The sequence below is a fragment of the Trichoplusia ni genome, chromosome 19 (assembly GCF_003590095.1).
Source record: "Trichoplusia ni isolate ovarian cell line Hi5 chromosome 19, tn1, whole genome shotgun sequence".
NCBI classification, from domain to species: Eukaryota; Metazoa; Arthropoda; class Insecta; order Lepidoptera; family Noctuidae; genus Trichoplusia; species Trichoplusia ni.
In genome coordinates this window covers 6,087,786-6,159,874 of record NC_039496.1, presented here as the reverse complement: position 1 = coordinate 6,159,874, position 72,089 = coordinate 6,087,786, and the positions used below count along the sequence as shown (strand labels likewise).

The window sequence follows — 72,089 nt, the reverse complement described above, 5'->3', positions numbered from 1 at the left end:
TTCGATAACTTTTATATATGCTAACGTGCGGTAAAACTCGTGTAAGAGGGGTGAATAAAACTCTAATCGACAAAGCCGAAATTAAATTACTGTTTAAAATCAAATTGATTTTATTTCAAGTTCCCTCGGGATATTTGCATGAGGGGAAATTACATTCACTATCGAGAGCTGACGAAAATCAGAGACGTTCAATTTTTGCAACTAATTTTAGACATGAATAGTTCTGATTCTGAAAATGTTATTTAAATTGGCAGATGGTGGGAAGGGTAAAAGAAATTGTTATTATTGTGTATTCTTGTCATTCTTATTTATGAGTATTCTTGAACAACAATTAAAATTTTACATTCTGTTTCTGCGTATGGAAACAATCAAACATCTCAAAAAATAACCTTAAAAAAAGAACAAAATTTTGTTGAGCTTCGTTTCTAAGGTAAGTTTTTTTATTTCCATTCACAAAGGCCGTATATCAAATATAACCAAGGGGTCTTGTAACACTTTTATTTTTAATCTGGTGTACTACATCGCAAGGTTGACAATACATAAATACTTACAATGAGCTTCTATAATGAGCTTCTATTTCACTTGGTATGCATAAATGTTTAATCTGATTCACCTGAAAGTTGCACAACCGCGACGTTCGTGCGAGATGTTGGTACTTGTTTGACTGTTATTAAATTTTCGCGATAACGCTGGCGGCTCTCACCTATTAAAGAAGAGTTGTTGGCAGCCGGGGGAATTTATTTCCAGGTGTTTATACACTAAGGATCCCCGAAGATTGCTTTTAATTAAATTTAAATGTAGGCTTATTGTTCTGCGTGTGAAACTGTTGATAATGGTTGCGCGTTTTGCGAAATGCGTGGCCGTCGCGCGTCGAGTTGATTTTTGCCGATGTCCGATATAAATACTTTATTCGTTTGTTACGGATCAAATATACGATACATAGAAAACAAATTAATCCTTATCAGAGTCACAAAATCGACAGAGGTCATCATCATTAATGAGAAATAAAAGAACGATTATTTCATAACGTTAAATTTTAACATTCTTTCCCATAACTGTTCTTGTACTGTAAAATCTTGTAAATACAAACAGAATTTTAAAATATGAATGATAGTAGTTATTTGTGGCAATATTTTGCTTGCATTCGTTCAACTCTTACCATAAAAGCAAGCATCGGCAACCTGGGAATCGAAGTGTTGCGCAAACTACGGCGGGAAATAAATTCTGGATAAAATTCGGCTAGACACTGCGACAGGTGAACGAGTGATTTTAGATTCGTCGGTACCCCTCGGGGTTTTATAAGATTGTGATATTTATTGGAACTATGTAAAGTAACCGGTAGCGGTATAACGTAATTTGCAATGACAGTATCGGTATTAGTCATAATTTAGCGGTAACCTTTCAAATTGCTATTTTGTGTTTGAGCAACTGTCATATCGACAATGAATGACATTGCAAAAATTGTTACTATGGACGGCTTAAAAAAATATCATGATGTATTTTAAGTATAATAGATATATAAGTATTTGATTTTATACAACTTTATGCGGCATTGTTTTAATGCGTATGTTCCTTGTGTTTTTGAAAACTAAGTCGATGGTTTTATGGATCCGCATTTTTTAAACCAAATATTTCTTGTATACGTTGCTATAGTCAAGTGGAACGATCAAAACCAATATACCTATCTATACTCATTGTTTATCTGTATATAACCGTGATATCTTAAATGTAAACCACACGCTTAAGTCGCGATTGTCAAGTATAAATGGGCTCCATCAAATTAATAGGCCCTTCAGGCGTTGTTATTGCATTTCACTGAGATGAGAAGAGTAACATCTGAGTCCCTTATAATGAACACTTTGTATTATTAAGAAATGTATTATTAATTTGCGAGAGTTGTTCACTAAAGTATTAAAACATTGAGATGTTTGTGCAAAGGTTTGGTGGTGAAAGATTTCGTAGATACATTAGTTTAATTGTTTATCTTACAAGAGATGGCTTTTGTCAAAGGATTTATAATTAATTGGCAACGGAAATTTGTTATTTGAAACAAGTAATGTGACACGTACTTATTTCTACCGTACTTTGTATTATACTTATAGGTAAAATTACAAAATTAAATGACGCAAATTCTTTGTCTTCACCAACGCCTGTGAAAATGACAAGAATACCTACTATGTATACTATTTATGTTAATCACGCTTGAATAAATCGTTATTAAATAAAAGTTAAGAATCCGCCTTGCCTCCGAAAGCAGAAGCATCTATATAACCCTTTTTTTAGGTACAAATGTCTATACCTTGCAACAGGTATATGAAATTTAAATGTCGACCAAATACAGTGAATCCACTCATTATTAAGCTAATTTATCCCAATAAATTGCTTTAATATAAATTTTCATTACTGGTGTCCAACAAAAGCATTTTATGTCATGTTTGAATGGCTTTAATAAAATGTGTACTTGATTGTTTGAGGTCCGGTGTAGACAGCGCGGATAAAATACATTTTATTTCCCAGCAAATTATATCGAATTGGATGATGTGTTGATAACAAGGTATTTAAATTTGTATGTGAGTCGTATGTAAAAGTTTTCTAAAAAAGCTTAACGAATGAAAATTATCTACTACGTTATTAGTTGGATCCAATAAACCATCGACTTCGTTTTCAAAAATGATCTACTGCATCCAAATAGTCACAGTCAGAAACAACCGATATCTTCAATACGTGATAATGTTTAAATACTGCCTACAATACCTCATGTAAGGGATTAAATGAAGCTAATAAATAAATAAACTACTGCCTACCACCATGTTACAGCAATCAGCTGATCTTAATTGTGTATGCTTAAACCATTTTCGACTTCGCATTTGACTACTGGTTTCTATTTTCGTGCATAAAAGCCGCAAATAAAATGTGTCCGTTTTTGTGGCATACTGATACGCAATTCGCCAGAAAATGTTTGGATGCGTGTTAAAATTGGCCAATTAATAATATAAGTTACATTGCATGGCTAGTCACCGAAGGTTTAAGACAAGATAATACGTTGAAAGATAAGCAGCTTACTGTGTTATTATAGGCGTGGGTCCGCAGTATTAACATATTAATGCCAACCCACTTAGACTGCTGTTTACCCCTTTGAGGGAGCTGCTTGAAGCAAAGTTTACACAAGAGTACAAACAGCAATGCGGTAGCACACTCACTACACGATAACGATAATGAGTTCTACGTAATATGAGTCGACTCATGCAAATATCTAAATCCTAACTACGGAGAATTTTCATCATCGTAGATACAGCGTGTTTTTTTAATGTAGGTACGTTTAATTAGTAGATTTCGTAGGAATCCTTTGAGACGTAAAAGTTTAACCAGAGCCTGGTAAAATTATAAATACCACCTTCGTGAGTCAAAATAAAAAACAGTGTTTCAATAAACCTTTCTCAGTAGGCATGTAAGTAATATTATAGACAATATAACAAATACCACGCAAAATTGTCGTCAGCTGTATTGCATGAGTGTTTACAGACGGAAAGATATTACAACTGACAGCGGAGCTTTACTAACAGGGTTTACCCTTTGTTTACAGAACCCTAAAAACCAGTCAATTTGTTAGCACTACTCCATTCACAGTTCACCGGTTACCTGATAAAGACAGAAAAGCTATAAGCCGATAGCTTAAATATTATCATTAAACGTAAACATATTCAATGAAGCACAACATTTAAAGATTTATTACAAAACACGCACAAAGTATACAAATAAGCGAGCTCGTTCATACCCAGTGAAATCAAATTGAATACTCATGCGGGGAGAATTACTAACTTAATTTTCAAGTATTTGTGATTGTTAACTCTGAATTTACATACGTAGAGCGTTCGCGCGGCAATCAGGGGTGGCTGACTGACATGTCAAAGTTTAGGTAACCTCAGGCGCGAAACACGTAACTAAAGTGTCTGGTTGCCAAGTTTGGAAATGCGTCTTCATATCTTAACTGGCTGTCTTGTCGTCCCTAACATTCAGCTTTGGTTTTGAACGAAAATCTTGGGCTAAATAGGTAATTAAGTCTGCATCAACTTGTTTCTCCTGGAGCCTAAAAGTTCATTTTTAAACAATAAATACAATTAAAACCAATGTCTGTTTTATCGTTAATTGAATTCGGTAAAATATTTCCATTCATTCCTTCGAACACTCAAAAGTTTTGACGTAATTACAAAAGCATGAAAATACTTCAAGCAAATCTTTTCCTGGAACTTTTGGAACATATAATGAAAAATAAAAGGATATGAGGCTGGAGAGATTAAAGCTAAACTGTGTAACATAAGATGCGTTAGCTAACGCGCCGCCTAGCGTTTTAGATAAAACTTTTAGAAAGCAGTATGATAATAAATCGTCAAGTTTTCCTTCTCGTTGGCAAGTCTGGGCGCAAAGAGGTTGAATTTCTCGAAGAGACTGTTATTAAATATAATCATTGTTCCTCTGAAAACGTAAAGGAAACTTTTTTGAAATAGATTACTGGTTTTTTTAGCTCTCATTTATCGAGGAAATGATTTGTACAAATTAAGAGTACCTAATTTGTTAAAATATCAATAATTCTCGCTTTTTAGTGTGCCTTACCCAAAGAGCAAAAACAGAAACCTGTTTCTGAAGCACAGCATTTGGAATTATAAGTTACCATTTAAATCTTTTGTTGCGGCTGTAAATAACTTTCAAGTTACGAAACTTAGCAAACTCACTAACTTAAAACAAAAGTGATATGCACAAAGAACAATAACATTTTTCTTAATTTAATTTACACGAACAGAACTTTTAAGACTTCAGTAGGTATATGAACGTAAAGTTCGGTATTCCATCTTTCATGGTTCCATAGCATAGATGCGTACGACGCCAACCAGATTGATGGCACCATAAATCGGGTTGTCATTACATGCCGCATCCAGTAAATCAACATCCGTCGTGCCTTGTCCTACCTTATGACTTAGCAACGGCATAAATTAAGCGCTGCCAAGTAATGGGGCAATATTAGAGACAAGCCTGTTTTATTACCATACTTGGGTGCAAGTTTTCTACGTGTCGTTTACTTGATCGGGCGCTATGTCACAGTTTTACTGAACATGTATTGGCTTCAAGATTTATAGGCAACGTGTTCAATTTTGTGAAGCTAAGTTAAAGGATTCGTTGAAAGTTATACGAATTTTGCTGAGTTCTCGATTAAGCAATTTGATTTGTGATTCGATGTTCTTTGTTTAAGTTATTCTAACACTAAGGTGTTATCAATTAATTCGTTTATTTGATTGTAGACAGACAAACACAGACCCACAAGCGATGCTGATGGTCATCCCTTCAGTAATACACATTAATACAAAACTACAACAAATCTTCACTAGACTTAAAAAGAGAGAAGAAGATGCGTAAGGGTAGGACTTAAGTAAAGGTCGATAATCATAAGTAGTGTCACTAAAAAGTACACCGCCGATATCCCCTGCGGAAAAAAAACCATCGTTGCAAAAATCCTGTAACATTGTTAAAAGATTAACTCCAAAATGCAGAACACACTTTACTTGATTTAATTGTGGTGTCAATGTAATTTCGCGATGTGATAACAATTAATTTCATCATAGGTAGTTTTACAGGTAATTGATCGCATCGCCTGATAATTTTAATATGAAGCGTAAAAGGACATCACTGTAAAAATTTATCTTTGAGGATGGGCGAGATTTTAACATTGTTAAAGATTATTGTTTATTTATCTTTTAATTCCAGTAAGCTTTGGATAATTATATGTTATTAAAATCAGATATAAAACCTAATACCCACCTGTTCCTAGAAAATATATTCATGAATATTTTGTTAAGACGATTCTTTTCGATCTAGTTTGGGCTTAAGGATTAAAAAAAATAATGATATTTTTCACTGGTTCACATCTGAACTTATGCGGCTAAAGATGTACCTTAAACATCAAAAACAAAAAAAGAACGATTGAAAAAACGACGACGACTGGTAATACAATAACGGATTTAATAAAAAAAAGAAATAAATTCACGCCTTTTTCGCGTTCGGAAACTACACAGGTTTTCAGAGTAACTGTACTCATATCGACCTGCCTATTTGTGATCTAAGAATGTCCGGACACTTTCCTTTTTTCATGACTGTTAATGTTTCGTCTTTGCACCGCATGCAGATTCTATTGCTATACGTTATACCGTTTGAACCACACACTGGATCGCGAGCCTTAGGACAAAAACACTGATCACTTTTCATCACACTAATTAAGATGCAGAAAGTTAACATATAAAGATTCATTGTTATACCTCTGTGTAATAAATGTTTGTGCTCATATACGAATTATTTAAATAAACAAAACGTGAATGACTAATGACGCGAACGCAAAACGCGGAACAATAAATGGAAACTCTACCACACTGCTGCACTTGACTGATTATTTTATTAATATTTTAAGTACTTTTTAATATATTTTTTCACTAGTTAATTAATGCTAGGAAATTAATTGGATATAAAGTTCAATCGATTAGCTATGGTACATATAACATAATTGTTTTTACATAAAAAATGATTAATACGAAATATCTGTTATTAAAATTATCATTCTAGTGGCTGTTAGATGTTGTAGAATAATTTTAGTCTTCGCATAGCGAAGCAGGGAACAGTTAGTAGCCTACATACTTAGCATATGTGAATGAGCTTAATATATTGAATGTCAATCTAACAGGTTTTTTTCTACTAAGTAGAGCTGTAGTTTTTTTTTGTATTTTTTTTTAAACTCTACTGAAGCAAGCGTCAGTACTTAGTATTATATGAAATATAGTCAGTCGGTTAAATAAATTATAAGATTTATTGGTGAATTAAGAAAACCTTAAATAAGGCAAACGGTTGGCGATAGGACTAGAAGACCGAAATCGAAATAATAAGCGAAAATCTTGCGACATTAGCCATATATGGTACAGAATCAATCAAATTGTTTGTCGCCGTTGACGATATGCGTAATTTAGCAACAAACATGTAGCAATGTCGAATGTTTCGTGCAAGTGTGATCTAAGAAATTCAAATTGAATGCTAGATATAGCCGATGCAGTGTTTACATTATTGTTGTTCGTATCCCCTAATAAATCGACCTAAACATATCGCTTGTGATATTCAACGTATAGTGTGGCTATAAATATTAATTTTATTTATCGTTTTAATCACTGATTTGTTAAAGGGCGCGTCGGGGTCTAGTGTAGCCTCAGCCTCAATATCATAGCAGGACTAAAAAGCATTCCGAGTATATTACCCACGGCGGGGGGCCACATTCGGTGCTATGGATGCGGTCAAAATATGAGGCGAGGAGGCCGACGCTCTTTACACGTCGGCCTCCACACAACACAAGAAAGTGACCTACCAGCCCACATTACTGGCCGGTGGAAGCCCGCGGTCGGTGTATGAAGGATTGCAACGCATTGCCATACACCGACACAAAAACGCGGATGACGTAGCACGGCGGTTCAGGTTTAGTCAGTAAAAGTCTGACACTACCCATTTCCTCCCCCGAGGGAGTGGGTGTCCATGAGGATTCCCCCGCCTAAACAAAAAAAAAAAGGACTAAAAAGCATGAGACAAAAATAGGGTATAAAATAATCTGCCCTTTCCATGATCATTTATTTAATAATAATTATTCTCGTAGTCATTTGTCATCACTGCGATAACCGCGGAGCCCTTGCATGGCCCTTTGTGCGCAACTGTAAGGTTTCCATCTAAACACATCATGCAGTACATGTTGCCATACGTGACACCGTCAGAACCACATACCGGAGCAAAATGCAAAGGACATGCGCACTGATAGTCTCCTTCAATCATATAAATTAATAAACAAATAATGAACGAAACTAACTTCATTCTTGGAAAAAAATATTCTAATGTCCACACCACACACTTTTAATTTCAAACTACTATTGAACTCTAAATAAAATAAAATGCACTAAACTAATTAAATTTCAGCGTATACTGAATCGTAAACTTAATCATTGTATACTTTATCTGATTTAACGCTTGAATATTTATGATTATTTTTAAACTTGCCAATTAAAGATACAAAGCGGCAATTTGATACGCTGTTAATTCACTTACCGCCGGTGAGGATATTAATCACGAAGATTAAAATTATCCATGAATTTATTATGAACAGCAGCTTTGATGATTATTAAAGAAAATAAATATGTTCCAAAAGATATTATCAATGTTTTATGTGAAGTTGATATATTTAGACCCATCTTACGTAAGTCAACTTGAATTTTTGTAAACTCCCCGCGGCACAACTATTAAATTCCTTCGTAGGAGTCGTTTTTTTAAATAGATCTCGTAGGTGCCACCGTAGTGATCTTTGGACATCGGTTAATTGGGACGTCTCACGTCTGTTCCTGCGTGTTTTAATTTGTGAACTGTATTTAATTTAGAAATTGGTTTTAATTTAGTGTAGCTAATCTTTCATTCAATATGACGTGAAGATACACGTGAAGGGACAGTTCGGCTCATGAAAATATTTCTATAAGTTTCAACCAGTGGATTAATGAGTGTCTCGATTTTGAAGCTCCCTAAGTTTAAAACTATTTAATCCAGATGTGGTAAGATAAACTAAATTTTGAACAAGAATCTGCCATGGACTAGTATTAAATACTTTTAAATCAACGATGATCATAAACTATTCAGTTACATAAACGGTTTAGTTACTCAATACTTAATATTTTAAGTCATTAAAAAAAAAGGAACAATTCAAGACAGATACTGTTTACCTCGTTTCATTTAAAACAAAAAGCTTTTTTTGAATTTTTACCGTTCTCCACTTGTCGAGCTGAAACTGACCTTAAAGCCTTTCGAACATCATAGGACATACACATTGTATTGCACGGTACATAGCTGACAACCATAAAGTCATACCTCATGCAGATTTCGTTGGTGTAAGTGATCCCATGAGTTCCAAAAACTGAAACGAAGACCTTCGGATATACGCATATGCTGCCATTCCTTTCTTTGATGAAGCTCAGAAAACAACGCATTAGAACAGCGAAGGTAACAAGTTTTACCATCTTCTGCTATCTGTTGCTGTTAATACGATTAAGGCGTTCATTATATTCATTACGCTTTAGTACGCAAAAAGTGGTGGATAGAAACTGTTGATAATTATTTAATTTATTTATGAACTCAATGATTCGTTTTGTTCACAATATTTTGATTTTTTACGCCAGAAAAAGAAAACTGCTAATAATGTTTTCATAGCATCGTATTGTTAGTTTATGAGTGACTTGTAAATGTTTCTTTTTTTGTCGTTTGCTGCGGAACTTAGATTCCTTAAAAAATACTCTATAGAAATATGATGCTCGATACAAATACCGTTTCGGTAGTTTCCTTGCTAAGGCAACGTATATATATACAATGTATTTTGATGTTCCGAGGTAAGAAATCTATACTTCTATACTAATATATAAAGCTGAAGAGTTTGTTTGTTTGAACGCGCTAATCTCAGGAACTAGTGGCTCAAATTGAAAAATTCAATTTTTGTGTTCAATAGACCATTCATCGAGGAAGGTTTTAGGCTATAAACCATCACGCTGCGACTAATAGGAGCGAAGATACAATGGAACATGTGAAAAAAAACAGGGCAGGTATCAATCATAACTTATATTTTCTACCCACGGGGACGAAGTCGCGGGCAACAGCTAGTATACGCATAATTTTTGAGGTGCCGCTATCATCGACTTTTAAAATAACCGTATCCACGTCCTAGGAAAGAAAGAATTACTTTTCAACAACTATGAAAAACCTTGACCTAAGATTGATCATCGAACAAAATTAAATTATTGATTGACTGTGTAATGATCTTATAAATATTAATGCCGGTTACTTTTTCATCACTGAAATTACGAGTACTAAAATCAATACTTTGAGTTTCTTAACACCACAAGACTTAATTAAAAAGATTTTGTCTAACACTGTATTAAGGCAGGATTTAGAGAGTTCGTAGTCTCAACTTGAAATAGATATGTTGATTATAAATCTGTTAAAACGTGCTGTGTAAACTGTTATTAATTACCTTAATGAATGCAATTTGTTTTGGAACTTTAATTATTCGATTCAAAATAATGATTGCATACAGTGTGGTTACCAAAATCTATAAAGTTAATTAATTTTCAGGCTAGTTGGAGTTATTGTTAACTTGTCATGATGATACTGACTTTTTAGTCGGGATTAGACCATAATTTAGCTCTTGACGCTATTTCCTTGTTCAAAGAAGGCTAATTAATTAAATCTATAGTCACAGCTTCAAGGAGTGTCAATCACTTTCAGGAGTGGTTGAATTAAAAATCTAAGTAGAAGTGTCACTGAACAAAGCTTTAACTGGTTCCGTTGTGGGCCGTTTACATATCGAAGGGTCGGAGGTATTTATTAATAATGAAAAATATTTACTAAAAACTTAACACAACTAACAACCTAGCATCGTTATGTAAAAAAATACATACGCCTAAGGAAATAATAACTAGTACAAACAATATGACGTCGACCATAATAAGGAGTCGGGAACTAGACGCAAACACTTTGATCTTATCAACACAAAAGATACAAACTTGAAAAATAAATATCGATATCCGTTGAAAAATGCTCGCATTACTTAACAACGGACAAACAAACTCAAAGAAAAGCAAAGAATTCAAAGCTAAAGTTACCGCTTTGGTTATAAAGGGGAGTTAAAAAGATAACGACGTCTCTGACTTAGTATTGCCCTTTGACGCTTGTTACAAGTTTCTTCTTGTTAAGCTAACTGAAGGAAAAAGTTCTGTGACAACAGATATGTCTGCGAGATGGGGATTTGATATCCTTTGTGGTGCGTTTTGCTGTCCACCAGTGTTCCTGATACTGTTGTGAACAAAACACTAATGCTATGCTATTAAATATTTTCTTGAATTGCGGAATGCCATACAGCTTTGGACTCATTCTATTATAATAAATAAAAATATATTTTATTATTGACATTACACATAAATGTAGAGTACTCCACTTCAAGGAATTAACAGCAGGTATTTTACCTATTCTGAAAAACTTGAACGACGTTCTTATTAGCAAATATGTAATCTAAATATATTGCTTATTATGTTGTTGTTGTACGCATTACAAATGATCAAATTTCAAAATCATAGTAACCCTCAGCGGTAACATGTCTGAGTAAACCTGGGAACGTAATGTGAGGCAAATAACGATATTTATAAAAATCCAACACCTAGCGAGTGTCGAGGTTTCATAATCAGATTTCCGTTAATGTCGAGAGTAATGTTAATAATATGTTTTCTTCCGCTTCGTAAAATTTTGGCGCAACATTTTATAAATCAAATTACTCAGAAATATTCGAAGCATAATAATAAGTATTGGGTAAAAGCACCAGTGGTCGGCCTTTTATCGAATGTTTTCATTTAAAACAGTTGTTATTCCTACATGCGTCGAATAAAGAAAAGTCTTACATAATTTAACTTAATACTTTTAAGGTAATCCTTATTTCAGTTCATCCACAAAAATTGCTGATACAAAAGAACAATATATTTTTAGTATCTAATATTTTATTGGGTCTATTATAAAAATAATAGAATACCATATATATGCACTGCGAAAAATATCACCCTATGTATATTTTTTTCATATTTTGTTGGCATGGCTTCCAAATGTACGGGATGTGGCTGATTATTCTCGCAACTTGAAATGAGTAAAACAATACTCTTTAGTATCGCTGGAATACATAATTGTAATTATTGAAAGTCCGCTAGAGATAACAGTCGTGTTACGTTCTCTGGTCTTTTCCTAAAAATCTATGTCATTTTATTTTTTTGTTATTCAGCTTTTCTCCTTTCTGCGTTATTTTTATTAACAAAAAATAACACCTCACTTTCAGGCCTCGAAAGGGCATCCATAAAACAATAACAAATGAGATTTATAATAACAATATTTCAGTTCTATTCGCCAATAAAACAGAAATAAACAAATCGTTGGTACCGTAAACAAGGACTGGCTGATAAATAATCGCGGTGATCCACTACGGATGTTGTAAATTGTTCCAACGATCGCTGCTTTAGATAAATCAAGTTCCATGTAATCTTGGGGTTGTGGCCACGGGAACTGCGGGCGGTGGATGTCGATTACATATAGGTACACTTTACGAACATTACATTTTGGACCGCAAACGCAGAATTATGAAGATGAAACGGTATTGTTTGGTAGATAGAACGTTCTGTCATGAATACATTATTCTAAAATCTTTTGTATAGGAAGCAACGCAAGGTGCCACCAAAGGATGCTAATATGCCTACTTATAGGTATGGGTAATTGCTCATCTTTGTGAATCGAGGTATGAACAAAGAACTACTACCATCCTTTCTATATATACTTACATCACTCTCTTTTTTTCTGGAACTTGCCCATCAATCCCACATTCTATCTGATTAACACCTTTCAATGTATCTGAAGCCTTTGTTTTACTAGAGTGACAGTGATGATGATACCAACCACAAACTCTTGAAGCAGTCACTATTTAGTTGTATATAATACTATTTATTAATGTCGATATCTATTAAATATTTTTTAAGAGTTTTGATCTTTCATTATCGCTTACTTAATGTCTGCACAATAAGGATGTATGTGGAATCGATTCTTTTGCCCAGTGATCCGAAAGCAAGGGATCAGCTGTATTTTGTTTAACATCCCAACCTTAAGCCATGGGGTACCTTCCCTTAGTTATAACGCTATACAATAGTTATGTTTGCGAGGGAATTTGTTACGGAGTAGAATTATCCGCTACAGATTTCCAGAGAGTATATTATTGTGGTTTTATCATACAATTTGTGATTTCGTCTTTCAAAATGATAAGGATTAGGAAATATTGGCGAAACTTGTATTGCAGCTAAAAAAATACTACTCACGCAGTTGTTTTACAAACATGCGTATCACATGCACAAATACACCCAGACTCGGAAAAAGCATTTGTGGATCACAGAAAATGCTTGTCCTGCGCGAGGATCGAACCCTTGACACGACGCACATAGTTTGTTTGGTGTGGAGATCTCAACCACTAAGCTATCCGTGCAGTCAATACTTACATTATTACTTACGTTTGTTGAATATTTTTAACTTAAATTTAATAACAAGGTATAAGAAATTGTTTTCCCTATCAAAACAAATCAGATACACTTAAGTAAACGACCGAATTGATGTAGAATCGCCAATAATCAGATAACCAAAACAAAGTAAATGCAAAAATCTTCTATTTTCCTTATAAGCCATCCCCAAACACAAAACCATTAATAAAATATAACAGCTCAATTCCCCAAGCCATTGAGGCATACATCACACAATAACGCAAACATCTAACGGGTCGGTTGCCATCACTTATTGGCGTTACGGGGTATAATCCGGTAAAATATGCAAGGCGCCTCGGGAGGCGTTGTTAGTGTGAGATTTGCATAATGGCCAATCAGTCGACAGGCGACGATTTGCGCCCGGTTCATGGTATTCGCATGAAGTTTTGCGCCGTCAACGCCATCTTGTGACTTATACCGGAACCTGTGGTGACGAATCAGGGGGAGGAAATGCGATTTATGAAGACAGATATTCAAATATATTGGATATTGTTATATATCTATTTATTGGCGGCCAAATGGCACTATCAATATTCAGGTATAGTTTCTTGCTAACAGTGTTGCTTTAAGTCAGTCATTTCAAAAATGTTGTTCTTTAGTTGTATCTCAGCAAACAGTAGTAAACGGTTCATTTTAAGCATTTATTCATCAAATAATGTAAAGTCGCAATACTTAAAGCACCGTTGAGTCTACACAAAGAAGCAACACTATCATGCTTCTCAAGTACAAGTCAAATAAATATGAAACTCCATTCTGAGACGGTGAGCCGCGATCTCAAGTTTAAGCTATGAATTGCAGATAGTAAACTCATTTCAATTTCCCAACTTCACGGCTTTTAACTCAGTGTGCGGTGTTGCCAAGCGTTTGCCGGTAAGATCCCCATCGATAAATCTGGCCACTTTTGCCTAACTTTGTTACAGAGGTGGGACAAATTCGTACCAACTTGGAGACCGCCATTTTTCATTGTTACTTTACAACGCTGTGTCGTTGTACTTACTTTTTGTTTTGTCCAATTTTATTGTGGTGATAACTCGCGCTTTTTGTAAATTTATCGCTTGATTTCTTTTGTAATGTCCCGGTTTATATTTATAACTGATTAAAGTGCGGATTGTCTTCATTCTTACTGTACACAACAAAGAAAATGTCCAATAAACATAGTATTATCTTCCAGTAGCAGGTGCAGAATAAGTAACATTTTATTGAACGTGCCACAAAAATAGTAATTTAGGTACACTAAATGCTACGTTTCAGACCTTTTTATTAGCGATCGCGAGATTATACTAGACATAAAGAAGTCCTGGTGCCAGTTATTAATGTATAAGAATATAAACCTGAATTATTCTAAGAACATATTCATAAAAGTATATATTTTATCACCCTTGTGTTGTAAGTGGGTGATATAAACATTATCTTACAGACGACCCCGGGTACATAATTTGTGGTGCAATAAAAGCTAGCGTTCTCGGGTTGATTGCACTATGATTAAACCTGAGGTTAAGCACTAAACCGGGATTAACGTTAATTCTGCTCTCCGTATGAACCGAACTTTCTCCTAATCGGTTCGAATTAAGATGCAATGGATTACGTAAATTCGAATTAGCGTTAAGTTGTGCTTGATTAATTAATGTTTAACGCCACCAATGACGATTCTAAATAAATATCAATAATGAAATTTTTCGACGTGCAATAGGGAAGGCCTATGTCTAGCAGTAGACGAGTATGGACTGATGATGATGATGATGATTTTGTTCCTTTATTATAATTCATTCAACAGCAAAAAAACCGTAGCTATATCCTGGTTAGCAACTGCCACGGCTTTTAAATAGTAAAAACGTGTTTTTTCAAGTTTGGGTTTTTAATTTTTGTTGCTGGTAGGAAGAGCAAACAGGTAGACCCAGTGCAACCCGCCCTCTAGTTTACAGGTAAAACAATGTAACAGACACATTGCACTATAAAAGAGAATAATTGGCTCGCTACAGTAATTATGCCGGTTTAATTAACTACTATAATAACCCTAACCTTGTTAGTTTCTTAGTAGTTTTTAAAGTTTAAGTGCGTTTAATGAAAGTAGAGTTTTTAATGAAATTTGATAAGATAGTAACAGTAAGCCACCTCACTGTTCGTTTTAAATTTATGAAGCGGTGTGGCTAGATGTAATATTCCAGGATTCATCTTATCAAAACTCCCGTTGCTTAAGATCTAAGCACATACATTATGTACGTACGAAATTGTAATAAAAATATTGTTAAAATTCGATTCATATTTTATCAATATGTGAAAGTAATTATCGAATAGAATATAACTGAAGCGAGTTTCGATTAACTTACCCTAATTAAACGTAACCGTTGCTACACGGGTAAAGCTAAAGACAAGTGCTAGCTTAAATACGTCAAGAATTGCGTTGTAACGAATTATAATATAATGCTAATACTATTTTACTCTGAATTTCGGTCGGCTTGAATTCTTCAGCAATGACATTAGGTTAGGGCCATTACAGTGGCGTTAAAAGAAACAAATACCTTCTTTGTTGTTGTCCATTTTTGTGTGATTTGTTGATCGAACCAAGAAACCACTTAGAAATAACATTCTTTATTCACAAGTCACGTGACTTTCATTCGGTAAAAATGAAGCTTATCTAATCATCCAGGGTTCTGCATTGACGTTCTATTTACTAAACGCATCATTACTCACTTAATAGAACTTAAAAATATTTTTCTTTAGTTAGTTTCATTAATGTATTTATTTGAGAGTATGTGTACCTACCTATGTGTCTACGTTTAAACGGATAATACATATTCAGTTATTCGCTATATCTATGGCTCCCGGCGTCACTCACTAAAGTTTACATAGCTCCTGAGAGGACGACAAACAAATTCGCGTCTGGAAACAATAACAATAATGTTTAGTGTTGTAATATTACTAAAATGTTTGTATTATGCCGAGGTGTACTTGTGACGAGGTGGGTAGGTACTTGGGGGACTACGTACGGTTGTTTAATGCCTAGATGTTTAAACTTAATTATTCCTACACTAGTATAAAGAAAAATAAGTCCGTACCAGTTACCAAGAAGTACAGTCGATTTTTAAGGCATTGATAATGTGATAAAACTAATTAGAAATTCGTATCTGAAACTCTTTTTCAATATTTGCAGTGTTTATTAAAACAATAAATTTCAAATCCTAGTGTCTCATCTTAGTAAATTTATACTTGCATCACTACTAAATAATAGCGGTTTTTAAAACGCTTAGCTCTTGTAGTTTTTGACTATATCACAAGAAGAAACTCCATGGTTACTTTTCTCTCACTCAAGTTGTGTTTTCGTCGGGCGTTAGAGGGCTCTGGCGATGTCGCGCTGCCCTTTGCAGGAAACAACTCGACAACTTCTGACACCCTCTTTAACTTTACAATGGGAACTGTGAAGACAAATAAAATTTCATCCTGCAGCTGGTTTGTATTATTATGTCAATAAAAGAGTAAAAGCTAGCGAAGTTTGAGGGTTAGTACCGAACTACATTTAGTACTGTTTTTGACCATAATTATACATTATTTAAACGCAGATATTAAATTATCTATGATATGAACAATCAGGAAAAATATCATAATATATTATCTTCAATACTTACTGTTTTTAATTCATCATGTGCTTAAGTTGTTTCAAACGAAAATTTCTCCCTTAGGTACGTAATTTATTGTAACTAAATCAAAAACTGGAAGTGTACATTAATTCCGACGGACAAATACAACATTACAAAACCATCTAGTCTCGCAGCACATTCCAAAGATATTAAAAGTCAACTCGAACCGAGATCAAGTTTTACATTATATAAAGGTTTTCACCTTTTCAACGCTGTCCAAGTTCTTGTTATTTGAATTGTAAAACACTCTCGTAGTCGATTTAAATTTGAAACGACTTAAAATTGATGTGCTGTTGTGGGCTTTACCGGTTAAATGATGGTTGAAATTCTGAAAAATAAGCTGTTTGTCATTTTAAATGTTTGTTTTTGTTAGTGTTTCTAAGTTAAGTGAAGTGTAAGGTAATTTGTGGACCTCTGCAAGTTGGTGAATTTATATAAATTATTGTCTCATTTCTCCACGTAAGAACTTGAATCCAGGATAATTTACTGAGTTTATATGCTTGTTCAATGTTGAAATGTAACAATAAATAGGTGCTTGGCGAATAATTATATTTTTGCTGTCAACGACTTTTACCTATTTCTATACGACATATACTTTGATAATTCTGAGGTCCATCGCTCATGTCTTAAGAATCCATGTTTTACTCTTTGACGCGGTGACGCTAATTGAATAACATTTCCTGTTATTCCGCACGCGAACCACAATTTATGCATCTGTAACATGAAGGCAAGCGTGAACATTTTATTGCTTTTAATAATTTTCTTTGCTATGCTAATGTTGGGTCGTAACCTGAATCGCTGTAAGGATTTCATAAAAATATGGATTCGTGTTAAGCACCGAGCTGAAGAACTGCACTGATATAAAATAAAGCAACACTGCGGTCTGCGAGAGAGTCATATATTGAAAATACTTCAAAATATATATGTCAACTCATGTAACGAAACCATAGCGCGATTTAATTCGACGTCAATGCCATCTATCGCGCTATGGTTTAACAAAGTACTATAATAATACATTTTGCTCTTGAACAATTCGAAAAAATGAAGCCAGCCTTGAATTCATCAAAATTATTAATATATTTTTTTTTTAAACCGTTAGAATATTATAATCTTCATAGCCGTCGTTAAGTATGTAGTTTTCATAACCAAGACAGTCTCGCTACGCACATAAGTACCCCTGAAACTCGTGTTTTTATTTTGACGCGGAACGTTATTAAAAAAAATACATTTCCCGCCTCTCGATACGAATCTCGTGTTAGATGCTATTGACATTCGCCCCCGGCTCCGCTTCATCTGATTGGCTTTTACAAGTTACGGCTCGTACTGTCAAAATTTTACTGTATTTTGAACATGCTGTATAGGATTTGGATATTTTTAGGCTTGTGGTGGGTTATGGCAGCTGCGTGCGTTGTTTAGCCGCTTCTGGCTATATTCGAAACAAAATGTTTATGTTTGTGCCGCATATAGTTTGGAACTATTACCAATTTTAGGTAGACGCTTGAAATGCTTTTTGTTATATATGAAGTACCGTTAGCAAAATGTTGGCAATAATCAATAGCGTATTTGACAAAACAACACAAAAGTATGTTAGGTAGATTAATAAAAATATTGGAATTAATATAATATATCCTATATAATATATCCTGGGACAACTCACACACGGTTATCTGATCCCAAGCTAAGCAGAGCTTGTGTTATGGTAACCAGACAACTGATAAACTTACTTATATATTTCTAAATACAAACATATTATAGATAAATTAGACCCAGACACCAGAACAAATGATCATGCTCATCACACAACATTTGTCCTGGGCGGGAATCGAACCCACGACCTCCGGTATAGCAGTCAGGGTCACTAACCACTAGACCAACAGGCCTGTCGAAATTGTATTTTTCAGTCAATAAAAAAACCATAAAGATGAAACGTATGGAAGTGGTTCCTAATTACGTCACTTGTCGGTAAAAAAGTGAACTGAAGAGTGTTGTCATACGAGATTTTAGCTTACTGTTTTCGTTCACTATTTCATTTACGCAATAAAAAAAAAATATAAGAAATTTATTACTAATTACTTTTAATTTTTGAGTTAATATTGCGTTGTGAGCGTTTTTAAAGTGGCGTGAGTGGAAAGATTATTAATGAATTTTTTTCTTATTCTGATTTCGCCTCAAAATTAATTGTTATTTTTGACAACACGAATAAGTATAACAATTTCATACAAATATATGTAGTGATTGCCCCGGTTTTTTAAATTCGCTTCTATCTGCATGCAGTCCTAAAATAGACAACTCAAAAAAATACCCCTTTCAAAACAACAAAACGTAACGTGAACCTAACGCACGTCAACTCTAACTCTGCTAACAACTAAAAAAACTGCCGTCCAACGAACATGTCGAACATTTTTAAAAAGAAAACATGTTTACCCATAGTGTTGCGAGCGCAAAAAAAAACAAAATAATTGAATCGGGAAGGGGTCGCACCGACCGTGGCGTCGCGCGTTGATTGGCCGATATTCAAATTGAGAACTAACGAGATATCGTGCGGCGTGTGCGCCTGACGACATTTTACGGTGCGGCTAATATATTTCCTATCGCCTAAGGGAAGGCGTTAGGGGTAATGAGCCGAGGAATCGAGGGAGTGACTTAAAAATTGCAAGAGCATATTGGCTGCGAACGCTTTAGGTAAACAGGTGTACTTTTTTTAGATAATTTTATTTAACTTTATAGGTATAATCTAGTAAAACCTGCTCAGCGTAAACCGGTTATACGGTATATAAATTGATAAAAAATCTCCGATGTAAATAGATTTTATAAAGCTGCGGGTCTTTACGCATAATAAGATTAGTGCAATGAGTAGATCGTAAATAAAATTTGACTAGCTAGAACTTCACAAGGTGTTTCTTTGGCGGGATAAAAAAATAGAAAACAGATTTTACGCCACCCCCTATGCTATTAGTATTTTGTAAGAAAATATTGTCTATATATTATCCATCATATTTACTAGGCTCACATAAATTGTGTACAGCACACGCTTACACGTGGATTATTAAGAAATATGTGTTGGATCAGAAAGTAACGTAATTTATTATAAAGGGCTCTTCCGTTGTTGCTTTCATCTTTCACAGGATACAGATTGAGCATGATTTGCATATATCCTGGTGGGAACGTGTTCCTGAATCAACATGTTGAACCTAAAATACTGTTACTTATGTGAATTATCTTTACTTGTATTAGAAATAATATACCCTTTGGAGAATGCTAAAATAAAATACTTTTTATTTTTGTATTAGAAATGTTATCGTCTACTACAATATCATTGTAAATATATCGATCTTGGACAGAAGCCTTTTGGTTTTTACTTTGTACGCTATACCTAGTGGTTTTAGACAAGAGACGTGACTTTGACCTGTCATTTCAATATCCACCCTTTAGCGATTTGATCAGCGTTAGCATTACTAGAAGTTTGTTCTGCTTCTGCTAAAATGTGGCTAGTTCGTAGATTTTTACTGAGACTGTACAATTTTACTGAGAACCTTGTCAATTTCGAATTTGAACAGTCAAAAACACCATTGTCACTTTGGGGAGTTCTTTGTTTAGCAGTACCAATTATAAATTTTCTGGAAATTCACAGTACTAACAAGATTAAATTTTTGAATTTTTAGAGAGCAACTGATACAGGTTTTACGGAATTCGAGAAATTAAATATAAAAAATATAGTGGTGGTACAAGATTTTCGATTTTACTTTTGTTGGTAAAGTACTCGTAGTATTGGGGTGTTTTTATTGAAAAGTCAATCAGTTTTAAGCCGATCTTAACGTCGCGTTAACGTTAACGTGCATTTTAATGTGTTTTAAAATTAAAATAATAATGTTTTGGGCTGGTCACGTCGCGCGAATGCAGCCTGACCGTTGGGCAAAAATCGTCACACACTGGACGCCGGAGGAAGGACATCGGCAACGAGGCCGTCCGCGACGAAGGTGGTGTGACGAAATAGAGAAGTGTGGAAGAGAAAGGGGGATGCCTTTGCCCAGCAGTGGGATCTAAAGTAGGCTATATAAAAAAAAATGTTTTGTGTTCAGAGGAATACAGAAAGAATTAAAAGTAATACGGATCTCTTCATATCATCCAGAAGGAACCATAATAATATTTCAGATACAATTATAATAACTCTAATGATAATCTTTTAAAATAATTTACAACGTAATATTTCAAATGGCACTTACAATTTCTGAGACAGCTTATGATCAGCCACTATATTACCTACTTATTTAATCTTTCATGAAGCCATGAAAAGTTCGGGAAATACCAGTTTTTATATTTCCTATAAACCCATGGATTTGATGGCGCTATAAACTGGGCCCTCAAGATGCTTGTCTATGAAAACGTGGCGTATGTTCGCTATGAGATGATAACCATTATTACTTGTATTGTTATTACATTTTTATATCTGAACAAGTTTTTACAGTTCATTTAGGAACTATGGCGTCAATTTTTTTGATCCTAAGTCAAATATGCTATGTTGATAATTCATATATTGTTACTAGCTTTTCGCCCGCGGCTTCGCCCGCGGCTTCGTCCGCGTCGAGGTCGGTTATATCGCGTTTTCATGAAAACTCTTAAAAAATCCGGGAAAAAACCTAACCTATGTTCTTTTTCAAGGTCAACTCTATCTCTATACCAAATTTCATTAAAATCAGTTTAGTGGTTTAGACGTGAAAGCGTAACAGACAGACAGACAGACCGACTGGCAGACAGACAGAGTTACTTTCACATTTATAATATTAGTAGGGATGGAACTCCAAGTCTTTATGTATCTACCTACATTTGTATACCTCATCAATATAAATGACTGTCTGTTCTATTTGTCTTTAGAATGAGGCTTGCACGCTTTAACCAGTTTTGATTTATTTTAACAGAAACAACTTAGATATTTCTCATGAAGTTCCTGTACCTGGCGGATGTTAAAAAAAGAAAATAGTAGAAAAATCCTTATTTTCATATTGCCTTGCGATTGTAAGAGATAATGTTTAAAAACCGATGTAGCGATGTTCAAGTTGTCCAACAGGTTTGTAACGAGGTAACTGAAGTCGCCAGGTGGTCTTAATATACTCAATATCGGTTTTCTGTACTTATCCACGTACAAACATGTCATTTCTTTATCACTGATAACACTAAAACATCCTAAATTCCATCGTCACGTGAATTATTAATTAAAACAGTTTAGTGAAATGTGGAACCAGTGAATGTAAAGTCTTAATTGCAACGACGAATATTAACCAGTTAGCCATTAAATTTAATCTCTATCTTAATTTTTACTATTTGTTGTTAAAGTAGCAACATGTATACATACATCTTTTATGAAAATCTATCTGTCACGGTCTTGACCTACAGCTTGGTGACAGACGAACGAACTTTATTAATAAGGTTCCGATGCTGCCCTTTGTTTACGGAGCCCTAAAAAAATCTACGGACTTAATTGCGGCGATTGATGTTAACCTACACTGTCTATTTTCTGTACACAATGTTTAAATACTAAAAATGTTAACGAGCAAAATTGTTTGTAATTCGTTGAACCGACTTACAACTACTTAACAAAGCTTTGACGCTAACTACAAGGCTGAAGGCTGCCAGACGCATTAAATTTTAGAACAACTTTTACATGTATTACTACACATTAGTTGTAAAACTACGTAATATACACACTGAGTTTAGGCATAACTACAGTAAAATATAAATCAAAATGGTTTTATTATAATAAACCTCTTGCAGCTACTTTTGAATAGCTAATTGTCTCTAGTCATTCTAAAGTGTTCGTATTTTTAATTTGATTAAGTTTCGCGCAAGTTTTTTTCTATAAGAATGAATTCAGATACTAATATAATATAAAATTGCAATCCAGATCCAAAAGAAACGTGCCTTCTATGGCTAAAATTAGGGATCACAGTTTATTACACTTATCATTATTTACCTTTTAGGTTGATCACTATCTCTCAAAGACTTCCTCAATAAAATCGGATAATAAATAATGTATAACATTGTTGGTTTAGAAAAGACGCTGTCAGTTGCTTTTCTGGTTAATTTAAAGTAAGTCTCGGGTTTAATGGCGGAATTTATGTAGCGGTGTTTATGTCCCAATAAAGTTTCTTTAGAACGAAGCAACGTCGTTAATCTAGACATCTAATAAAAGTAAAAAAAAATGGTACCAATGACGTTGATAGCGTGAGTGTACTTTTATTTAAAAACTCCGATTTTACTGACATATTTGAAATAGTTGTAAGCTACAATACTTTTAGGGTCCCCGGTTTGGTCCAAGTTCTTGTGTTTTGAGCTGTATCCAACCAATCTACACAACAGTTTTCGATATCATCCTTATTGCCTACCCTTATATCAAGTTGTGTTACCCGACATATTAAATGGTATAAAGAGATACGGACACATTAAATGGCCACCTTGGTCGGCCTAGCACCCACTAAACATAAACTTTTGGTTTATGCCACGAGATCACGCAAGTCCGTACAGCCCTTCGTTGCTAACATCGCCATAAATATTACTTAGTTATTACTTGTTTTGAATGTTGAGTGGCCGGCTGTTGTGCTGGGCTGGAGCGAGGAAGTGTGGCTCAAAGCATGAAGTAAATATTATATACTATACTAAGTGAATTTCGATGTCATTGTTCTGATCATCATGAAAATCCGTGGGCATTTTATCGTTGATAAAAATTGCATCATGAGATGGCCATGGAAGGAACATGGGTGGGTTCTAGTCAGTAGAAGTCTGACACTCTCTTTTGCTCAACTCAAAGGAGAGTGGCTTTCTTATCCGGCAAAATGGAAAAGCAGTCAAAACTTATACTCTGACTAATAGATCGTAGATCTGTTTGAAGAAACTAGATTACTTATTAACACTATTTATCTTCAAAATTATGATTACTATATAAACTTACTTCAAACCGTTAGGGAAGATTAATAAGCATCAACGAATCAAGGAACAAAATCAGTTCTTTAATCTAAAGAACAGAATTGTTACTTCAGCAATGTCTGACTGTACTTACCCGTACATACATTTTTGTTCGAATCGTTTTGTCTCACTGCTGGCCAGATATCTAAGTATTTTTCCCAGCTTTGAAACGTTCAAAAGCATATGATGAGCTATTCAAATGCACTCAGTTCTGGTTGGAATCACATTAACTTAGCTGTTTGACTTCAGTCCGAAGTTAGTCGGACATGCAAAGCAACTGTGAGACGTTTAGCATAAATGCCTGTTGAAGTGTTAATTACTTCAAATGTAATGATCGGGTTCATCGTTTATGTATAGGTTTTGATGGTTTAAGAATCGGTGAGTTTCAAAACGTAGCATAAATTGAACCAGGAATGGTTATATGATTTGCTATAACTTTGTAAAATCAATTTGGTCAGTCAGTTAAGCAGTATCAAATATGAGATGCTTATTTTCTGTTCATAAAAAATCAAGCGTTTAGATTTCAATGACTTAAGGATTTCGACTCGCTGCCTTCCTAACCACTTCGTTGTTTTTGACATCATCGCCATTTTGTGTTGAATTGAGTACTAATCTTATCTTTATTAAAGTACCTAAAGGATGTAGTATTTTTTTGACTATTTTTAATACTTTTATTACGTACCGTAGAGGTAAAGTGAAAATAGGGTAACATGAGAGAAAAAAACTTTTCTACAATATGTATATTAGCAATTTGGAAAATAAAAAAGGTTTAGGACAAGCAAACAATACAGAAGAATAAAATGGTTGCTTTCATTTATAAGTAGAAAAGGAGCTCATTCCGAATGTGTAGATACATAAAAATAATAGTCTCTACAATATTTCTCGTGTCAACTATCTGCTTGGTATTCCGATCAATTGGTAAGGGTTAATGTACCTACATGTAAGCGACGGGTAAACAATATTTTTCTTCAAGGTATATAGGTACATTACTGGGAACAGATAAACTTGAATGATGACTTGAATTTACTAGCAGTAAGAATCCGAACAGAAATATTTTTAGAACTAGCTGTGAACTAATCATAAAGCTGGCAAAAATCAAATAAATTCATCGAGCAAATATTTTCAACAACAATTGTAAACCTTTTCAAATCTTCAATTTCTATGCACATTTCGCGATCCATCCGCTCGAGCGCTTCAACGCTAGACTGTATAACACTTCAATCGGCACTTCCAGCGATTGAAGCGTACAAACAGTGGAACGGTCGCTTCCAATTCGTCTGCTAATTGAATATAGCCCAAGGGTAGTATAACTCTCGACTGTATACGAATCTGTGACGACTATATCCCAGTTGGGAGCCAGTTGTTTTGCTTAAACAACGATATATGTACGTCAGGGAATAAAAAATGGTGAAAAAGGGGAATTTTGGGTAGTGTAGTATAACGTTCGACCGCGATCGTAGGGTTTGTGTTACCAAAGCGTGCCCGGTACGTATCGACTTCTCGAAATAGGAGCTCAGAGGTAATTGGGACAGGCACTGTATTTTATGTACAAACTGTTCCTAGAAAAACACGAGATCGTGATTGAGAATCCTGCTTCAAAGTTAATGTGTGAAAAACAGGACAGCATGGAAACTAAATTCAAAAATATGCTGGCAATTTACTCATAACGTAAATCAAATAACAAAAGAAACCCCTTAATGTTCGTTACTCAGAATTTTATTGCATCTATATGACGCAGAACGAAATACCAACGTTCGGTTAGCGTATATACGCTTTAGTTTTATGGCCGCGTTTAAGGGTTAAGTGCGAAATGGAACGCAGATAGGACGTGGAGACGTGAAAATACTTTCGCGATGTTTTGAGGGTTATACATGAAGTTTATGGGGTGTGGGTAGTTGTCGCCCGCCGTGTCGTTCATATTGTTAGATTAAACAATAAATAATGTTTTTTGGGGCGTTCCAGCATTCTAAGGAGATGTATGGCCTGTTATGTTTTGGGTAATACTTCACAGGGCCTCAAGAATGAGGAAAATAATCTTAAAAGGTGAAATTTGTTTTCACTTTTCACCTAATGAAAGTTATCGTTATTTTAGTCGGTTTCCTGTTGTTAAAGTATGGCCTAACATAAATGAAAACTATTGTATAGCCTAGCCACGAAACACAACAGTTAGTTATAAGCCATAGTTCACAATAACCCACTTCCATTATAGTAAATATTATACTAATAACAGTTTCTTTGAATTGTCGTAGTACGTCGTAGCACATCGTAGCGACCCGTAGCATACACTAGCGTTTCGTAGACAATGGTTATTGTAACGCTAGAGGTATTGAGGTTAATATAAAGAGAATAGGGTACCAATGTCTGAATAATATTGTATTTGTCTTCTTATACAATATGTTTTATTTAACCTTAAGTGCTTGTTAATAATATTAATGGAACCGGTAATTTTACTCATTACGGTTGAAATTGATCTTTCATTAATTAAAGAGAACTGAAAATTTATCGTTGGTAAATTTGGCACTGAATTTTATTACACAAATTCAGCCTAATCGAATGTAAAACGAACAATAGTTTACGCATATAATTAGATTAAAATAATTTATCTTCTACTAAAACACACCTATTAAACACACGCACACAATTTCTCTCATTCCGAATTAAACTGCATAACCCTACAATGGCTTACATTTTACTCAAACATCCGCGAGTGGATATCTTTCGATAATGACTCCTATTCATGGTAACAATAAAGCCAGACCGGATCTATAAAATCTCTCCATTCAAGACGTAGGTGCCTTATTCAAGGGGATTTCTTACGAACGTAGGTCTATAACAATTCATTATAATGCCATTGAGATATTTCTATTGTTAACTTAGCCCATTATAGTCTCATTTAGCTTAGACCGTATTATGGGGTTAACAATGGCACTTTGTCGTTTCAATTATACCTCGGGGATGTTCCGTGGATGGCGTTTGATGGATCGCGGATCACGGCTAACGAGTAAATAGCGAGCTTCTACTGACGGTTGCAACTTATTATGAGTACTTAGTATTTTGTAATATGACGTTATGATTGCCGTTGGTTATGACGATATATTTTTAATTCCAGACAAGTTAGCTAAGGTTAAACAAAAGTCATATAAATGGATAGATTGCATAAATGGTCAAATCAGACGATATAATAAAGAATCAAACAATCAATTTGACCTATCAAGGTCCACTGCTGGACATATTCCTTCTGTTGGTTGAGATAAATAAAATAATAAAGACTGATTGTATTTTGTTAATAATATAATTGTTTTTAATAGTATTTTTTTTATTGTTGACTTTTATTCAACGTTACAGGTACGTGTGAATATGTAGATACTCTTCACGTGAATAATTAATAAGTTGCATATATTATTTACTCAAATCATTTGACGCTTTTATTATTATAATGACCTTACTTTGTCTTTTTAATAGCCGCTCTCTTGTATCGCGGTCGCCTTGGGGAAATATGCACTCAGATTGATCTTCTAACAAAGCGCAGTAAGCTTTGAGCATTGTTATATGAAAAACAATGTACTACAGAGCGATGGCATTTACTCACTGCAGTTTCATTTTCAAACCAGATTAAATTGATTACCTTTACCAATTTGGGGGAAGATAAGAGAAATCTGGGTTTGAATTCGCAATATAGACACAATTTCGGATGTAATGCAACAAAATCAAACAACAGTTTTTATTTCCCAAAGGCCTAATAATGAGCCTAAAATAAGCGTAAATTAATAACAGGTCGAATGACTCTAGTTCTATTTTATATTTCGTTTCCTCATAAGAAATTAATTTGTTAAATTTAGTTATTTTTTCCCTATTACAGATTTATTGTAACAGGAACCAAGAATAAAAATATCGTTTCTACCAAGTGTAAATGATATTGTATTCTCAATATTCTATTTAAGGCTACACATGACGTCGAAGACTATATTTATAGGTACCTACATATAGAGTGATCTTTGTAATAACGTGTAATATCGTAAAGTCATTCATTGGTGAAAGCGATATCGCATGATATTCAGCCGTCCTTTGTTACTTTATACCTCTTAACAGAATCTCGTCCTACACGTTGTCACGTTTAGTTTATTATGTACTCGTAGTTGTAGACGCCTTTGTTTATTGTTACAAAGAAAAATATTTAGACAGTATTTAATACGTGTGTCGTCACATAAATAATCAAGTTCTTAAACAAAACACATTTTAGGTTCAAATCAAATAAACATTATTTTCTGGAAGTAAAAAAAAAACTAGTTAGTAAAAAGTGCCTATGTAGGCACTTTTTACTAAGTTCTCTCACTCAAAAACCCAATCACAAAGGCTCCAACCAAACGAATCCTGCCAAAATAATTGTAAAGCAATACTGCAAGCAAGGACTGAAAACTGGTAACAAGTGAACGACGAACGTGTTTATTCGCTCCCCGTTCCGCGGACTAGTTCTAGCAACTTCACGCCGCGTACTTAAACTTCGTAAAACAAATAGGGCATTTGAATTTCTCAGCCCACTTTCAATTGAATACCTCAACTCCGAGTTGGGAACTTACAACGCTTTAAAAGTCATGTTTTAAAAAGACTGCCGAAGTAAACTAAGGAACTTTGCGGTGTATAATAGATGTGTTTATTGCTTCGCTGTAGTCTTTATATAATTGGTAGGAGTTACGTTGCAAATGATCCTGATAAGTAAGCATACAATGTGAATATTGAACAAATTATATTTTATATGCAATAAGAACCAGTTACAATCCTAGTTTTGGGCAAAAACTATGACAGATTATTTGTCTATCACACTTGCCACCTGGCAGTTTTTATTTAGGGAGTTCGTCTGAAAATCGTCTGATTGCTATTGCTGACGTCCTTGAATAATCTTTGTCAAGCCGCTCCGTATTTTTGCCTCGTTTATCTCTAGTACTATCCAGTCATATAATTTCTAACTCACCCACACACATCATCAACCCATTTAGTACAACTTTCTATCATCGATCAGGGAGTGTAAGATTTCTTTTTCCTCTTACGTCGTCCATTTAATTCTGAGAGTTATTAGTTATTTACTCGACACGCAACTTGAGGAAAACGGTACCTTATGAGAATAAACGGTTCCAAGCAATACTTAGAATTATGTAATTTGTGTACCTACCAAGACCGTTTAAATTATTTACGGAAAATATTACACCTTCTTCGAAAATTTTTGGAATTTGTTTTGTGATAGTGTAAAATTATAGATGTATGCTTTCATTATTAGAGCTGTTCATCACTGAAGTGCGAGTATCATAATAATACTAGTTTGCCGACCGATAAACAGGCAATACATTTTTAATATTTGATTCTTCTTCTACCCCAAAATGTCTATGATAACGTATTAATCTTTAATCGTGTTGTAAACCACATATATTATAATTATTTTATAGCGGAATTAGAAATATAATGTTCCTTATAGCACATAATTAAATTTACTGTAAGTAGGTATACGAAATAAATTTAAAACTTCCACACGTTGTATTTGACGTAATGAACATGTTCTTTTTTTCGTAGCCTGGCATTGCGTGATATTAAAAACAAGAAAGAACAACAGATACTTATAAATAAAAAAATAATTGTGACGTCACTCGCAGAGCCAGAGTTTTCTAGTGTATAATTGTTTTCGGTGTCCCCATGACATTGTTATTCAAAGTGTGATGCTAACAAATCGCTGGTCTTAATTGCGAACGTAATTTAATATTTTCTGAAGCCCCATTAAATGGCCGACCTGCCATCTGTCGGCAGCCTGACCAAGTAATAAGTGGATTTTTGTTAATAGGTAGGTAAAGTGTAGGTATGCCAGTTTTTAGAAGGTTTTTGTTCAACTCCTGTTCTTATAGGCAACTGGAACTGTTTTTTAAATAGTGAGAAAAATAGATAAAATGCTTTTTAAGGAATTGAGCTGGAATTATTATTACAGGGACGTTTGGAATGTTACAAAATTATTAGTTTACTAGATATTACTAAGTAATTAGTTATAAAATAGTAGAATTGTGTTTAATGTTATGACTTACGCGGAGACAACAAAACATGATTGTTTATAATAAACACTATCTGTTCATAACGATTGCGTTGCATACGTTAAACAAATATGGCATTAAATAGTATGTTTAAATTTTCTAGCTTTGCATGATAGTCCGTATTAATATTACAAATGCTGCAACGATGTCTGTGAAGCTATGGCACCAAACAGCTAAACCGATAATGATCCATGTTACAGTGCTGCAAGGAAATGCTTAATGCTTTTGTTAAAGTATGCTTTGCAAAAATCTTTTTTACCTAATTGCTTTTAACTACTGATTGCGCGCGCTGCAAGCAAATAAATGGTAGTTAAATATGACACTATAAGTTCCTTAGTTGAAAGGTTGTGAGCCAAAGGAGCATAGAACCTCGTTATCTGTCGAAAGGAGATCAAATATGGCGTTACGCGCAGTTGAACACAATAAGACTCAGTACTTGAGTACTGCCACTCTCTGACAAAACCCTGCCTTGAATATCTTGCTCGAACTTAGTCACGGTTAGAATTATGATGTACGAGAGATGGTTCTATCGTATGTAGTTGTAATGTAGGACAGTTAAAGAGCTGCACTTAGAATAACTGTGATATGTTAGTATACGTAAAATTATTGGTTTAAGTAAATATTTAAGGTTACTTCAGTTTAAAAGATAATGAGAGAGAGAGGTAGACAGAATATGTGTTGTTTCTAACTTCTTAGATTTTTAAAATCTATTTCTTGACTATACCTGCAAACTATAAAACGTCACGTCATGAAGGTTTTAAGATAAAGTATTTATTGCTTCAATGGAGAAAATAAAAAAAAATACAGGATATTATTTTTAAGCTTTGATTTCTGAGAACAAACGTAGCCTTCTTTAAAAAAATAGTCGTGGCATTTTAGTTTTAACAATTTACGTACGTCTGAACATCTATACGCTGGTATCTTGAGTCTTGAGAATAGAACTCAAGACTTCTCGTCTTTGTTCGTCTTGCAAGTTTTGTAACGACTTCAATAAACTATGATATTGCTTGTTACAAAATGTTTTAGGGTTTTGTATAATCGTGTCTACTAAAATGGATGCATTGCATTAATCTATTCAATGCGTCAATAATTTGAAAAAACTTATTATGTTCATACTAAAGTATGACTGCTTAATGTATGTACTTTGATTGCACGAATGGCCCAGTGGTTAAGGTCACCACTTCACATTAACAAAATGGTACTTCTTTGACCTATTTGTATGGAATCCTCAGACTCTCCTTTACTCTCACATAACCGGTTTTTCATACTGTATTCCTATTTTACAAAATACATACAAATCATAGTGACAAATGGGACTTTACTGAACTACTTTGAGGTTCAATGGCACTTCGTTACAAGTGTGCTAATGCCATTTAAATCTGCTACATTGTTGTCTTAATGCTACTATTTCTCAGAGTGCTCAGTTTTGGGAAATTCGACCTAACTTTGTAATTTATAATTCAGAAATTAAAGTGTCCTTTCCATGTCTCATTGTAAGGTAAACGGTTATACCATTTTTTTTATTAGTTAAAATATCAGAGTGACTAAATATCTTTTTCATATCGACTATAAATGGTTGATAATCGACCAGTGCACAAATTTACGAAAATACATTTTAGGAAAAACTTATGTCACTCAAAAACTCATATCGATACAAATCAATTAGTTATTCAAGACAATTGACGCTACACACAATACGTTCGGGTAGCAAGTGGACTAAGAAAGGGCGCCAACTTTCGCGCATGCGCCAACTGTAAACACACCAAAAGACCTCCAGTCACGCGGAGTCAGTCTTCGTGGAGACGTCGTATAGGACGGACGTCGCTCGAACATTGGAAATACATTCGCGAGTGTCGAGACTTAGAATGATCGGTTTCGTGATCCGCGTCTTAGTTAGGTAGTAACGTGCGATGCGCGGTTTGCGCGATGTTAGCGTACGTGGTCGTGGTACTGACAGTGCTGGACGTCTGTGTACCACTGTATCATCACCAGTTCGCTGTGTTCGTCCCCGGTGGGCCGGAGAAGGCCCACGAATTGGCGCATAGACATGGGTTCATTAATCACGGGGAGGTAAGTGTGGACGGGATGCTTCGGACGCGTGATCTGTCTTTCGTTGTTTTTTTTCTGCGGTAACTGTGAGAAAAACCTTATTGTATGGACGTTATTAATGAACTCTTTGAAGCAAGAATTGTGTCTTTATATCGCCTGCAGAAATAGTCTTATCTCATGTAAGGCTTAGTTTCTGCACATACCACTCGGTAATTTTTTCAAGTGAGTTCTCGGAAGAGTTGTGAAGTTTAGCTTCACTAACTCAGAAAATGGTCGTGGGTCAAATTCACGATCACTTTTCTGTACATTGTAATCGTTCGAAATTAAAATTTTATGGAGTTTTCATAAACATTCACCAAAGCGTAATTATTAAGACTCGAGCAGAGTTCTGATGAATTTATAGATATGTCTTAGTCTAATCCAAAAGATGCTGATAAAACATGAATGCTTAGATTTATTTGTGGGGAAATTTGGGTGAAGTTGATAAAACATTCTGTAACTCCCATATGGTTTACTACAACCAAAAAAATAAAATATGCTCAGTCAAGTAAAAGTCATCTACTGAATTTGTATTAACATAAAATGAAACGTCCAAAACGATGCCTTTAAAACTCAGCATGAAAATTAATAATTCAGATGTATCCCATCACTGCATAACAAACAGAGTCGGTCCCATAAACAGGAACATTCTGTATTCGTTAATAATAATAAAGTGGATCGACCATCCTCATTCTCCAAATGTGAAAGTTCGTAACTCGGGTAGTTCGACGTCCCTTTTACCAAACTTTCGAATATAATGTGACGCATAAAATAATAATGTTCTATTGAAAGGATTATTGTGTCGGATCAGCGTCACTGAGTTGAAGTTACTGCTTTTGTGTACTAAATATTTATAGAGACTGTTATGGGGTTCTGACTTGTTAGACTTGTACTGATATTCGATGTAGTTTTCAGTAAACTCTTAATTATTTAAAAAAAAGTAGGAGAATTTACTGAATGCCCAATATTTTAGTATGATTGCAAATTTTTAAGCATTTTTCGCTTAGTGAAGATTGTACTACTGTGTAATGATTATCTCCCGCGATAAAAGCACACATGAGAATGGTCCTAAATCTTTATTTCATGATTAATACATACGCTAAACAAACTCAGCATACTGAAAATATCATTTGCTGTGTACCTCAGTTCCTCCGACAAAATAATATGATTTCAAAAATGAAATAATCTCGTAAAGGTCAGGTTCCTTATATACATCAGTTTTGTACCAAAAATAACGTAAATGTTATCATGTACAGCTGACGTACTCCAGTACGACGTCCAGTAATGTACTTACGAATTTTGTGATTTTGACGGCTAATCGAAACATTGTTTGCAAAAAGCATTTTCAGAATAACTTTTCGAGGAAAAGCTATCCATTTTATCCTAAATTAAGTTTTGCTTTGTTACGTACACAAATATTTTGCGAACCTTTTTTAGTACGAGAGATATTAAAATTTTAGGAATTCTGAGTTTAGCTTTAGATAATTCTATGGGCTCAATTTCATTTTTTTGTATAAAATTGTAGAACCTATAAGTCACTAAAAGTAAATATATATTTTAGAAAAACTCATTACTTACATTTCTAATTCATAAATGAAAATATCCTAAAAATACAAAAGAAAAATTAGAAACCAGTAAAACATGTATTGCATTCTCACCAGAATATTTACCACTGATAAATACATCGTTGTGAGCTATGACGGTAATGTTTGTTTTATTTGGGAAAACATAATACAGAGATACAGACATACTTGTTATAACTAAACAGGTAATTATTCAGTTATTCGTAAACAGTTACCGACTTCGAAGCGGAAATAATGGTTTCATTACGTCACATTTTCTGTGTCATTCGCAGATAAGAGAAATACACACTGATGCATCTTATTTCGCATTTAAAAGAAGATAAATGTTCGCCTACATCATAATTACAAGTGTTGTGTAATGGTGTAGAATTCGGCTAAAATGAGTTTAGAAAGTTCTTAAACTCAGATTTTGGGTACATTTTAATTGCAGTTATAAAAATAAACTTGATTATGTGTCGCTTAAAACATTTTTATCAGACTCACCATCGACATAGTATTTAACGGTTTTAGGTGTTAAAAATACTACAAGGATCAGTAATTTTGTAAATTCTGTTTTTATTGAAGAGTTAATTGGATATGAGGCTTACATGTGTAGGTATTGTCATTAAAATATGAATTATCAATGGTTCACTATAGAATATTATTCCTTATCTTAATAAATATTTTGTATCCTATTCTTAACACTATACCACTATTTATCAGTTTCCACTGTCTCAGACAATATACAATAGTAGAGCAATAAACGGCACTATTTAGCATCAAAATGCTACTCACAGCTGTCAACCGGTATCGTTGTCAGCTGACAACACTATTGTTACTTTGAATGGCAAAGCTAATTGATCAAAAACAGCAGTTCACGTGTCTATCAGTTCCCTTACTATACACATATTTTGTGTTGATTTAAGAACAAAATTTAATGTTACTTTTAAGTTTATTTTGAATGGAATATGTTTGATAAGTTCCTATTATTATTTTTAAAGAATTATGTTAGTTATTTTGTATTTAATTCGTAGAGAACACGTGTTTATATCCGTAGACTGCGTAGTAATATTTTCAGGTATTTGGCATTACGCTCAGCCAAAATTTTCAGCAAAAACCTATTTTTTTATTTATATCGTAAATGCTAAAACTTAAAATATTGTTTATACTATGTCTCCACAAATATCACAAATACCGCCGTAAAAATTAAGTTATCAAAACCGCGACATTTCTATTAAAGAAAAAGTGAAGTCTGACGCCGAAACTAAAACGAAGTTTGTTTCAAATTTCATGGGCCACAAATTAGTTAGACAGCTTTCGAAAATGATTACAATTCAAGGTGGAATTGTGTTTTGAAGGAAAATCCTCCAGAAAGGTTACTTCATAAACTAAACATTTACCGGTCTTAAGTTGGAAATTGTGTGGGCTTGTAAGGCAACTCAGAATTCCCGCATTTTCGTTAAACAAGGAAAATTAAAAACATTAGCAAGTTCTATCTTCAATATTACATTTAGGTATAACACTTGATTGTAACTTGAAACCAGAAAATAAAATCATATTTTATGCGTTTATTCTTGATAGCCAAAAAATACATTAATGTAAGAATATAGTAATTACCTGTCAAAGTATAATCTCATCTTCTGAATCAAATGTGTTAAGATAAGGAAAATGGGCTCCTCAATACGATGGCCCTAATCAATAGGATAATGTGTTAGGATGATGTGTTAACAAAACGAACGTTACACAAATAAATATAAATAATAACTCCGACGTCTTAAGTGTAGAGGTATTGGAGATATATTTTTTGCACGAGAAACCAGCCCTCGTGTTTAACAGTAGAAGTCTTAAGAGAGTTTGATTGCTCAAACGCGTATGTGGTTCGATTAAAAAAAATGTAGTTTGTGTTTATATTATTTGCAGAAGCTATAAGCTAAGATTTTTATTTTGTTACAAAACATGAAGTGTAGGACGCGGAGCAAATAGCAGGGCTCAGTTAATAAATAATATTTAAGTGTCCATTTATTTTTGAAGTTATCGGCAAGATACCGCTGTATAATTATTATTTATCAGAGTTTTTTTAAGCAATAAGGTTTTTTGATTTAAGTTATAAATAGCAACTTTAGATAGTCTTCAAGCCTTTTACATTCAGGCTGTTAAATATCTAAATAAAATCAGTGCCAAATGGGGAGGAGCGAAAGAATACGGTATTTGGCTTTTATAATTATGTTTCTCTCCATTGTCAAGTACCCAATCGGATCAAATTCTCGATCAAGGTCTGGTACAGAACAAAATTTTTACAGCTTGAATTACACTTCATACAAGAATACGCCATTTAAATTTTCTAGGTAAACGCATCTTTCATTGCCAACTCTGCATGTTATTAAGACCTTAATCCGACAAAGGGTAGACAGCGGTCCAAAGTACGCATTGTGCTTCCACCGATGATGCCGAACTAATTTACAGTGACGGGCAGCGCTTATTAGGAAGTAATAAACCAATATAGGAATATTCTCAGCAAGGAGTATTGACATCTGGCAGAAGATCAGCTCGTGACGTGATCAATTGTTGACCCCAAAGGGGATTAATGAATAGATTAATGTAACAATTTATTTCAGGGGTCACAATATTTTTTGCCGCCGAACCTATTGGCTCGCCGCCGCGTTTTAACTCCCCGGAAATTAATATTTCCGAGAGTTTCGGCTTTATATTATATATTTTATAAGAAATTCGATTTTTGGAGAGTATTTGCGTGCTACGCTTTTGTCTTATGGATAAATGATGTGAATTCGAAATTAGGGCGATATAAAAAACAGAGACAGTTCGAAAAAAATGGATTTCACGGACAATTTTTTGGATGCACGAAAATTTGTAAATCAATTTAGGATTAAATTGAATAGGTAGACGCTTCATGTTTTTATAATGTGATCGGATTAGTAAGAAAATAACCTGTGAGGTAATTTTTATATTGAAATAATGTATTTAAATACCTGGCACCAAATGATCTCAGGTTTAAATTATTAACGAGCTGTAAGTTATAAATAGATTAATTGAAAACATCTGATACAGAAATAAGAAGGGCCGAGAAAACTTTTGAGTGCCCGGCCATAATTGTACTTAAACTTGTTTCTTTTTACCATCTGTATAACTTATGGAAAGCAATATAGTATTCAGTATTGAGTTAAACGAATAGTACTTGAATTTTATTATGGTAATGTTTTACAATGGTGTAGGTATAACGTGCTAAATAGATAGCATGAAAATAGTCTCTCTAGCTCCAGCATCTCGGGAAGTAATTCCCATTCATATCAAAAATAATGTGACACTCACGAAACTGGTGCTGATTGTAATTCTGTAAACGTCGCCATTGAGACCTAGATTTATCGCTCTATGTGTTGGCTTGACTCAGTTATAATGTTTGTTTGTATATTATTGCGTTAGTTGTAAAAAGTAATGTAGACTCGTAACGTTCTTTATAATAAAAGTGTTTTGGGGTTTCAGAGCTCATAACGTCAGTTCATGTTGGAAACAATTTATACATTTTTGTTTTAGAGTTTATCCTCGTTGGGCTTTCTTAATTTCTTATCAGGTTTTATAATAATTATATTCCTAGCTACGCTTCGCTGGTAGCATCTTCTAGAAATGCTTAATTAGGGGTATTTAATGATCTAATGGAGTCGCTTTGTCAATAGATTTCTGTTTATAGATACGTAATGTTGATATATTGCTTTAAAAAAACATGCTATGCCTGTTAGATACTGAAGAGCCTCATTTTAAAGCCTCCTTAACTGTTTTTACAGTTTACACTTTCCAGCTATTTGTTGCCGATCTTTGTATGCGCCCAGTCCTCTTCCTTTCTGTGTTTATCTTTTGAAAATTTATCCGTTAGTACTACAGTTATAATATAGACATTGCTAATAAAATAAATATAAAATCTTAAATTTACTTCCAGTATTACAAACATTTTTTCAAAAGGATACGAAAATTTAGGTAACTGCTTTTCATGTAAACAAGGTTACTGATGAAGATAGCGCTTGTTGCAAAGCAAAAAATTACCTTAACATCAGAATTTCGGAAATCCGATAGATAAATTTATATCCCATCAATGCATTAAAATGCCTCCCTCTGCAGTTCATACTTGGGATATCTTAGTCGAGTGTTTATGTTATTATTAACGGTTTAATGGGTTCTTTGAACGTTACATACTTTGGTAACAGATCAAACGTGTAGGACGGAATATATTACAGTTGGCAGATGTTCGTTCCCAGGGGTGTTAAACTTAGTACGTCAAAATTTAGATATTTTGATAAATAAGAGATAGATACTATTACCATCAATACCGTATTAATTCATGCAACATAAAAAAACTAAAGTCAGCTATTTTATGTTAACTTAGTTTTACAATCAGTTTTTGCGTAGGAAAAATATGCTGAGAATCAGGGCCGAATCTATGGGCCCAGGAGCCCCGAGGCAACAAAGGAGTGGGGCCCCCTTGGTTCAAGCTATTTTCATTCAGTGAAAAATTTATTGAGCTTTTTTTTAATGGTACTTTGGTGGTGGGCCCCTAGTCATAGTGGGCCCCTAGGTACTGGCCTAAAGTGCCTTATGGATAATACGGCACTGCTGAGAATTCAGTAATAAAAGTAGAGATTTGTCTTGAGAAAACTCAAAAGCACTTTTTTGATATTGTATCATTTTAGATTAGTGATTTAGTATAGACATCTTTGTTAACACGCCCATATTTTATTATTTCCTTTTAAAAATAACACACTTAAGACGGAACCCATTTTAGTCACAAATACTAAAGCTCATTTCCAACAGAGTAAGTGAGTTACACAATTATATTTTCACTTCTTGAAAGTGCAGAAAGTACTTCATTCTTATCTGCTATATCCTTAACGTGTACAGTAACTAAAGTTTGCGAAAGCTTTGCTTAGACAAAGTGGCGACGTCCTGGCAAATGTTTTGTCCAGTCATATCAATTTACATGTTGCGAACTTTACATTATTACTTTAAAAAAAATCGTTCAGCTATTTTAACCACCGAGTTAAAAGGGTAATCCTTAAAATAATATATTTAAGGGGATACATATACCTATATAATATGCCTATATTATGTCTCACTACTGGGCACAAATATTACTCCACATAAAAAAAAGAGAATTGATCACCACGGTTGATTGCTACAGGTTGGCTCTCAGCTTCTTGTATTTGGAATTTACCGACGAAGTATTCATTCGCCGTTTGTAAGTGTTGTCGTAAAATAATTAACGAAGGAACTAAGAAAAAGTCACATTGATGTTTTGCCTGCCTTGGGACCATGAGACCATACATAGAACGAAAACTTAAAAAATATATCAACGATTAAATAACCGAATAGCGTACCCCTAATACACAAACGGCATTCCAGCCTTATGCTGTCTGAAGCTCACAAAAGAATTTAATTATTTAACTGAGCAGAGTTAGTACACGAAAAGATATAAGAGAAGTATATGAAATATACATTCAGTCCGCACAGAGGTACATACATAAAAAACTACGTGGAAAGAATACTAATTTTATATTAAATTTAATCATTAAGCAAGAGTCAATGACTGATAACACGTTATGCTATGCTAAAGTAGATAGTTTGAGAGTGTATGTGTCTGTGCTTGTACCTACGTCTTCACGTTACATCATCTGTACCAATTCGGAGGTTGCTGCCCCAATGGGTAAAGGCGGGAAAACGTGTGCTTTTCCCGCTATTTCGCTCGGATGCGTATGGATTATCACGTCAAAAAGTGGCATGTAGTATATTCATAGGATCAGACCATATCCATAATAAGTTTAGCCGTGGAAACGTGTAGTAGGCACATGTGTAAATAACAAAAGTAAAATTGAAAATGTGTGATACATTTTCAATCCATCTTTTGCTCCTTTTATTTGTCTGATAGTTTAAAAATCAGCTGCCCGGGTTTTTAAAGGTCTGACGTGGTTTAATATCATTTATGTACATTTATATGACATGACAAGCCTTTTTCAAAGGATAGGAAAGACTTTAATCTGGCGTAGTATCGAGAGGAAGCCTAATAACATAGCCTGCTAATTTGGCATTGTATAGGTAGTAGAGCATTATTAAACAATATTTACGATAAGCCTGTCATTGTTGAGCAACCTTGTAAAAACTTTGGTCTAGATTTTAGATTACAAGCTGGATTCCACAGTTTTGATGTAAATTTTATGAGAATAGTGTAGTTTGTTAATTCTGAAAATAGTTGCGAAGACATTTTCTATTTTTCCGCGCATCAAAAAAATCCTAAAGGTTCTTTTTATTCATCGGCACTAATATTGTTAAAGGATTTGTAGTCATCTATTATTTTTTTCACATAACTTGGTGGGCAATAAGTTTTGTTACTAATAAAGCCCGTGGCTCATTTACTCCAAAATCCAAATTCGGTCGGGCGGAGCCGCTTGCGAAAGCTAGTAAAAATAAATGCTTTATTATTATTTTGTACAATGCTCACAATGGGTAATGTTAGGCCATTTTCTACTTGTATTAACCCTAAACACGGCCATCGGTTGAATAACCCTTCGCTGCTATTTACATGGCCTAAGTGAGGTGAACGCTGAAACATAATGAAACACGAACGGCGGCTTTATTACGTATCTTATGAAAGCAAGGCAACAGCAATCGACAGCAAAATTCGAACAATCATCGCCGTAATAAAAACATTATTGTGAGAGTATTCGATGTCGCATTCGAAATTTTTGCTGTGGCTTTGTTTAAACTAGTTGCGTAATACCGTCAGGCTTTAGTTACGTGTCACGGTGTTACTTGTACGGTTACATGACTTCTACAGGTTTATTTTACGGTAAATGTCGGCGATATCATCAAAATGTTCGTTTAATTTTGTTCATTTGCGCTTGTTTTAATACGACACAAACGTTTACATACTCGTAAAAATACTAGAGAGCTGTTTAGTTTCATGTCAAGTATACTTATTCATGCATTTTTATAACCAAATGGTACAAATGACACAAACCTCATACACCAAGAATATTAAACGACATTGTGGTGACTCGAACTTTTTATCTTTTTATAATGTACGTAAGTTCGTTGTTTTCAAACGGACCTTATGACGACGAATGCACTTTAAATTCGTTAAAAGTTTTAGGTAGTATATTTTCACTCCTTATAAATAAATCGTTTTATCAACTTATGACAAAATATCTTACAAAAAATAAAGTAATCAAATATTGATAAAAATATATATTTTTGGTAATTAAAAAACAAAAGAAAAAAAAATTGATTGACCTACTACCTACTATATAGGTTGCTTAAAATGAACGTGAGTAATCCTAATAAATTTAAAAAATGTAAATTTACATTTTTAAAAGAAAACCTTACTTAAGTCGTAAGGAAATGCGAGGTTTAAAAACTGCTGAACTTAGAATAGTTAAGCTAAGCTAGGTAGCCTGAATATAAATGTAAAAATCAGCGCTGAAACAGAAAGCCGGACAAACACGTAGGTAACATTCCTATTCACACAAGTCCTATACTTTCAAGTCCAAATCTCGGACAGTCGGGCGCTAAAGTTTTTCTACATCCCAACTTTCTGAGTGTCGAAGTACTTTCGTTAGAAAAAGTTTCTCCTAGAGATTTTATTTGGACAACTGCTAGCGTACTGGCAATGGAAGGGATTATATTTTTATTAGGTAGAACTAAATCTTAAGAGCCATCTGGGTATATTTAGTTAGTTCGTTTTGACTGTGGGTCGCCTTTTATTAGACCATAAACCGAATAGACCGTTTGGAAGTTCGAGAATCGATTTAGTACGTTTTTATAGATCATGATAGGAACTGCCCCCTTTTTTAGCGTATTTCGCGTCCAGTTTAGATAATTTTGGAACTATAATCCAGCAATACTGACAAAGTTTCTGGAAATAACGTCCGAATCATCGCTACTTTTAAGGTTTATGGTTATCTGTTTGCTAGCAAAATTGTATCAAAAGAACAGACGGTCAAATGCAAATAATAATAATAAATAAATAACAGTTATTAAAGGACTATTTTGCATAGCTAGGACACAAATAGGTTACATAAAAACGAGCTAAGTTTCCCTTAATCGACAATCCATGCAAAAATCTATCAATTACACCGGCTTCCTACAAATCGTTTTATATAATCGACAGGTAAGCAAACACTCCCAGGTTCGTGTCTGGTGTGCAACACACGGCATTACCGCATTACCGAACTCGGTTGTCAATCATCTCTGTAAGCTGGACCATCGATTAGCAACGGATACGTGTCATTTGCGACCGACATGGCATTAACTGATGGAGTTTTGAGGATTACAAACCGTACAGAACAGGTTTTTATGAAATGTATCCACAGCTTACGTTGTAATCGTTCAAGCCTTTGTTTTGCCCGTTTGAGGTTTGTAATTATAAATGATTGATGGTGCATATTAATGTAATTGATTTTCGTGGTATGAATGTTATTGTGCCGGCGCGGCGTGGGGCGGTTGTGGTCGCTTGAGTTGTTTTGATTGTATAAATATTTATGAAGCTTTATGATTTTGTATATCTATTTTTATTAGTCACGAGGAGACTCGCGTTTCATAGCTTAATATAGGCTAATGTTTGTTACGGTCTAAAAGGGAACTATATTTCTAAAAGTTTATCAATTTAAATAATAATGTCTGTTGTTTCTTAATTATCCAATCAGTCACACAAAGTATTTTCCTCCGAGGACGCTGCATAATTTTGGGTCTCCTATGTAATTTTGTTTATATGTCTTACATGATCATCTTACACATAAAGCAAGGGATTATATTGTGAGACATGTAGCTCAAAACACACTTCACGCCGGATTACACCAGCAAACGCAAGAAAGCCCTAAGACCATCAATGCTTAACCTCAATACCAAAAACTAGATCACATTTACCAACATAAAACAACGTACTATAACTATAAAACAATAAAAACTACAATTTATCAATCACCGTCTAATCTCATCTGCCAACGTCAAAAATAGTGAAGCAAAAAGGAGTTTATCACATACTAAAGGGAAACAAAACAAAAGCAAAATGAATTATCGTTGCTAGGATACCGTTGGGACCACTGGTATCACAATCCATCAATTAAATGCCTATCAAACGTCGATGGGAAACGATGTCCCTTTTATATTTTAGTTGTTTATTTGGACGAAGGTCTGTAAATTGTCTCTGAAAGCGATATTTTTTTACGATGAATTGTATGTACTTGTTATATGTAGCTGTGATGATGTTTTTGCAAATAATTAAAACATTTTTTTTAAGTTAATGGCATAAGAAAGTAAATTTGATTTTGAGAAGTGGGATTTTGACAGGCTAAATATGCGTTTGTAACTTTTAAATTACTTTTTGTGACTGTTAAAATTAAATTCATAAGTACCAAGAATTCATTAGAGTTATTAAAAAAATCGGTCAAACAGTTTATCAACACGCTGCAGTGGATAACCTGTAAAAAAAAGTTTTCCCTAAAGTAACACGCTCTATTTTGAATAATTTGTCTGCCCTAAATAACGTTTTACAACATGCAATGATTATTCTTTTCCGCTCTCAACAACTATCAAAAAGTAATCACGAAATACCGTGCCGAAAACACTGGCGTCGTTGCGACAAAATCAGGTCTCTATTAAACGAGGTGCTTATAAAAATTCGTCATAACACTGTAGAGTATTTCCCAAATTCATTACCGGGTACGCTCATTTGCTCCAAATGCGAAAAGAATGCAAAGCACTTGGAGAAAATAACCGACCTCGAAGCGTTCCGAAGTTTTACCAGGACGGAGAATAGTTACAATGGTTCGCCAACAGATGGCGTTGCTCGTAGTAAGTTTAGGACCAAAGTATTACTTAGTTTTTTATTGGGGTGTTGTCCTTGGTTTGTAGTGGAGGTTAGCATTGATTGAGTTGGTTTTCAAGCTTAACGGATAATGGACGTTCTTTGATGTTTACCTTTGTGCGTGAAACACAAAGGTTCTTGTCTAATATTGGTTTTAAGTATTTGTGTCTATTTACTTATTTTGTTGTTGCTAACGTGTCTGTATTTTTCATTTTTGTTCTGGCAAATCAATATACGCGCAATATAAAATCATCACAAAATACATTTTATCACAAAATCCATCATATTAATAGTTTTAAATTATTAACACACTTAAAAGGGGTTAGAATTTTCAAAGGTACGTTAGTTTACGACAAACGCGTTAAACACACATAAAGACCTATTCTTCAGTGAAAGCGTTTCCATTACAATTTCAAAGATAACGCTACCCAAAATCAATTATACAACAAAGAACACTCTGGGTCCGGAAAGGTACAGTTCCCATTGAAAATTTCTAAAATAGATATTAATTACAGCCACGAGTGAATAAAAAATATTCATTGAATGAATGTGATGACAATGGGCGCGGCGGAGTGAGGGTGAACAAAAGCTTTGGATAATTGGAACTTCGCTTCAACGCACTTCTAGGATTTCATAATGCCCTACTTACCTACCGACTCTAGAAGCCGCACAGACAATGACAGCGGGCTTAATGTGATCCCCGCTTAATTTAAAGCTCTGAGTTTAAATTTAATTTGGTATTGGTATTCGATGTGGTAATACAGTGCTATGTAGAAGGCTTGAAAGAGCACATAGCAGATTTGTCAAACTTTATTTTTTGTTACCTTTTAATTGTATATATATATATATTTAATTCAAAATAAAATTCTTAGTGCTTGAACGAGTAATCACACAATAGGTCACAGCAAAACATAAAAAAACAACAGTCAGTCAAAAAGCAAATCTATTTTTACTGTCGAAAATTAATGAAACTAACCTGTTGCGCCAACATTTCGTCACGTAAGAAATTAAAATGTTTAATGCATTAGTCTCTTATCGCCGGCTCCCAGTGGGACAATAACTGGCCACAATTTATGCATCATTGCAGTCTTTAAATTCCTCACTTTATAGTCACGTGGAGCAGATAGCACTTACTTGAATCGTTTCTACTCCACTACAAGGTTTCCAGCCGGATTGTTGTAGCTGTTTAAGCGAGATGCCACTACGAGCAGTGTATTGCGCTCTCTCACTTCTACAATGTCATCAATTCTGCTTTGGAGACTCATAGTGAGCGTGCTGTTTTGTGTAATAAAATCTCTTGTCTACAGGCCATTTACTTATTTTGCGTATTCGTATTTAATATAAAAATCTTATCAAATTCACAGCGTAAAATACATATATTTTCGGTAAATTATTAGACGCTAATGTTTCTAACAATTTTCGGCTTACTATCTTGGCAATTGAGACCATTGACATTTTTTTTGTAAATCCCACTTTACTTATAATTTTCAACAAAATGGCGATCTGACTTATCGTTTTCTTTTTTTATGACATATAAAACTGTAGGTGTTTAAAGATTATGCTTTTTTGCCTCATAATTACTACAACCTCTCTTATACTGTATGCGCCATTTAACATTATATTTTTATTTCCACTTTCACTAAATAAATTGCAAAACCATTACAAAATAACTTAACACAACAACACACGATGGTCATTTGATAAAACTTTAGAACTAATACGTTATAAAAAGTTCTAAGCTTAATAAAGAGTCGTTGAGCATACATGAATATTTAGCTGCATAAACTGTGGCGCGGAATAAAAACAATCTGGGTTAATGAGCACTGGTATTTAAAATCGTTTAGATACAATAAGAAGTGCGCTTTGTTAATTTTTCCCTGGTGACTTAACTTTTGCATTTATTTCCGAAGTATTTAGCACATATTCTTGTGAGCGTGTGATTCATGCGTATCGTACCGCTCCGTCTTATGTGTGATGTACAGACCTACTGATGAATATTATGTTTTTAATACTTTTTTTTGTAAAAAAATTACCTGCTATATAATTTATTAATAATTTCTAATATGAACTTTAAATTTTGCCATAAATATTACGCAACCATATTTAACATGAACTAAAAATCTTTATTTATGATCGTTTATGATCTAAAAACGCAAAGAAAAAATATTCATAATATCTTGATACAGTAAATGTCAAAATGGTTTAGTACCCTGTGAATATATTGACGACCCCCAGGGGACGACCCCCAGGGGATTATAATAAGCCCACCCGCACCGTACTAAATAGGTCACGCAGATTATTGACAATAAGTGATCATTAGCTTGATTAATTTGATACTAATTACGAGTTAAGAGGCAATTTAATTTAAATGGTATTAATGGTTGGCGTTTTTTTAAAACCTGTATTTCTCAATTATTTTTTATTATGATAATTACACAAATTATTTCATTTTTCTGTTTTAAAAAAAGAAGTTTTTTAAAACGTCTGTTTTTTTTCGAGTTTAAGGTATCTATGAGGGCAAGCAAAGAGGGGTTGAAACCTGTAAGAATTCTATGCTTTCAAGTTTTAAATGATAGCAATGGTGAGAAAATAACGGAAATTAGTCATCGGTTATAAGAGGATTCTGTGCTTGTTTATTAGCATAAAGCTAAGCTGACAAGTAGCTTTACATGAAACCTAAATACGAAATTAAATCATAGGACTCATCCTAAATGTAAAGTACACTTTAAATGCGGACACAATATCACAAAATAAAGGTTGATAAATTAATTAGGAATATTTGCAACAATGGCATCAAACGGAGTATGGATAAATACCCACAAAGCGCTTGACCTTATTTTGCGTCATTTAAAATGGGCTGCAATTACACCGTACTATAATATGGGTATTAAAACTTCATGACAATGCCAGTCATCCGTCAAATCATTTTTATAGTAAACAATATAATTAAGGTTTGTCTTATTATCGTGAAATTGAAATTTACTAGAATTGAAAAAAAAATAAGTAGTAGGTGACTAATAGGCGACTAATAGGTCGATGTTGTAACTCAAGATGAGTTAGTTTTGTGTTTTTTTATTTGACCTCTTCACCGTCTCTTCAAAGACTCCTGTTTTAACACAAAAATATTATAACAGACTTAAGTGTGCCACAGTACGATAGCTTTTATATAAACCCACTATCGTTAAGCCAATAATGGACTTTACTTGGGTGAATAATATAACTGGGTTTTCTAGGTAACACGACAGTTTAGATATACCTGTGTTGTTTGCGTATTTCAATGGAAACTATCATTTTGAATTAAATTTCTCTGTGAAGGATATCTGCATTGTCATTTATCGGAACGTAAGTCTAGTCCTTCAAATAGTTCGATGTATGATAGTGATAGGTTATTTTTAGACATAATTATTGTCTTAGAGCCCGATTTTCCAATAGTATATTATTTAATCATATAAAAAATATGCCTGACGATAATGGTATATAACATTTCATCCATATTAATATAATATAATAACAATATTGGACAACATTCACACAACGCCATCTAGTCTCAAATTAAGCAGAGCTTGTGTTATGAGTACTAGACAACTGATAAACATACTTATATAGTTCTAAATACATACATATTATAGATAAATTACACCCAGACACAAAACAAATGATCGTGCTCATCACACAAAAATTTGTCCTCGGTGGGAATCGAAACCACGACCTCCGGTATAGCAGTCAGGGTCACTAACCACTAGACCAACAGGCCAGTTTACTATTGCATCGTCTTAAAGGGCAAACATTTTTTGTCAACTGTTTCGCTTTAAATATTAAAATACCATATAATACGTCACCGTGTGATAGACGCCTTAGTTTACTGTGAGTAATATTTGATGTTGTCTGATTATTTTTACTTCGTGTTTCACCCGAAATTCCCGCGGACATTTTTGGTTCAATGCTCGTTTTCATTTCTCTTTTTTTTTTTAATATCTCAAAAAAAATCGTATTATTCAATGCGATAAATGAAGGAATTCTTTTTGAATTGAAACGTTGTTTACGGTAAATGAGATTATAATATTTATGAGAGTTCCCGCGAGTATAAACCTTTTAGAAAACATTATAATGGTGAATTACTTTTCTATGTCATTTTAAATAATTGTCCTAACTTTTAATACCATTGGTAATTGCATTATTTGTCAAACTGCAAGAGGGAAGTAAAAAAACTTTTGATAAATGATAAAAATATGCAGAGACTTTCACAGAGACATCGTGCACAATGGTAATTGTTCCTTGTTTCTCAAGAAAGTTTAGTTTTTATTGAGCTTAAAAGTTTCTCCAAAAAGCTAAAACGCGTCATATTGGGCAGCCGCAAGGCCCACTTGGTTAATTAGAGAATTTAATTAACAAACTATCTTCAAATTGTCAATTTCAATTAGTAGATATATGAATGTATGTATGTATCACGATACAATTATAATGTTTAATGAAATCGTGTTATTTGCGAGAAAATTATGAACTTATTAAATTATAAGCATCAATTGTCAGTAACAAGATAATCCAGAATGAATAAAAAAAAAACCTTTTAATTAGAAAATCTTTTGTCATCTGCTACGGCGTAGCAGGTTGATTTCGTAGACAGAAGTTTGTGATAACAGATGTCTACTTCAAAATGTTTACATTTTCTAGCCACAATAGCTCAGTAAAAGATTTAAAAAAACCCGTAATACTTTTATATGATACTGTTTCATGAATTTCAAATTCCAATCATTGTCTACATGACAAAAACTAACCAAAACTCCTAAAATAATAATATAATAGGATTCGTCGTTTATACCGCAGGGATACCTTAAATAAATGAGGTTCCGGTACATAATCCAATGGAGTACATAGCTCTATCCTAAAGCACCGGTAAATACTTTCGCCAGTCCGATGCAAAGCGGGCTACGGTTACGCAAGCTACGCTCGTAGCGGTTTATTCTTCGTATTTATATTCAACAACTTTTCTTTCTTGTCTTTTGAATCTGTTATGTTAAGGACTTTGTTTCCATTTTGAAATAATATGTACAGCCAATATACCCAGTGGATATATTATGCTTTTTTCATTCTTGTGGTTTCAAAATACGTTTATTTACTTCATTCGGCTGAAAATTATTTTTCAATGATTTATTAATGTGTTTGTCTAAAGTTATACATTAGGGCAGATTTATTTATTTTTATGAATACCGAATTGAACATTAAAATGTTGATAATGAATAAACCTATTTTTATGTTTGCCTTTGATTTAAATTCTTAATTATTTTTCTGATTTTAAGTACCATTAAATGTCACCTTAATAATCGTGAAATATTAAACTCTGATTAAAATGAATGGTAACTAATATTATTGTTTTGTTTCAGATTGGAAACCTGAAGCACTACTTTCTTCTATCGCACCCACATATAAGTAAGAGGTCACCGAATGCCAGCATCGACCATTACAACAGACTCAAAAATGACCCACAGGTAAATACAGCATTTATTTTAATTTGTTTCATCTCGGTTCCACTTGAACATATTTTATTTAATATTGGGACAAAAGCATACATATTGATATTAAAATTTGATTGATAAATAAGTACGTACAACATATTAAAGTCATACTTTAATAGAGAAATAAACAAATAATCTTGAGTTAAGTTATAATTTTAAACTCGACACATCGAAAAAAAATCAAGTCGAGACAGATTGAAAATAATAAGATACTAAAATTCATTTCAGAATAATTTCCATAGCAACGACTAGTAATAATATAAAACTAAGTAAGTTTAACACGATTTTAATATATCATAATAAATAATTTAGCCTTCCAAAAGTTAAAATTCTTATTAAAATTACAATAAATATTAGTTAGATATTTAGTTCGACAATTAATGCTAATTAATAAGTCTGGATATGTTGAAGAATTTGTGTTTATAAAGATAAATTCAGTACATTGTTTTAAGAAACACAATTTATTTGCGATTTTGAGTGGCCAATCACATAAGAATTACCCAGCGGATGGCTTACGACTCCGTCTTAAGGTAAGGTTAATCTGGGTATGAAACGGAGACGCAACTCTACGCCGCGTAGCGCGCTGTCACACTTACACATGTCATCGGTAACAATTTAAGAGGTAGTGGTAACCTCTAATTATGTACCTTTATTACATCCTTGGATCAAGACAGCCTAGTCTTGAGCCGCATTTTGTAACAAAAACTGATTTTGGCCATCAGTTCTATCCCTTTCGGCTGCCTTCAGTCCGAACTGGTTTTGTCTTTAAGCGAATTCTCCTTTCTAAGGCTTCGTTGTCTGTCCGCATGTCTGTTTGTCATGTGACTTGATCTCGTACAGCAAGACAAATTTCACACATTACAATGTTTACTTTATTTTAGCTTGATATATCAATAAAAACAGAACTAAATAAACATTTCAGAACTGTTTTTTAGTCGGCTCTTTGGAATCTCCCGAGTTAATTACTTATAAATTACATAGCATGATTAATTTTGCTCTTGTTTTATGTTATGGTCTTATTGCAATTTGTTTTTACGACTCCATTTGTAGTCCAATCCTTTCATTTTAATACTGTAATAACACATTTACTTTAAATGTGCCATGAAATTTCTCACACCTTTAGGTCTCATAATTTATCGTTAAATTTCTTTAAGCTTTCTTCCTAGTCTCTTATACATTAAAAAAATACAAAACATTAAAAACAAATCCCTTATTTTTTCTTATTTCTTCAATCCTATTTTTTTTCAAGTAAACTAACTCTTGTAGTTATTTGCAAGATAATTGCAATATTGATTTGCTAAATAACAATTCGTTTTGCCCTTTTCGAGCATTTATGCCAAAATTAGCTATAACTAGAAATCGGATAATTTATTTTATTGTTATTTAGGTAGCCACCGCTATAAGTGGAAACTCCTAATAAACTATGGATCATCGATTGATTTCGGATTGTTTGGACATAGGTACAAAAATTAATGAACACCAAACATTATCCAAACGAGAGAAATGAGAACGGTGTTCCAACTCAGATTAACATATATTGTTGGCCCAATGTTAATAATACGAAAACTTGGACTGCTCAAAATCGAAATATCGAAATTCAAAATCAAATATTTCCAAGTATTTGTTCCCGTTTGCGGTTTCAGTTAGGATCGAGATACTAGTTAATATCGGGAGATAATATTTGAACACGTGTTTCTTCGACTTCCCTACACAGCGGCACATCAGTTCCGAACCAATCAATAATCCAGTAATTTGATTGACATCGGTCTACCATCAAATTATTCATTGGGATAATCCTTAAAGTTATCGGATTGGATATCATGACTCGCTCCGTTTTGAATAATTGATTCAACGCCGTATTGAGATTAACGTTAGGATTTTGTCTCAAGGGATTGGCCAGTTAGTTAATCTTCGAATTTGAATGGGATTTAGCGATCCATGAAGATTTCCCGTCGAACGGTTGGTCAGGAGGCAGGCTTGATGAAAGGTTTGGTTTGCTCGTTTAATTTCAGTTCCCGAATAGTTAGGCTATCGTCCGTATAGGGATGTAACAAATTCCTGTTTAAATTTTAGGGATGTAATGCCCTTGTGATTTATGGCTGACTTTGGGTTCGGACTCAAATATATAAGGGTGCTGGTTGGACCCATGCGAATATTAATATTTTCATGATAATGCCAAGAACAATATATGCGTTGTTCTACAGGAATGTAAGCTGTATTACTAGTTACTTATAGGCGTCTTTTTCCGGTACCGACCCCGAACCGAGTACTACTCCTCAAACCAGTATTATCAGAAACTAGTTTTACTAATTTTCATTTATATAATGTGTTAGTAAATGTTTGAGTTTTTAGCAAAAGTCCAAGCGTATATTTATAGTTACTATTAATTTCCATTTAACTTCAAATATTCATGGCTTACCTTAGTAGATCCGTTAACTCTCTACTTTCCCTATACCTGTAATTTACGGCAACATCGTGACGATTCATATTTTATTATTATCTCGCTATAGACTCAGTTAACTCCCGTTTTATTACTCCATTAGACCGCAAATACACTACTATTTGATTTTGTGATACACAAATTGAAGTAATTCACTTAATAGCGGGCTTAAATATCACTAACGTTACTATCTAAACAAATCCTTTATAGATATAAACCTTTATTTGTATTATCATGGCGAAATTAGAAGTATACCTATAATAGCTTAATTTAAAAATCTATTTTAGGACTTCTTAATAGAGTTCAAAATCCATGATTTTCCGTTTGTTGAAACTTGAAATATTGTTTGTGGAAAAGAAAAAGTATAACGTCTTTTGCAGTAGTATGATGAAGAAATGGCTCGAAGTGTAGCAAATCGATGTAATCGTAGCTGAATCAGTTACCTCAAACTACGCCGTTGTAGCCGATGACCGATATAGCTACGTCGTAGCAACTGGGCACATAATGATATAAATTTTCTAAACTGTGTGTTACGCCACTCGATTGATATTTTTGACTAAAAAATGTTGAATACAACAATTTAAAAAATCCATAACTTGGTTTACTTGAATAATAGCTACTGTTTGGCATTAAACATGTCAGAATTATCGGCGTGATAATTTTGATTACGTTTTTGGTTGTTTTATGACAATAAATGATTGCCAACAGCACATTAATGAAAATCAATTGCTTTAAAACATGTATAATATACAGTAAAAATACAGTTGCTCTATTTACGTCTTTGAAAAATTGGTTAAGTCAACTTTACCTTTATACAGTTTTATGTATGTATTATTTATCTACTATGTTTATGGCGGACCTCGTCGGCCATTTGTGCACAGGTCACTGAACACGTCTCTTAACATTTAAGGATTAAGTGTGAACATTTGACAGGTGAGATGGGTCACGCAGCAACGGGAGTTTCAAAAATTTTAAATTCTAACACAAAATCACTTGATTGTAATTTATTTTCAAACTCCACGAACTCGGATACAAGCTTCATTTGTTTTGATAACAGAGTGGATAGACAATTTTAATTGCATTAGAATAGGAAACTTCGAATTCGAAAGAATGGCATAAATTTTCGAGACTTTGACTTATTGGTTTATACATTGGAGCATTTACATACTTAATATCTATATGAGCTAAACCCACGCGAAACAAGGATTAAAATCCTATATTTTAGTCATCAAATTATTCAGTAATTTAAAAATTGTAATAAAGTTATTCCTGTTATAAAACATGACTATTATTCAGGTGAGATGGGTGATGCAGCAGCGCGAGTTGCGGCGCTCGAAGCGCGACCACGCGTGGCCGCGACACGTCATGCGCCAGTCCAGCGCGCCCGCCTTCCCCGACCCACTGTTTAAAGAACAGTGGTATTTGGTAAGATAGCTTAATAGAACCTTTAACTATAAGTGTGACTATCTTTGTTCTAGCATTATTTCTGATTGAGTTAACGCTTTGAGGTATGGGAGAATGCTTGTATTTTTAATATTTTCATTTACTAATAGAAAATACATACGGTGTACTATTGTGTGCTAAGCTATTACTGCACAAGTTGAACAGTCACAGGTTAAGCTACGCTTAATACGACGGTTACGATCGGTCCGTGGATGGGTGACCATCTATGACCCGACGAGTTCTTTCGCGTTTCGGAAGGCACGTTAAATTGTCCCGGCTATTATTGACACTTGTTTGACAGTCGTTACGGATAATCAGAGAGAAATAAAGTCTGACAAACGTTCTGAATTCAAATATACTTCTCGAATATGAAATACATTAAAAATGAAACCATATTTTCACTTTTCCATGGAGTGTTGATTACACAAATTATTAAAACATTAATTAAATAAGAGAAACAAAACATTCGTACTTTGCTAAAAACATACATAAATATACATACAAAGAGAGGCCCTATTTGGAAGTCGGTGAATAATAAATGTTGGAAGTTAGGCTATGTTTGATACAAACAACAACAGCGGCACCTGTTACATTCATAAAATTCCACTGCCTATATTAACGAATAGAAATCACAGTCACAAACAACGTAACCATGATAAACAATAGAACCGTGCATTTACCAATAACTATGTGTAGGTAACGCCCCTAGGCGAGTAACATTCCTACAGTACCTATTCAATCGATTGAATCATCATTGTCTGTGTGTCAAATATATCATATGTTCATGAATTTAGACTCGTCTCTGTGTAGTTCACTGAATCAGTCAAAGCCAGGTACACTGCATAAGTATAAAACAAAACGGCCGAAATTTCAAAAGGTTCACTGATTCAACCCCTGCTTTAATAATTTTTACGGTAAGCAACGAAGTAGAAGAGCAAAATTTAATGTTCTATACTTCTCATGAAGAGCCTATTATACGTTTATGAGTGTCCGGTATCCATAACAATTTAAAGTAACATTAAAACGTAAAATTATCATTTTCTCTCTTTGTGAGAGTGAAATAAACTTAGCGTTTTACATTCTCTGAATTTTAAATACGGAGCGATATTTCTTAAGTAACTGTTCTACTCTGCTAAAACGGCTATTTATTCTACTATTCAAATCGAATTCTTATCCAAACCGATGAAAGTATAAACCAACATTGTAAGTAATTATAGAACTAATATATTTCCAGCCATCTTCTGCATACTTAAAATTTTAAGTGAAAAATAATGAACAAAAAATTATATGACAACTACTTAAAATTCAGAACAAGAACAAAATATTTCAGAACATTTCAGTGGCAGATGTTAAGCATAATTTAATTGTACGAGTGTACTAAGTCGACGAACTCCGAACAAAGAGACTTGGTATCATTTATGCTTAAATTCATCTCACTGAAGAATAGTGTTGGTATTAATTATTCAGTACGAACGTCCCCGAATCGAGGCTTTACATGAAAGTCTCTGTAAACTGGTGACCTTGATGCTCTATTGTTTTATTAGGCAACGCTCATGATGTAGCTTTATTCTAGAGTATTTCATTAAAGTGAGGTACACGAGGCGTTAACAATGGAACTACTAATACATAGTATTAAATATTTACGTAGGCGCCCTGGTGTATTAATTTACCTTTCCTTTCAAAGTTAGTATATAATTTTGACGAATAAGCGTCACAGTTGGTATTTATGATTGCAAATCCTTGTATGTAATTGTAGGTATAACCATTTTTAGTCAAAAGCCGTTTTTTGCTATTTTAGCTAAGTAGTAGAAGGCATCACAACGGGTCAATACTAACAACTGCTATTAAAAACGTTTAAATCCGATAATAGTAGGTTATCCTTTTATTAAAGTAATAAAACTTTTTTATTTTTGTGTATATAGTAAAGTAAATTTAATATGTATAGTTAACAGCTTCACAGAATATAAGACTGGTAGGCATATAGAACGAAAGTAATAGTTAATTTAGGTAGGCATTATGTTTCATCAATGTCCTTAGATAGTCACTGAAGTATTGTTTCAGAATGGAGGTGCCGCAGACGGTCTGGATATGAACGTTGGTTATGCCTGGAGGAAAGGGTACACAGGCAAAGGCGTAGTCATCACAATCTTAGACGATGGTATCCAACCGAACCATCCCGATTTATCACAGAATTATGTAAATATTTTGATTACATTTATATAAAAGTATTAAATTCATTTACCCATTTTTATAGTCCATTAATCAAATCGGCTAAAAATTGTCAAATGAATATCCAATATAGAATAAACAATTCCCTTAAGCGCTCGTGTATTACGTTAGTGAAGTGTATTGAACGGGAAACCCGATATTGTAGGATCCTGCAGCATCGACGGACATAAATGGGAACGACACGGACCCGACACCGCAGGACAATGGCGACAATAAACACGGCACCCGGTGCGCGGGCGAGGTGGCTGCGGTCGCCTACAATAGATACTGCGGCGTCGGGATAGCTTACAACGCCAGCATTGGAGGAGTCAGGATGCTCGACGGCCTTGTTAACGACGCAGTGGAAGCTCAAGCGCTCGGATTTAACCCCCATCACATAGATATCTATAGCGCGTCGTGGGGGCCCGAGGACGACGGAAAAACAGTCGACGGCCCCGGTCCTTTAGCTAGAAGGTATTATCTAATTGCATGTGATTTAGAGATATGGTTGCAGGAAAGCTCATTAAAAGTTGCTTTGTTTCAGGGCGTTTATAAATGGAGTGACGAACGGAAGAGGTGGGAAGGGATCTATTTTTATATGGGCGTCGGGAAACGGCGGCAGGCATACGGATTCCTGCAATTGTGATGGCTATGCGAATAGTATATTTACTATTTCTATTTCTAGTGCAACTCAAGGTGGATATAAACCTTGGTATTTAGAAGAATGTTCTTCAACCATAGCTTCGACTTATAGTTCGGGCACACCAGGCCGAGACAAAAGCGTTACTACCGTGGACATGGACGTGCAATTAAGACCTGATCATATTTGTACAGTAGACCACACAGGGACCTCAGCATCAGCACCATTAGCAGCGGGAATTTGTGCATTAGCCATAGAAGCAAACTCGTTACTAACGTGGAGAGATATGCAACACCTAGTCGTTATGACGTCTCGGTCACAACCTTTAGAAAAGGAAGAAGGGTGGATCGTTAATGGCGTAAAAAGAAAAGTAAGTCACAAGTTCGGCTACGGACTAATGGATGCCGCTCAGATGGTAACATTAGCCGAACAATGGACAAACGTACCTCCTCAGCACATTTGTAAGTCCCAAGAAATAAACGAGGACAAGTCTATTGAAACATCTTTCGGTTATACGATATCAGTGCACATGGATGTGAATGGGTGCAGCGGGACGATGAACGAGGTCAGATTTTTGGAACACGTTCAATGTAAAATTTCACTGAGCTTTTTCCCTAGAGGAAATTTACGGATATTGCTTACGTCGCCAATGGGGACGACTTCCACCCTTTTATTTGAGAGGACGCATGACGCAACGAGCTCTAACTTCGACGATTGGCCGTTTTTAAGTGTCCATTTTTGGGGAGAAAGTGCCGAAGGGCGTTGGACCCTTCAGATATTAAACGCCGGTAATATCCACGTCACTCAACCGGGTATATTGAAAAAGTGGCAATTAATATTCTACGGTACAGCAACGAATCCGATACGATTACGAAATAAAAGCTATTTTAATTCAAACAGTGTTTACCAAGAGGAAAAGGCTTATCATATTAACGATGTTTACGACGCTTCAGAATACTCACAATTTCTTAACGAAATCGAACTCGGCATTTCTGATAGACACAATTACCCCAAAAACATTCCTTCCGCGCAACGCAAAAATGTTTTGGCAGATGCCAACGATAAACAAGTGAAAAGACTGTGCGATCCGGAATGTGATTCGCAAGGTTGTTATGGGAAGGGGCCAACTCAGTGTGTTGCTTGCAAGCATTATCGTTTAGATAACACATGTGTGTCGCGATGTCCCCCGAGGAGCTTCGTTAACCAAGGCGGAGTTTGTTGGCCGTGCCACGAGTCGTGTGAGACGTGCGCGGGAGCGGGGCAGGACTCGTGTCTCACTTGTGCCCCGGCACACTTATTGGTAGTCGATTTAGCTGTTTGTTTGCAACAATGCCCAGACGGATATTACGAGGACCCCGACGCTAATGCGTGCTTCCCATGTGCAGAGCATTGCGATACGTGCTCTGAAAAAGCAGATATGTGCTCGTCGTGTGCGCACAATTATGTTCTGTACAATGGCTCGTGTTTAGCGGCTTGCCCCCCGGGAACTTATCAAAAGGATGATTTAGGATGCATGCCATGTCATGAAACGTGTGAATCTTGTCACGGTCCCAGCCAAAATGCGTGCGTTTCGTGTCGCATTGGTGATTACGCATTCAAGAATCGCTGCGTACCAAAATGCCCCTCAGGATATTACGCCGACGTTCAAAGAAGAGAATGTTTGCCGTAAGTATTATTGTTATGATAATTTATCTTTGCATTCCATTCCGTGATGAAACAGAGGTCGTCAATCTTACGAACGCTCGGAATTTCAAACGTTTTGCTTAGAACTGTTGTACATTGTTCGCGCGTTTAATTGTCGCCTTCGCGTTTAATCTTGTTTAAAGAACAAAATTCGTTGTTTGTTTTAGGTGTCCAATTGGCTGTTCGGTCTGCACGTGTGCCATTTGCTCAGTTTGCCAAGAAAAATGGATTCTTACGAAAAGTGGAACTTGTCTACCCATCGGCAATGATAAATGTGATAGTAGTAAGTAACTTCCTTTAACTATGTTTTTTGGCTTTGTTCTTCGTAGACTAAGTGACTCTTTTTGCAGGTGAGTATTTCGAGGTGGGGAGATGTAAAAATTGCCATTCAACTTGTGAGAAATGTAGCGGATCGAACGAGTGGGACTGTTTGTCTTGTTCGAGTCCTCTGTTGTTACAAGGATCGAGGTAATGGCCCTTTATCCATCTAGACCTTTCCTGTACGATTTGAAGAGCTCAGTTAACATGAAATATTTATTTTAGGTGCGTTGCGGAGTGTGGACAAGGGTATTACCAAACAGCAGGAAGATGCTCCCTATGTCCGCACACTTGTAAAAGTTGTGTGTCAAGATTGAACTGCACTTTGTGTGCTGGTGCCTTACGCTTGCAGTCTGGGACGTGCAGAGCCACCTGTGCTCCGGGCTACTACCCGGACGAGGGAACTTGTTCTAAGTGTTATTTGTCTTGTGAGACATGTACAGGGCCTAGAAGGGATCAGTGTGCTTCTTGCCCACCGGACTGGAGGCTAGCAGCTGGTGAATGTCGGCCTGAGTGTCCGCAGAATTTCTTTCCGTGGGAGAAGAGTTGTCGCCGCTGTCATCACTACTGCCAGGACTGCCACGGCGCGGGCCCCCAGCGGTGCACGTCCTGCCCACCGCACTTCTCGTTAGAGAACGGTTTATGCGTGGAGTGCCTTAGTTCTCAGTACTACGAGCTGCGGACGAGGACGTGCCGTCCATGCCACGACTCGTGCAGGTCGTGCTCGGGGCCCGGCCCCACCAGCTGTGTGACGTGTGCTCATCCCCTACGTTTAGATAGGTAGGGAATAATACTTAGTCAAATAACTCAGCTTTAAAATGTTAGCTATTCTCTTACAAGTTGGGATTTTCATGTACTTCAAATCTGTAATTTCAATTCTAATCCCTTTTATCTTTTTCTCTTGAAACTTAAATCTAACAGATTTTAAAAGAATCCCGTATACTTTTGATACCTTGCATTTTCAATGGTGATGCAGGTTTAAAAGTTTCCGATTTCGAATGGAACAGCAAATAAAATGGTTATGTAAATAGATTTTTCGTTTGCAGAGTGAACCACAAATGTTTGCCTTGCTGCACCGAGAGCATCGCATCGATTTACGTAAATAACAATCAGACAGATTGCTGTCACTGTGATAAGGATATAGGTGAGCCAAACTTTTTCATTTATCAGCTTTAACCCACAGCCGTACCTGATATGAATCATTTACTCATCGTAGTAAAACTATAGTAGGAATTTTACGTAACATATTTTGTATTGTACAAAATGTTCGTCTAATAGGTTATATATCGCTTCAATTTTGTTTTTTTTTTTTCAAGAGAGATTGCTTTCGTTGATACAAAAAGTTTCAACAATATTAAACAGAATATTTCTAGATACGAATACAAGCTAATTTCGCATTTTTATACTCAAATCTGACGTAACATTTCAAAAGTTGGCAAAAAATAAGAAATCTTTGAAACTTGAAATAGGTACTGGAAAAGACAAATCTGAAAGAAATACATAAAGTTTAAGGTATGTCTAAGTAAACGATACAAAGTTTGTGATTTATAAATCTCTAAAGAATACTTCATCTTATTTACGTCCTGTTTAGGTTTAATTTCAGTGTACTATTTAGGTTACGTATTTTTATAATGCAATATTAAGATCATACCCGTCTTTTTCACGTCCTCAAATCTGACATGTTTAAAACCATGTTATAAATATTTTAATTATCAACACCCCTTTTGTCTTTTTAGCATTTCAAGCTATCAATGTTTAATTATAATAATGTGACATGTAACTTGGACCCATTGATTTGATTCCATAGCTCTTTTATGTTTAGTCATATGTTATTACATTCACATCTGTTTCTCTATTTAAAAGACTTTGTTCCTTTAGGAGGTTGCTTAAACGGATCTTCAGCGGGTAAGCGACGAATAGCTGAGAACATACGCACGCACATAACTGCGTCGTTCTTTATCGAAGAGTCCAAAGATGCTACTAATCTTCTAGAACGAAACTCCGTGGTGGTGTGGACTGTGGGAGCTATTCTCTTGGCTGCAGTCGCTGTGGTCATCGCTGTAAAGGTAAATACAAATAGTTTTTATACACCATAAAATGCCTCGGGGATGGTCAAACGTGACGTGATTTGTTGGAGCTGAAATCGATAAATTTTATCAAACGAGCCTTTTCTCGAGAATGTATGATTATTTTTGCTGAAATATCGGGTCTCAAGTCAAACTGTGATGTTTGACCGTCTCGCGAATCCTAAAATTTTGGATACCTACATATTGTTTGACTTCGAAAATTGGAAGATATTATCAAGAAAATATTCGAAACACAATGATTCATAGCAAACGTTTCTCCCACAGTTAAAATCAAGCAAGTATAAGTATCGGACTATTTACCCGAAGACGGAGTACTCCCAACTGACCACAATCGACGAAGACTTGATAGCTCTGACGTCATCAACGACTTTGAAAGCCGTTGATAGTGTGCTAATACAAACTAAAAGTGAACTTGAAGAACCCACATAGCAATATGAACCTTCAAGCCAATGTAATTAGAGTATATTATACACTGCAGACTGATATCTGGTAGTTCCAATATACGATTATGTAAATAGTTGGAGTAACGGCTATTACCTAACTATAGTGTAGTTATTTTATGATTTAAACGAGGTTAATGATAAAACAGTTTTGTTGATCTCGAACTCCAATACTATTTTAGTATAAATTATCGAATTACTAAAATAATATCGAGTGTACTGTATGTATTTTTAAAAGGAATATTTATTTTGAAATGCAATAATACATTACAATTGACATATACCAAATCATGCAGATAATGAATAAATGCTTGTTGGAATAAAAACTTTTTATAACTAATTTATTTTTAAAGTTAGCTGACGGTCGCTTTTTCCTCAATGTTTAATCTCAAGTAACGACCTAAGACGCTTGGAATCATACAAAATTTGGTTTAATTTTCACTGAGTAAAGTAAACATTTTTAAAGTATTTTCGAGCACCATGTCAGGAATCCATGTAAAAATTAAGTAAAGAACATTGCCTTTTCCTCATTTATGCCTGATTTTATTACTGAACAAGTCGCTTACTATGAGCTCTTAAAGTATTAAACCTACCGTAGAGTGAGCAAGATGGCAATATATCTGATGAATAGCGCCGTCTTGCTTCCACAGCAACACCAGTCCTACTTTAAGAGCTCACGGTACAGGCACAAGACCATGTTATTGCATTTCTTGTATAAAAACTAAGTTTAACATTCCTATGCAAATGAATGCAATTCATCTCGCATATGAAGTACATAATTGTATTTTTAATTAGTTCGTGTAGTCATGTCGGATGTCAGAATTTCAATTATTTATCAGGGTGAAGCACAATTGTCTGTCACTCATATAGACATACATACATGAATAACATACAAAAAAAATCAGGTTATTTGTAATTAAAAATACATGATGAAACTATCTCATCGTATTTGTAATTTCAGTAAAGTTAATTTCAAAATTATTGTAAATAATTAGTTGTTTAAAATTCTACACCTGTAAAGATGCAGAAAATAATTGCTTGCTTCACCCTGTACATGTAACTCAATGCATATTATATACGTAATAACAATTTCAGGTAGAGAAACGTTTTTGCACTGTGTGTAACGAAAATTCCTAAAGACCAATATTACATTGAATCGGAATGCGTATTCAACATTGATTTGTGATAGGGGAACAAAGAAAAAGACGGTAAAGATAAGTGGTTTGGGTTGAAATTGAACATTCAATTAGATGATCCGAAAGGAGATATGGAGGAATGTACTCGCGCAGTAACCGGTTTATTTCTGCCTTTGGGTCGTTTCAGACCGGCGATTTAGGCGCGTAGAAAGTCGTTTCTGAAGGACAAAATAGGACGTTATAGGACGCGTATAAGTGTGAGTCTTGAAGCACACTTAACTTGTGCAAGTTTTGACCTGCTTATAGGCAGTTGCCTCGAAAGGTGCTAGTCATGTTCATTTCGTGCCTATAATACTATCTTATTATTCAATCGATGTGGCCCATGTATTGGCATAATTGCGGCGTCATTGGTGCAAGTGACTTGCCGCCATTTGTTTGACAAAACAAAGTGCGCGGTTTCACAAAAAACAACGCCAGTCTGAAACCGCTTTAAGAGGGGTTTTGGTCTAAATAATTTATTTGTTTGTACCGGATTTATTATCATGACCAATGAAATCATATTTTATTTGAAAGATCCTCTAATAAATGTTATACCTCTTCTCTTTTATCATTCAAAATAAAATCTTTATAATTTAATTGCATTCCTTTAGATTTCGGTTTCTAGTTATCCAACGAAAACATGATTTAACGTTCGCAAAAATTCAAAACGAGAATTTCTGTAAAACGAAAGCTACGGCCAGTTCCAGTGCTCTTAAAGAAAACAAAACAGAATCGCCTGATAATAAAACCACGTCGACGTCGTGTCGTAATTTTGTTTTGACAGATTTCAGGTGAGTTTACCGTTAATAAAAATGAGTACTTGCTTTTATGAGACTTTCCCGGATTCTATTTTGATTCTGATTTGAAATTATTAAGCTCGGTATTAAAATTGTATGAACGTATAATTTTGGAGTGTACAACGTTCAGAATAACTTTCTTGGCCGAATAGACATGCTACTTAAAGGTTTAATCCCGTTTATGAACGTATTCAATTAACGAAAATGGAAATTGCTTTAATAATCAGCACCCTACAATTTCATCATCGAAAAAGTTCTAAACATTTTAACAATTTTTTTCATCAATGACACCTCTTCGGGAACTCAATGAAAAATAGAATTGAAATAAACGACAACCGCTCACACGTTATCTTTATCCGCCAAAAAATTCTAATCATTGTTATGAAAAGCATTCGATTAATGTCACATCGGTCTTATAACGGACCAGTATATGTTAATGGGACCCAATTTCACAGCTTGAAGTCAATGCTACACGTTTAAAAATGTAACGTTAACATATCTACGTTTATTTATTTACGTTATCAATGAATGTACTCTGTAAATACGGTTCAATTATTACTGTAATAGAAATCGTTCGTGTAAATATGTAAATAATGACACTTGTAAATATATCGATGGTTTTTATGACGGATAATTAAGTTGGTTGTTTTATTTTTAAACCTGGTTTATGGTTTGTGTAAGGGTAAAGGAATTTAGTAACCTGAATAAGTGAAGCCGTAGCCGAGCCGAATCATTTGGATCATTTCTACTTTTCAAAATTAATTTTTAATCAGTATAAAAAGGTTAAAAGTCTACATTAACGAATATTATCCTTGTCTCATAGGGAGTTTCACGATCATGGTCATATTCACAAAGTCACCCAAACTCTGGTCACGCATTCGTGGATTACAAAGATACTTGCCATTAGTGGGGATCGAATCCGCGTCACGCCGCGCTCTGTGGGTTTGGCGTGGTCAACCCAAACACTCGGCTATCCGTGCAGGCTAAGTAAGTAAAGTAATCACCAGTTTTCAAAATCTATGAAATAGTCATTTGTAACTATTTGTTTACAAGTTTTAATATGAAGGACACAAACGATATGTCATTAGCGGGGGTGACAGCAGAACTGCAAAAGGAGGTTGTTACTGGGACGCAATAAGTATAAAACATGTACCTAAAAATAAAAATATTTAACTATTTTTGTCTGCATTAGGTATTTTCCATTTATTTTTACTTATATTAGAATTAAATGAGAGTGATGCTATTAGTTTTCTATGAAAAAAAAAGTATTCACATTTTACATTAAAAAAGAGTATCTATTAATTTTATCCGATATTCAATACGCACACACATTTAGTTGTACAAAAAAGAAAAATAAAATAAAAACAGGTTTTCAGTTTAACGTATTAATTCCGCTCTATTTTTTGATATTTAAAACCTTTTTTGTTACTAAGCAATTTAGTGCACGGAGTATTCATTGAATTTGTGCTATTGTATGGAATAGTTGAGACTAATTTTAAATACCCGAAAATCATTCATCCTTTTCGGTACTGTGATGGTCGCAAACAACAGTCGGTCATTGAACAGGATAGCAAAACTCGAGTATGTTACAACTGATTCGATAGGTGAAACTTAAGAAGGTAGCTAGCTAAAGTCAAACAATTTTATTGACTTGCAGTGACTTCAGAGACAAATTAAATAAAAAATCTTTTAGAAAAAATAAGTGAGAGATTGCAGATTATTTAAAAAGTACATATTCTATTTTAATTTCCTTTGTTTACACCATTAGACATCATAATTGTAAACGATTAAATTAAAAAAGAAGGTAAACGGTGAGTAAATACAATATTCATCATAACTTCGTCGCTACACTTGGTTCCCATTCCAAATAAATATTTGATCGCTTTATTTGTACAAAAATATCGTTCTTTCGGAAACGCGTTTAGCGAAATCAAAGAGCCATAACTAATTCACAGGCAGATAACAGCTTACGGTACTTTTTTATTCAGCGTACCGTTTTGAATTTATAAGTTTATTTAAAATTCCAAAGCAAGGGTGCTATGGCTCGTTACTTCAATCGAATGATTGTAAATAAAATCTTGAGGTATTTTTAAGGAAATACTTTTGTATAATCATTGGAGCTAACAAATAAATTTTAGTTAAAAACAAACGAATCGTAAATATTTTTGCAAAAATACTCCTTTATTTTGTAAGTCTATTTTGTTTATCTTTGAAAAGTGTCCTCAAAGACAATTTGTACCATTTTAGACTTCGTTATGGAAAATAATGTATTTCAATGATGTGTTATATAATTATGTGTAAAAAAGGTCTCTATTTATTATTTCATACAATTATTTATTTATTTTTACAGATATTAGAATTAGGTTAAGTGTCCTATAAAAGTGGAGTTAAATCCGTCACAGTCAGGTTATTTCCCATAATTATATTTAATATTTTAACGGGACCAAACGACAAACAATTACATACAGTTATTTCACCGATAAGTAATAAAGTTTGGGAAGAATATTAAGCCTTGAACATACAATTTTCGTAAATCACGGCTTAAATAGGACATGTTGTATAGAATGGGCCTGACCTTAGTATGCTTATAGAGGTCAGATCACACTAGTGGCATTTGGTGACAAATATCAAACTATTAACTTTCATAGGTTGGGTGTATATTAAACATCGTTGTAATCCTACTTCCTACTGATATTATAGAGCCAAAAGTTTGTATGTAAGAGTGCAAAGACGTGTGGACGTGTGTTCCTCTTTCATGCAAAAACCACTAAACGGATTTAGACGAAACTTAGTACACAGATAGTTTTTAACCAGGATTAACTTATAGAATAGATTTTATGTTCCCGTTCGATTAATTTGTACCGGGCAGGCTCGGAGGCAACAGGTAATTTAACAAATATATTCATTTAAGGTGTGTAAACCTGAGAGACTACTTGAGACCGGAAATATAAGTTGCAGTTATTTAAACATAAAATAATTATTCTCTATTCTAACTTGACTGTTAATAGCAAAGTTCCTAAGCAAAAAGCATTTTCATAATAAAAAGTTGTATTTTATCTAAACAGTTAAAACAATTTTGAATGGGAAATGTAAAACCGGTAAATTAAACAGCTATATCGGTGGCGGTTTTTATAAAAATCAGCGACAATAAAAACGGATTACCTAAAGTCTTAACGGCGATACGTAACGCGATACACACGGTAAAATTGTTTATAAAACTAAGTTTAAAAAACAATATTAGGCCCTTGAACAAGGTATTTGGACATATGAGGAATTGTGTCAACTCTTGAAGAATACTTATTATCTTAAAGAAAAACTATTCTAATATTCTCATTAGTGTTTAAGGTTAATTTCTTGATATAAAAAAAAAACAAGATCATAAGAGAAATTAAAATTGTCGCATTAAATTATCCCTACATCACTATCATGCAAACGATACGATCCAACTGAAAAACAAAAGCAAAACAGTAATAAATCATGTTCTATTATAAAACACACAAATAGTCAAAAGTAACACTCTTAACCAACAAAAAGTCGAACATTTAATTTGAAACCAACATTTCCTCTACGGCACTGTGTCACGGACGCTACTCAGTCCGGAGATAAACTGTTTCGCTTCTAAAATACATCTCTTGGAAGGAAACAAATGCTTGCAGAAAATAAGCCTTTCCGAAGCCAGCGCGATGTGTTTAACGAGTACTTCGATGTAAATGAGCTGAGGATATCTAGAATTAGATTTGGCACGAACCTAGACTTTTGTGGAGAAGGAGTTATGTGTATCATTTGAGAACATTTGTGACGTGGAGGTGGGACTATTGATAGCGATGATCTCGCACCATGAACCATTTTCCCGTTATCACTAATTATATTATTAACAATTTTTTTTGTGAAAGACTTAACTTCAAATTCACTTGGGTAAAATAAACTAATTGTTTTCAAAAAGTTTTCATGTAACTTTTTTCTTTTAGGCAAACTTTAGCAGTTTCAGTCCCCTTAGATTTAGACACATTTGTTCAATCACTAATATTTATTATGGATTAAAGTATGTCGTACGTACGTACTCTAAAGTCATGAGAGCCAGATAATAAAAATATAATAACATTACCTTTTTCCCTCCTCCCTGCGCGTTTACCTCATTATCCTCCTTCTGCAGTTACTAAAAAGTTCTACAGTTATACCTCTCAGAGAACGTAAATAATTCCTCAAAATGTTTTCGATGGAACTCCTTTTAGAACATCTAGTTAACATTTGAATTAATTTATAGTGATATAATATATGATAATTGGAAAACGAGCAATTTACTAACACACCAATTCAAGGCGATTCAGCTAAAGGAACAGATGAAAGCTTAGGGAGATTTATCCTAAGCGACCGCTAAATTAACCCCGGAAACTGTTTTTCATGGACAAAGGGCCTGCTAGGTATAAATGTGAATAAAATTTGCTAACTCTAAACATACAAAGCCACAAGGATTTTGCCAAGAACAAAGAAGAAAGTGAAGTTTACGCTGAAAGTGAACTTCATGAAAAATTAATATTGGGAGATTAGGGTTCAGCGTTTCATTAGGTAAATTAAAAAAATATTCACGAAGACTAAGGAATTTATTGAAATATTCTATTAGCTCAAAAATCCAATTAAAAATACTATAAAGTTTGTATGTATGTATGTTTTTTCCTCATCCACGCAAAAACCGCTGAACAGATTTAGACCAAACTTTGTACTTACAGACAGTTAAGGCCAGGATTAACACAAAGGATAATTATTATCCCAATTTTATGTCCCCGTGAGGTCATTTTTGATTTGTAGCAGGCGGACCCGTAATTTTATAAATTAACGGATTATATCTATATTTTTTCAGGCAATGATTAGACTAGAATACGTTAACAAGATTTAATTATAGACAGGATATACTAGAGCGATAAGAACACATTACACTTGTAAGTCAAGGTGAAACCTTTTCTAAAGTTCTCACAATCAATGTTACCTTTTTCACGCGGTAGGCGAGCAATAAATATTTGCACGCAACTTGTTAAAATATTCATGCTAACTCGTAGAGGTCAAACCAACGTTAAACTGGCTTAAGTGTACCTGTGGACGTAGTTACGTATGTGCGTGTATCAGAATACTACACACTAACTTAAAATATAGTAATAGTTTAAGGTTTTGAATAAATCTTATCGTTGCTATCCATTAATTTAAATGACTAAAAAGGTACATTAATTATGGACTCGCTTTTGTATATTTTTTCACAAAATCATAACCAGAAGCTTTTTATTTCAAATATTAGGCTGAATATTATTAGCCAAAATTTATAATCAAGTCATATTTTTTTAACATTAATGACAATCAATCTTTCCAATATATAAAAAAAGCGAAAATAGAAATAAACATTCATGCTCTAAATAAAGCCAAACGCACAGACATCGACTATAAATTAGAAACAAGTATGACAGTACAAAAGCACAACGTTTAATCATTATTGATGTCGATCGATGGTGAGCTCAGCGTACTCACACTTGAGGCTAGATCTCCACCGGGCATACGGCAAACGTAATCAACCCAATTCCGATTTCTGAGGCCTTTTCAACCTCGTCGTTTTGGAGCACGCTGTATTTCAAACACGATTTGTTAATTCAACACCCTGTACACTGCACTTGGTTGCATGTAATTTGAACGAGTTTAAAGTTCTTGATGTTTATCGAAAGGTCAAACGAGGTCGGATGGCGGTAGACGTGTTGCATCGTAAAGTGGAATTAAAAAGGTTTGGAGAAATGCTTAGCACTCGTATTAATACTGTTAAATGGGTGCGATAAATTTGAATCGTTATAAGATGAAATTTTGTATATTGGACAAAAAAAATATTTATATTTTAGGCATTGAACAAAACCATTTTTTCTTAGTTGGTCATGTTGCCTAATATCCGAAAAACACTTCCTTTTGTTATGTAATATAAGAAGCAGTGTGCTATCGCGTACGCTTATCGGGCCTAACTTAGCAATTATCTAGGAACATAGCAATAAACGTTTCAACGCAATATCAGATCCTTAAACAACACAGTCACAAAGAAAATTACCAATATCCCTGATAAAAGAAACAATAAAACAAATCAAAGGCAAACACTCGACAAAAAATCAACGAATGGCTTCAGAATATTGAATTACATGGAAAAAGTCCAACATTAACTAATTAGGTTCGTTAGATTAAAGCTTTGTACTTAGAAAGTAACTTTGTTGCGGAAAATCTGTTTATACGGAATTCGCTTTATGTCATAAAATAAGAGAAAATGCCTTTAGAAAAATCTTTTACCTGTGATGCTTCGATACAAATTTATTTATCGATAGGTAAGCTCGTGGCTAAGCTATAACCGTATAAGTGATTCGATCACAGGTTAAGCTATGCTTGACGCGGTTGGTCCGTGGATGGGTGACCATGTTTGTCATAACGAGTTCCTCCGTTTTTCGGAAGGCACGTTAAATTGTGGGTCCCGGATGTTATTCCTACATCTTTGACAGTCGTTATAGATAGTCAGAAGCTGAAAAAAGTCTGACAGCTAGTCTAACCAAGAGGTATCGTGTTGCCCAGGTAACTGGGTTGAGGAGGTCAGATAGGCAGTCGCTCCTTGTAAAACACTGGTACTTAGCTGAAACCGGTTGGACTGGTAGCCGACCCCAACATAGTTGGGAAAAGGCTAGGCCGATGAGGTAAGTATGAAAAAGGATGATTGACTATTTTCATAGAGTTGTTTATTTTGTTGTCTTTAGTAAAATGGAGCATCCTGTAGGTTTCGTGGGCGTCGTAAAAGGCCTAAGAGATTACGTCAAAGGCTTTCTTTTGTCTGCTTAGAACAATAAATCGCGATCAGTATCTGTCTACAGACGTAATGGATATGGTTATTTCCTCATCGCTCATTAATTCGTAATTATCATTCGACCCATGCTCACTCAGACGTTCGTAATTACGAGCTTTATTTTATTTTACAAAGAATATAAAGGATCTGATATTCATTATTTTTTTTTTTGGGTTAATCTTTGACATGTATAAAATAGAAGCAAATTTTAGATTATTAACTAAAATACTCAAAAACAAAGATACCCTTAATACCTAAATAAGAAAAGTTCTATTTGAGATTGTTAAAATACTGTAACTTATAAAACAAATAATTTCGGCTGTAGGCTTCAGACTTAGTAGAATAGGTAAACCATTTTTATGTAAAACACCAAAAATCTTTTAAGTTTATAAAAGCAAACATTCCAAATGAAAGCGTGACCCGACACTCGACTTTTCATCACAAAAAGGTAACAAAACACTCACAATTTTACTTAGAGCCTTTATCTCTGAAACCTCAAGTTTCTCTATAAAAATTTAAAAGCATCTTAAGGAAGAGAAAAATGAAATATTTCTAGCAGACCGTCGGTCGGCTTCCCGATTCTTGAATTATTGATTTGCTTTGTTTGAAAAACCTGTTTAGGCCAGTATATACTGACCTCTCCGGCCGCATGAAGTTTTCCTGTTTCTTACTAAATATAGAACACAAGGAAAGGGGCGACAGGTCTCGTTAACTGTTTCTTAGCAACGGTCAATTGTAACGTTTGTAGGATCAAAGCCTGACTGGTAGATTACTAAGATTCCTGAGGTTTTCTCTGTTAAATTCTTTGAGAGGGTGCTAGCCATTCGTTTAGGTAAGAAATAAGGTTTTCAATAGTTAAGGGTATTCGTTTTATAGAAAAGGTTTGTGTAAAATGGAGAATAGGTAACGGTTCAGGACCCGAGAAATATATGAATTGAGAATATGTAACGTAACATTTTGTCAATAGCAATATATATGTTAAAAAAAAAACATATTTTTAAAGTGCTCATTATTGTAATTATATGTAGACAATAAGTACTGCACACACAAAACAAAGCGAAGTCAAAAAATCTATCTGAACTAATCCGAAACAAGAAACATAACGAGCCAGCATCGAGTGAAGCTTATAAATCCATTTCCCCGAAAATTAATAACAAAATACCTACATAAATGAGGACGGGAGGAGGAGAGGAATTATTAAAAATCGTGGAAACAAACATTAGGCAATAATTTGTCTTGATGACAAATACCGGGCGAGGGCGTCCAATAAATACGGGTTCCTAAGCATTGTTTCCAGATTCTTGTCATTAATCATTTTTATGTCTGTAATTAATATAAAGATCCTGGCGACAATAGGGTCTCGAGTTATTATCTTTTTGAGAAAACATCTCTGACGGGTAAGCCGGACATTAAGATGTGTATTTTAGACCTTATTCAATCGAGATAAGGTTCATTATATCCCTCTTTGTTTATCGGATTTGTATTGAATTCTAAGGTGGTTTTATCAGGATGAAACCATCTACCGCTGAGCGCGGGCTTTTTAATGTCCGCTTTTATAAAAGGGAATGAGGTTAGGCCATTATTATGTTTTGTCGTCCCAATTGGAAAAGTGTTTCTCTACTATGTTCTTGCAAGGGTATATTGATTGATCAAATAATAATATCACACTTTATGGTAACCACTTTACAGATCAAACACTTCAAACCTTTCTTTAGAAAAATGCTTTTTTTGCGAAAATCTATTTATACATTTTGGGTTACAAATGTACGTGTTTGTTTAAAATAATACATTAAGCTGAATAAACTGATATAATTCAAAACAAATAATTTTCTATTATTTTATTTGCTCGAATTAAACAACTCTAAATACAGCCAAATATTTTTCTAACATTAACTAAAAGGTTCAAACAAAATGGCGTGCTAAAAAGAGATTTTACAAAATCCGATTTACAAAACGCAAATCAACAACTCTATACCTACTATGTGGATAAAGTTTTTAACGTTTACTATTTACGAATAATGATTATTATTACTGTATTTCTAAATAGTTTTTTTGTTTATAAAAAACTCAATAAACTGGAAATGAAAAACGACGCTGTCCTTAATTATAAAGAAAAATAAATAGTGAACCACCGATACCAAGTACTTCATCAATAACCTGCTTATATTTAGCACGTGACAGCCAACCGCATACAGCTGAGGTCGATAGTGACTGTAATTCTAAAAGACCAGTGAGTTGGAAAATTGAGAAGTGGATTAGGCAAATCACTTTTCATTCCATCCTATGGCCGACGAAGTTTGCCCTTTTAAATTTTATTATCTCAAAGGCACGCCGCCGCTTCGTACGGGCCCACTGGAAGCGGGAAACGAAATATTAAAATATGATTTATTCATTTTAAATTTTTCCTGTTTGGAAGAAAATTCTTTGAGGAAGAAGGAAGAGGGACGGTTGGTTTTTTGAGGTTGATGTAATTAAGTTTAATGTAAAACGAAAATATATACTTGAAAATTTACCAAATATGAATTAAAGAAAATTGAAAAGTATGTACGATGTAGTAGCATCAAAATATTCGTTATGAAGGTGACAGTTGGTGAAATAGGTTCTTTTTTTAAAATTATGATTAACAGTGCAGGTAGGGACAGAATTGAAGAAATAAGAGCGTAGCAACTGGCATTAATCAATTTTGTTTTTAATACCTTAAAAAGAAACATTTATAGCATTTGCTGTACATCGTGACCCTTCCATGGAGGGGTATATAATTAGAACTTTTCATGATAATGAAGACAGATGCAGTTACGTGTTTGGTTCCTTGTAATAAGAGTCGGGATCATTTCTTATTCTGCGAACAGATTTTAAATGAGGATGTTTGGATCAGCTTTCCACTTAAATGTTAGTTATGGTGAAGAATGGTGTTTCGATGTTACTTTTCAAGACAATTTTTAAATTAATTCAAGTTGTTTGTTAAAATTCTAGTATTCAATGCGATACGAATTTATTTATACATATAGGTAAAATCTTGTAATTGTGATATAAGCCGATTCAAAACCTTGGCCAATTAAAAAAGTTCAGTTATGAAGATTTATGAGTCTGTCTCTCTGTGGCACTATAAAAACTCCCGAACAAGATGAGCGATTTGGGTTTGAACCATGAACCTTTGACTTAT

At 34.3% G+C, this 72,089-nt stretch overlaps 1 protein-coding gene across 1 annotated transcript; it reads left to right on the top strand.

Moving 5' to 3' along the window:
• Positions 1–31,622: 31,622 nt before the first annotated feature.
• On the top strand, positions 31,623–63,001 carry LOC113503401 (furin-like protease 2). The gene is made up of 12 exons (XM_026885339.1): positions 31,623–31,893; positions 48,717–48,821; positions 52,585–52,713; positions 54,793–54,927; positions 55,106–55,413; positions 55,484–57,244; positions 57,430–57,545; positions 57,613–57,730; positions 57,806–58,360; positions 58,627–58,724; positions 59,459–59,646; positions 59,932–63,001. Exons 1-12 carry the CDS (start codon positions 31,750–31,752, stop codon positions 60,094–60,096), a joined length of 3,822 nt encoding a protein of 1,273 aa, XP_026741140.1. The 5' UTR covers positions 31,623–31,749; the 3' UTR covers positions 60,097–63,001.
• Positions 63,002–72,089: the final 9,088 nt, after the last annotated feature.

Coding starts and splice junctions, on each gene's coding strand:
- LOC113503401 (XM_026885339.1), top strand. CDS start 31,750: ATGTTAGCGTACGTGGTCGTGGTACTGACAGTGCTGGACGTCTGTGTA. Junction 31,894..48,716: donor GGTTCATTAATCACGGGGAG/GTAAGTGTGGAC, acceptor GTTTTGTTTCAG/ATTGGAAACCTGAAGCACTA. Junction 58,361..58,626: donor CATCCCCTACGTTTAGATAG/GTAGGGAATAAT, acceptor TTTCGTTTGCAG/AGTGAACCACAAATGTTTGC.